The following is a 72089-nucleotide window of genomic DNA, read 5'->3' as shown; positions in this document are numbered from 1 at the left end:
AAAATGTCACAAAATGAGCTGTATTCCGCCATAAGCAAACAGGAAAACCCTCATCCAGATGCGGTGCTCCTAGTGGCTCGTGACTTTAATGCAGGGAAACATAAATCAGTTTTACCGAATTTCTATCAGCATGTAAAATGTGCAACCAGAGGGAAAATAATTCTAAACTACCTTTACAAGCAAAGATTACTGAACTACAGGTCTGTTTTGCTAGCACAGACTGGAATGTGTACCGGGATTCTTCCAATGGCATTGAGGAGTACACCACATCAGTCACTGGCTTTATCAATCATTTATCAATGAGGACGTCATCCCCACATTGACTGTACGTACATACCCGAACCAGAAGCCATGGATTACAGGCAACATTTACACTGAGCTAAAGGGTAGAGCTGCCGCTTTCAAGGAGCGGGACTCTAACCTGTAAGCTTATAAGAAATCCCGCTATGCCCTCCGACAAACCATCAAACAGGCAAAGCGTCAATACAGGACCAAGATCGAATTGTACTACACCAGCTCCGACGCTCGTAGGATGTGGCAGGGCTTGCAAACTATTACAGTCTACAAAGGGAAGCACAGCCGAGAGCTGTCCAGTGACACGAGCTAAATAACTTCTATGCTCGCTTTGAGGCAAGTAACACTGAAACATGCATGAGAGCATCAGCTGTTCTGGATGACTGTGTGATCACGCTCTCCACAGCCGATGGGAGTAAGACCTTTTAACAGGTCAACATCCACAAGGCCGCAGGGGAATTACCAGGATGTAATTCATTGACTACAGCTCAGCATTCAACACCAAAGTGCCCTCAATGCTCATCAATAAGCTAAGGAATCTAGGACTAAACTCCTTCCTCTGCAACTGAATCCTGGACTTTCTGACGGGCTACCCCCAGGTGGTGAGGTTAGGTAACAACACATCCACCACGCTGATCCTCAACACGAGGGCCCCTCAGGGGTGTGTGCTCAGTCCCGTCCTGTACTCCCTGTTCACTCATGACTGCACGGCCAGGCACAACTCCAACACCATCATTAAGTTTGCTGATGACACAACAGTAGTAGGCCTGATCACCAACAACGATGAGATAGCCTATAGAGTGGAGGTCAGAGACCTGACTGTGTGGTTCAAGGACAACCACCTCTCCCTCAACATGATCAAGACAAAGGAGATGATTGTGGACTACAGGAAAAGGAGGACCGAGCAAGCCCCCATTTTCATCAACGGGGCTGTAGAGGAGCAGGTTGAGAGCTTCAAGTTCCTTGGCGTCCACATCACCAACAAACTAACATGGTCCAAGCACACCAACACAGTCATGAAGAGTGCACGACATAACGTATTCCCCCTCAGAAGACTGAAAAGATTTGTCATGGGTCCTCAGATCCTCAAAAGGTTTTACAGTTGCACCATCGAGAGCATCCTGACGGGTTGCATCACTGACTGGTATGGCATCTGCGCCGACCGCAAGGCACTACAGAGGGTAGTGTGTACGGCCCAGTACATCACTGGGGCCAAGCTTCCTGACATCTAGGACCTCTATATCAGGCGGTGTCAGAGGAAGGCCCTAAAAATTGTCAGACTCCCCCCCCCCCCCCCCCCCCCACCCATTCGCTGCAGCTACTCTCTGTTATTATCTATGCATAGACACTTTAATAACTCTACCTGCATGTACATAATTACCTCAATTGCCTTGACACCGGTGCTCCCGCACATTGACACATTGACTCTGTACCCCCTGTATATAGCCCCTGTATATAGACCCTGTATATAGCCGCGCTATTGTTATTTACTGCTGCACTTTAATTATTTGTTTTTCTAATCTCTGACTTTTTTGGGGAGGTTTTCTTTAAACTGCATGGTTGGTTAAGGACTTGTGAGTAAGCATTTCACTCTAAGGTCTGTTGTATTCGGCGCATGTGACAAATACAATTTGATTTGATTTGATTTATTTTCTTAAAGGTACCACACATAGGATTTTTTTTTTTGCATTGTAATTTTAGAAAATGTCCATAATATATCTGCAGTAATAGTGGAATTATAATGTTTCACAGTATGTCTTACCCGCCAGTGTTGTGATTGACTATGATATTTGCATATTGATTTCTCCTGCCAGGATGGCATTTGTTGTCAGAATGGGAAAGCTGCTCTGTCATTTCCTGGTTGCCAAAATGTTACTGTTCCCTCAATTTGAGTTTATGTGAGAATACAAGCACTTTATAGTGTAGCGAGTCATTGTACCATCTAAATCGCTGTGAAATATATTTTCAACAACAAAAATATAATGTATTTTCAGCTGTTTGAAGTTGGTGGTTCAAAACCGAAAGTAAAAGACTCAAGCGTGTCTCCGCCATGTTACTGGGAAATGGGACGAGGGAGAAATTCTGAGAAGTGTTTCACTCTTTCTCCTGTCTAAAGTAAACACACCCTTCTGAGAGAAAAAAACAACGACTTTAGTAAGTCAAAAGGCAAGGATAGATTTCCTATGTGAGTGGAAGGTTGATGTTGGTCAGTGTTTGGATCGAAAAGAGAGCAGACTTACATAACCCTGCATTTATGGGTAACAACATCACAATCACTCAATTGGCTTGGTGCCCCACACCGTATCTAATGTGGCCATTACTATGATCTATTTTGTGTTCCCCAAATCCATGCTATACAAACACACAATGTAGCAAGGAGTAAGGATTATATGTTTCAGACAAACTGTTGTCAGTGCTTTATCTGAATCAACTTGTATCTTGTAACTTCTTATCAAAACAGTAAAAATGCATGTATTCTCAGTTCTTAATGGTTTTACGTCCATGTGATCTGGTAGTTTGGCTTGTCCAATAACCTCCAAGCAGTGAACTAGAGGGGCTTCAGGCCAGGGCAGGGATCCCCTTATGACTAAGATGCTCTAGAAATGTAATCATATCCAACATTTTACAAATTAATTTGCTTTGTTTTCTTTTTGGCTAAACGTTGTTATTATATTCAATTATATCAGACTGATGTGTTTCGACAAGTTTTTCTAATCAAAGTGAAATTATATAGTTGAGAAAGAATATCAATAAATGTAGACTTGAGAGATGACTCAGATAAATGTATTGGTGAGTATTGTGACATGCTGTTGGACATGAACAAAGGTAGTGAGCAACTGAAACCCTCAGGCTTACAACAAGTCTTTGTTTTCCCTCTCTTATCTTCAGTACACACACATACTGTAGTGTAGTGTAGGATTGGCCTGGATGGGAGATAGTTGCTTTGACATAGACGCAGCTATTCTTACTTTTATCCTAAATGTTAGTCTCAGCCCTGTTAAAGTACACACAAAAATACACACTTTTATTGATCATGGTGATTCAGGAGTTGCATTAAAACAGGGTTATATACCCCACCAACATTAGACAACTATACAAAAAAGCCCTAAAATTGCAGAAATAAGTCAATCAAATCAATGATGAGAGAATAGTCAGATTAACTGATAATGGACACAGACATGGTGGTGTAGCAGGATGATCGGAATACTGTTAACCAAGAGGTTGTGAATTCAAATCCCAAGTGAGGACATGTTGAATAATATTTACTGTATAAATGAACATGCGCAATGTAATCATGTATGTCACAGTGTGTCAAACACGTAGGTTGAAAACAGTATGTTAAAAGCATTGTTTGTGTGTGTCCCTAACCTTGCCAACAAACAAAGAGCTGTGAATGGATCAGTGCTTCACCAATCAGAGTGTTGATTGGCTCAGCCACAGTAACAAGGTCTGATGTGTAATGATGAAAATTATTTTTGGGGGAGAACGTTTCTTTGGGACCGTCAGGCAACATCCTGATGCCTGATACACAGGAATATTCTTGCAACATTCCCATGAAACGTGTCTAGAATATTAACATATCATATTCTGAGAATATGGCAACCATGTTCTGTATATGATTGGTGACATTTCAAGATCATATAATTTTTGTAATTGTGTTTTTGTCTGTCTAACAGGACATATCCTAAAAAGAGGAGAAACTAAACATTGCAATGGGGCCTGCTGCTGTAATGATGACTAGTCTTCTGTGAACTATGGAGAAGTCTGGTCCGATGCTGGCTTCTACTCCCAATCGCACAGGGGCCAACCTCACAACCAGCCTATGGGGACCCAACCCCACAGTTCCTGCAGAGGTGGGAGTGGTCACCGGCTCCCAGTCTCAGATCAAGGATCTGATTGGGCTGTTTGCAATGGTGACCCTTAACCTCATCGCCCTATTGGCTAACACTGGAGTCATGGTGGCCATAGCCCGCGCCCCTCACCTGAAGAGGTTTGCCTTTGTGTGCCACCTGTGTGCAGTGGACCTGCTGTGTGCCATCCTCCTCATGCCTCTGGGCATCATCTCTAACTCGCCCTTCTTCGGCACTGTGGTGTTCACCGTGCTGGAGTGCCAGGTCTACATCTTCCTCAACGTGTTCCTCATCTGTGCCTCCATCCTCACCATCACCGCCATCAGTGTGGAGCGTTACTACTACATCGTCCATCCTATGCGCTACGAGGTGAAGATGAGCATCAACCTGGCCATTGGCGTCATGCTCTTCATCTGGGTAAAGTCCATCCTGCTGGCCCTGGTCACCCTGTTTGGCTGGCCTGCCTACGGGGCCCACAGCTCCATCGCTGCCAACCACTGCTCCCTCCACTGGAGCCACAGTCGGCTGAGGAAGGTGTTCGCTGTGCTCTTCAGCGTGATGTGTTTCCTGCTACCAGCCGTGGTCATCTTCGCAGTCTACTGTAATGTGTACAAGGTTGCACGCTCGGCCGCCCTGCAGCACACACCCACACCTACCACATGGGCCTCGTCCAACCCGGCCAAACGTCCCAACCGTTCTGACTCCATCAACAGCCAGACAACCATCATCACAACCACCCGCAGCCTGCCCCAGAGACTATCCCCTGAGATGGCCTTCAGCGGGGGTAAGGCTGCCCTCACCCTGGTGATCATTGTAGGTCAGTTCCTGCTCTGCTGGCTGCCTTACTTCTCCTTCCACTTGCACCTGTCCTTCAGCTCATCCCTGCAGAGCCCCGGAGATGTGGAGGAGGCTGTTACCTGGCTGGCCTACTCCTCCTTCGCTGTCAACCCTTTCTTCTATGGCCTGCTCAACAGGCAAATCAGGGAGGAGCTGGTCAAGTTCCGGCGCTGCTGCTCCTCCAGGCCGGTGGAGCTGGGTACCTCCAGCCACGAGGGCTCCCTGCAGGAGAACTTCCTCCAGTTCATTCAGAGGTCCAGCAACACGGCCGACACGCGCTCCAGCGGCGCCAACTCCAGCCCCAGGAACACTCTGGACCAGGGGGTCAGGATCCCTGGACAGATACCAGAGGAGCATGGCTGAACACAATGGACAACTCACTTCAATATGGACTATTAATTTTGACAGCCCTCTATCCTCGTAGCACCCAGAGTTTGTGACCTGACCAAGACAAACTCTGGGGCCTAGTTAACGTCAAAATGGCCCTGTGGTTTTTCTGATCCGGTTACATGCTCAGACAAAATACTATACTTCATGTATGCCTCTGAGTAAGGGCTTATTATTTATTGGTATAATGGGATTTATTCAGGTAATGTCTCCAACACAAGATCATAGTGTTGTTGTTTTAATGAGAAATATAAAATTATTGTTACAGAATTTCATTGACATTACCCTTTACTGTTGTTTCATTACAAAACTTTATGTAAAAATGTATGATTATTTGATGATTTGTTTGCATGAATTATATGTTCTGAAATAACATTTATTTGAGTTTACTGATGTTTCCAATGAACAGTGAGGAATGCTGTAGGAATACTGATATTTTCACCTTTTACAGCGGCCATGTAAAGGTTCTTATTAACGTTCTATCGATAACACATTATTTAAATAAAGTGACAAGCATCGGTACAATAGTTACAAAATCAATTCATCTTTTCTAATAATTCTATCCATTTTACAGTGAAAAACAATGTGTCATGTGTAAGTATATACAGTTGAAGTCGGAAGTTTACATACACTTAGGTTGGAGTCATTAAAACTCCTTTTCAACCACTCTATAGCTTTGGCAAGTCGGTTAGGACATCTACTTTGAGCAGGACATGTCATTTTTCCAACAATTGTTTACAGACAGATTATTTCACTTAATTTAAAATGCACTGTATCACAATTCCAGTGGGTCAGAAGTTTACAAACACTATGTTTACTGTGCCTTTAAACAGCTTGGAAAATTCCAGAAAATTACGTTATGGCTTTAGAAGCTTCTGTTAGGCTAATTGACATAATGTGAGTCAATTGGTGGTGTACCTTTGTATGTATTTCAAGGCCTACCTTCAAACCCAGTGCCTCTTTGCTTGACATCATGGGAAAATCCAAAGAAATCAAGACCTCAGAAAAACAATTGTAGACCTTCACAAGTCTGGTTCATCCTCGGGAGCAATTTCCAAATGCCTGAAGGTACCACGTTCATCTGCACAAACAATAATAGTGCGCAAGTATAAACACCATGGGACCACGCAGCTGTCATACCGCTCAGGAAGGAGACGCCTTATGTCTCCTAGAGATAAATGTACTTTGGTGCGAAAAGTACAAATCAATCCCAGAACAACAGCAAAGGACCTTGTGAAGATGCTGGAGGAAACAGGTACAAAAGTATCTATATCCACAGAAAAACGAGTCCTATATCGGCATAACCTGAAAGGCCGCTCAGCAAGGAAGAAGCCACTGCTGAAAAACCACCATAAAAAAGACAGACTACGGTTTGCAACTGCACATGGTGACAAAGAGCGTACTTTTTGGAAAAATATCCTCTGATCTGATTAAACAAATACAACTGTTAGGCCATAATGACCATTGTTATGTTTGGAGGAAATAGGGGGAGACTTGCAAGCCAAAGAACCTCATCCCAACCGTCAAGTACGGGGGTGGCAGCATCATGTTGTTGAGGTGCTTTGCTGCAGGAAGGACTGGTGCCCTTTACAAAATAGATGGCATCAATGACCCCAAGCATACTTCCAAAGTTGTGGCAAAATGGCTTAAGGACAACAAAGTCAAGGTATTGGAGTGGCCATCACAAAACCCTGACCTCAATCCTATAGACAATTTGTGGGCAGAACTGAAAAAGCGTGTGCGAGCAAGGAGGCCTACAAACCTGATTCAGTTACACCAGCTCTGTCAGGAGGAATGGGCCAAAATTCTCCCAACTTATTGTGGGAAGCTTGTGGAAGGCTACCAGAAACGGTTGACCCAAGTTAAACAATTTAAAGGCAATGCTACCAAATACTAATTGAGTGTATGCAAACTTCTGACCCACTGGGAATGTGATGAAAGAAATAAAAACTGAAATAAATCCCTCTCTCTACTATTGTTCTGACATTTCACATTCTTATAATAAAGTGGTGATCCTAACTGACCTAAGACTTTTTATGCACAATTGATACTAGGATTAAATGTCAGGAATTGTGAATTTCAATGTATCTGTCTAATGTGTATGTAAACGTCCGACTTCAACTGTGTATATCAATGCAAGGGATTAGAGGCAAAACTAGTATACAACGTCAAAACAGCATCATGGAGATGTCAAAATGGAAGCATCCACCATTAATCAAAAAGGGATACTGATATAGCCTTAATTGTTGTGGCTCGATATGATAACAGTCAGTGAAAGTGCAGGGCGTCAAATTCAAACAACAGAAATCTCATAATTAAAATTCCTCAAACATACAAGTATTTTACACAATTTTAAAGATAAACTTGTTGTTAATCCCACCACAGTGTCCGATTTCAAAAAGGCTTTACGGCGAAACCACACCAAACGATTATGTTACGTCAGTACCTTGTCACAGAAAAACATAGTCATTTTTCCAGCCAAAGAGAGGAGTCACAAAAAGCAGAAATAGAGATAAAATTAATCACTAACCTTTGATGATCTTCATCAGATGACACTCATAGGACTTCATGTTACACAACATATGTATGTTTTCTTCAATAAAGTTCATATTTATATCCAAAAATCTCAGTTTACATTGGCGCATTTACGTTCAGTAATGTTTTGCTTCCAAAACATGCAGTGATTTTGCAGAGAGCCACATCAATTTACAGAAATACTCATCATAAATGTTGATGAAAATACAAGTGTTATGTATGGAACTTTAGATAAACTTCTCCTTAATGCAATCGCTGTATCAGATTTTTTTTAAACTTTACCGAAAAAGCACACCATGCAATTATCTGAGTACGACACTATCTGAGTACGACACAAAACAAGCCATACAGATATCCGCCATATTGTGGAGTCAGTAAAAGTCAGAAATAGCGTTATAAATATTCACTTACCTTTGATGATCTTCATCAGAATGCACTCCCAGGAATCCCAGATCCACAATAAATGTTTGTTTTGTTCGATAAAGTCCATAATTTATGTCCAAATACCTCCTTTTTGTTCGCGCCTTCAAATTCAAATTCCTTACGTGCAGGTCAAACAAAAAGTCCAAATATTCCATTACAGTTCGCATAAACATGTCAAACGGTGTATAGAATCAATCTTTAGGATGTTTTTAACATAAATCTTCAATAATGTTTCAACCGGAGAATTCCTTTGTCTTTAGAAAGGAAAAGGAACACAGCTACCTCTCACGGGAGCTTGTGTGATCAGCTCATGCCAGACACATGATTGAAAGAGCTCTCATTCCCTCCTTCACAGTAGATGCATGAAACAAGGTTCTAAAAATTGTTGAAATCTAGTGGAAGCCTTAGGAAGTGCAATATGACCCCATAGACACTGTATATTCAATAGGCAATGAGTTGAAAAACTACAAACCTCAGGTTTCCCACTTCCTGGTTGGATTTATTCTCAGGTTTTTGCCTGCCATATGAGTTATGTTATACTTACAGACATCATTCAAACAGTTTTGGAAACTTCAAATTGGTTTCTATCCAAATCTACTAATAATATGCATATCTTAGCTTCTGAGCCTGAGTAGCAGGCAGTTTACTCTGGGCACCTTATTCATCCAAGCTACTCAATACTGCCCCCCAGCCATATCTTGTCACCATGGAAATGCAGTGAGGCAGGGACACATAGCAAGAAGGTCCTCTGCTGCAGTGCTGATGCTTGGCTTCAGATCCAGATTGGGAGAGCAGAGGGAGAGAGCGAGGAGCATGCTCTTCATATAGGGAGGAATTCAGAACCGAGTTAGGTGTGAGTAAATGGAACTTAATTCCCTTTTTATGCACTTTTCTCTTTACACATACAGTATTCTGACCTTGATCTTAAGCATGGGGAAAAGGTTGTGCCAGCCAGCTATTTGTTTTGGTTGGAGATCACAGAAATGGAAGTGTGGCAGAGGTGTGTTTACGGATATGCATATTCTGACTTTGACTTCATTCCCAATAATTCAACCACTTTTAAGGACGAGGAAACCATCAATAAGGTCGAACAGCCGGTCGGTTCCAAGTGGAAAAACATCTGCTTAATTTTTTTTGCAATTGTAAATATAAATGAAAATAGTTTTAGATCTATTTTACATCATGATCATTGGAGACAAATGTTAAACCAGTCATATTTCATCAAACTGAAAGCATATCAACATAACAGAAATGTATGCCCTTTTGCCATAGTGAAGTATGAAATCCTGTGCCTTTATGCAGAATTTAAATTGTATGTCCTTATAACTATGTCCTCAAACTATAGGCTTCTGTTAAAAAAAGTACAATTTGAATTGTTTTACATTTTTGCCACTTTCGGAAGCCAACGTCAGTAATGCCCACATACATTCATAACTGTCAATTTAGTTTTTAATTTCCTTCAATTTTGCATAATTCCATTACATTATTAGTGTACCTTTCTTTCCTCTGTCACGTTTACGTGGTTGGTCTCCCGAGGATCACTATCAATAGGGGATCATATTAGGCTAACATATTACAAGTTGTGCAATAATTTGAGACATTTTTGAATCATCATGGAACGCGGTGACTGTTGTTGTCAAGAGGACTGGGCGTTGTCATCACAGTTCAATGATTAGTGAGACTATTAGGGTAGATTTGACAATTGTTCAACCCCTGCTTTACATTTTTCTCACCTTCCAATATTTAATGGATTAAACAATTAAATATAGCAATTTATAACTGTATTTCGATTCATCAATTTATTTTGTGTGTAAAGTTTTCTTACCTGTTTTTTAACCCTAAATAATCTACAAGATCAGAGTATTTTTAAATCTACCAATTGGTGTTGAAAAAGAGACGAATATGCATTTATTTAGATGGCTTTATTTAATTGATCCCTAATATTATAAACCCGTTCTCTCGATTTAATCTAATGAGTCTGTCGAGAAAATTTGAATTAAAGGTACACGTATTTAAAGGGATGGTTTAAAATAAATGTACTGAAAACCCTGTTGAATGAAAACTCCACGAGATAATCTGTTGCCCAGCAAGTAAGAGGGTTTTCAGCAGTTGAATTAAATGTATTCAGTGCGCGCAATGGAACCACACCTGCAAAGCCTGTTCCTAAGTGTGAACAGGCTTTAGCTAAAGACAGACAGACAGACAGAGCCTTATTACCATCCAAATAGAGTGGAAAAACAGGCCAGAATAAGACTCAGAAGGCGATTTAACCTATACATGAAGATGTGGACCACTATAGTGACAGTTCCAGTGAGAGAGAAATAGTGAATGTCCAATGGAAAATCATTACTGAGTGATGTTAACGGTCTGGGAGTGATGACACTGTGTCATTTTATGGCCTTCTCCCTATCTGGATTGGGGCTATCACAAACAAGGGAAGACTCAGGGCAGTTTGTTCCCAAATAATGAAAAACAGCATGTTGTCTGGCATCGCCGTGGAACAGGAGAATTTGCTTATTATCATGTAACATGGGTTGTATGAATGACCAGTCGATGTATTAGGAAGAACAGGGCGGTAGATCATCAAACACACCCACACAAGTATTTTGGAAGTAAGTTGGAAATTCACATACACTTAGGTTGGAGTCATTAAAACTAATTTTCAACTACTCCACAAATTTCTTCTTAACAATCTATAGCTTTGGCAAGTAATTTAGGACATCTACTTTGTGCATGACACAAGTAATTGTTTCAACAATTGTTTGCAGACAGATTATTTCACTTATAATTCACTGTATCACAATTCCAGTGTGTCAGAAGTTTACAAACACGAAGTTGACTGTGCCTCTAAACAGCCTGAAAAATTCCAGAAAAAAATGTCATGGCTTTAGAAGCTTCTGACAGGCTAATTGACAATACGAGTCAATTGGAGGTGTACCTGTGGATGTATTTCAAGGCCTACCTTCAAACTCAGTGCCTCTTTGCTTGACATCATTGGAAAATTAAAAGAAATCAGACAGATCTCCACAAGTTTGGTTCATCCTTGGGAGCAATTTCCAAGCGCCTGAAGGTACCATGTTCATCTGCACAAACAATAATAGTACGCAAGTATAAACACCATGGGACCACGCAGCTGTCATACCGCTCAGGAAGGAGATGCCTTTTGTCTCCTAGAGATAAATGTACTTTGGTGTGAAAAGTACAAATCAATCCCAGAACAAAAGCAAAGGACCTTGTGAAGATGCTGGAGGAAACAGGTACAAAAGTATCTATATCCACAGAAAAACAAGTCCTATATCGAGATAACCTAAAAGGTCGCTCAGCAAGGAAGAAGCCACAGCTCCAAAACCGCCATAAAAAAAAGCCAGACTACGGTTTGCAACTGCACATGGGGACAAATATGCAATATGGCTTAAGGCTTAAGGACAACAAAGTCAAGGTATTGAAGTGGAAATCACTAAGCCCTGACCTCAATCCTATAGACAATTTGTGGGCAGAACTGAAAAAGCGTGTGCGAGCAAGGAGACCTACAAACCTGACTCAGTTACACCAGCTCTGTCAGGAGGAATGGGCCAAAATTCACCCAACTTTTTGCGGGAAGCTTGTAGAAGGCTACCCGAAACGTTTGACCCAAGTTAAACAATTTAATGGCAATGCTACCAAATACTAATTGAGTGTTTGTAAACTTCTGACCCACTGGGAATGTGATGAAAGAAGTAAAAGCAGAAATAAATCATTCTCTCTACTATTATTCTGACATTTCACAATCTTAATTAAAATAAAGTGGTGATCCTAACTGACCTAAGACAGGGAATTTTTACTAGGATTAAATATCCGGAATTGTGAATATCTGAGTTTAAATGTATTCGGCTAGCACGGAAACCAAACCGTCTGCGCGCATGCGCCATCGTGCATACATTTATGCACACCAAACGCGATCACGACACGCAGGTTAAAATATCAAAACAAACTCTGAACCAATTACATTAATTTGGGGACAAATGAATGTCCCCAAATTAAAGTTCACTATAAAATGCTACAGTACTTACTATATGTAGTAAACTGTAGTATACTGTATAATACTATACTACACACTGTAGTATCCCTCGATCAAGTGTAGTGCATACTATAGAATATTGTCGTATAGTGTAGAATACTATAGTAAATATCCAAAACACAACACTTTTTTTACTATAATAAATACGACAGTATTTAATTTGCATATATCCTGCCCATTCCCCTCCCCCATATCCACATTTGTGAGAAACCTACATGCCATGTAAAGACCATATTGTTTTCCATACAAGTTATAGAAAAGAGCAGAAGTGCTGAACTAACTAGTTATGGAAAATGTGCTCTTTCATTATTTCTCCAAGGAGAAAGCCTCCACTTCTAGGTCAAAGATAATACAATAAAAACACAATAGTAAATACTACAGTAATGTCTGCAAAAACATTACAGTCTGCAAAAACACTACATTAATTACTATAGTATATATTAGTTTTCTTTTACTACAGTATTTATACTATAGTTAACTGTAAATACAACAGTATACTACGGTAAAGTCTACGGAAAAAACACTACAGTGAATGCTATAGTATTTATACCATAGTATACTATAATATTTTTTCATGTGGGTCTCTATAAGGTCCAAGGGTATTAATCCATAACCCCATGGAGGGGTCACAGGGAGGAGGGGGTTTGATCTCAGAGTGGTTCTGTTAGAGTTGATCGCTAGCCAATCAGGCCTGAGTCGGGAGGCGGCATGTAGAAAACAACTGTCAACAGGTCATTAGATGTAGAATCACAGACTGATGCATGGACAGACGGATGTGCAAACACACCCTCACGCATGCACGCACCCGCACACAAACACACACAAACACACACACACACCTCTTTCTTTTGATGCACACTTCTATGTGTCTGTTGATATAATTATGGCCAAACAGTGGGTGGAAGGAGGGGAATATAGTGTCCATGAACGAATCAGAGCGTGGAAATGATTTGCTCTGTCTGGTTTGCTTCATCTATTGGGTGCAATCACTGAGGGGATCAGGGACAAGGGGGAAATCACACAGACACGCAAGGACACACACACTCACACGCGCGCACACGCGTGGTCTGAGGCACAGACGTATGGGCGAAAGGCCAGCAGTCAGCGCTAACCTTCTCTGGCCTCTATTTCACACACACACACACACACACACACACACACACACACACACACACACACACACACACACACACACACACACACACACACACACACACACACACACACACACACACACACACACACACACACACACACACAGACGATCTGCTAATGGGTCCAAAGGTCGGAGAAAACAGATTTTCCCCTTAAAGCTCCCTGGGAATCCAGAGCTGGTAGGGGAAAATGTGCTCAGAGAGAATTCAGACAGTTGTCTATTTAGCCCTGTAGCCACCTGGTGGTACTTACCCACAGCCCCTCTCTTTGACGATCTACAGTACATAGATAATATGGAGTAGTGTCTGGCAAAGGTGTGGGCCACAAAGGGCTGCCTGCTTGGTTAATAGTAATTCAATGTTTCTATCATGCTAAACACATGATTTGATTATATAATATGACAGATAAACCAAGCCACACGGATTGAGTTAGGCTACATCATTTTTCTCTGCCGCAGAGAGAAATAGCAGGCATTGAAAGCAAAGCCTCTGCCTGTGCTACTCACCCACCAAGCTGCCTGGTGCACTCCATCACCATGGTTTCACCAGACATCAATCATCACATCCAGTCTCAATACCCTCCTCCAGAATGGCTGCTGTAAAACCGATCCACCCATCAATACCAGGGGGAGAAACTCCATTCAGTACACTAAATCATCAAGTCATAGCTTGTTTGATGATTATTGTTGTCTGTATATTTAGCTGCTCTTTGAGCAGTCTTTACAGTAACTAGCAATTGGTAGTCATACAGTTAAACAAATATTGATGTGCATAAATTATAATTCACCCTGTCAGCTTGCATTTTTGGCAATCATGTTTCAAAGGCCTCTAAATAGAAAAAACTGAGTATAAAGTCTTGGCCAACAGAGAGCGCTATGGAGCCATACAACAGCTCTATCACAAGGCTCTGAACAGGTAGCTTGCTGGCGCTCCATGTCTAGCTGCAGACTGATGAACAAACTGTGTCAGCTCTGTCTCCTGTGCTGTTCAACCAGGTGATGCAGATTACATCCCCGGCATGACATCTGCCACTGACAACACAATAACAGCACATCCATATGAAACCTGCTAGGTGTGGATCTATTGAACCAATTCATTGACTGACATTTGTTTATGCCCTTAAGACATCATTGTCTCACTATGTATTTTGTAATGATTTACAGGTCAAAGCAGCATTGTGATTAGCGCAGTGCTGTCAATGGACTCACTCATATCAACACGTATGCCTCAGATATTTTTGGTATATCATTCGCAAATTTTACAATGTGGTGAACAGCTCCTTGTTTAGGAAAGTTATCACACAGGTCAAATTAGCTGTAGAATGTCATAAGTTATGGGCCTGTGAAAGCCAATTTGGGCATTCCACACTGAGGGAGTATGCACTGATGCAGTCACCCATCCACTATGTCCCACCGAGGTGCCAGTGACTGGGCTGCTGAGGCGAGAGGAGTGGGATTGGTCTATGGTGGTCGACCCCCTTTCATCCGCTCTCCCAGCCCAGTGAGGGTGCATGCCACTGAGGCACACACACCATGACCACGGGGCGTACACCAGCTGAGACCAGGCTAGACCTGGAGGACATAGAGGAGCAGGGGATCCCTCCAGGCAGGCACACTGCAGAGGGACTACTGGAGGAAGTAGTGGAGGTAGAGGCAGAGGAACCAGCTCAGGAGGAGGACTCCACCCACAGTGACATCAGGTCTCTGGTCAAGAACAGGGACCCAAGGGGAGTCAACAAGTATCTAAAGGTAACTGACACACACAGCAGCACAGCCCGGTAAACAGTGAGGTACAGTGCCTTGCAAAAGTATTCATCCCCTTTGGCATTTTTTCCTATTTTGTTGCATTAAAACCTGTCATTTAAATAGATTTTTATCTGCATTTCATGTAATGGACATACACAAAATAGTCCAAATTGGTGAAGTGAAATGAAAAAAAATTACTTGGTTCAAAAAAGTAAAAAAGTAAATAAATGGAAAAGTGGGACGTGCATATGTATTCACCCCCTTTGCTATGAAGTCCCTAAATAAGATCTGGTGCAACCAATTACCTTCAGAAGTCACATAATTAGTTAAATACAGTCCACCTGTGTGCAATCTAAGTGTCACATGATCTCAGTACATATACAGCTGTTCTGAAAGGCCCCAGAGTCTGCAACACCGCTAAGCAAGGGGTACCACCAAGCTAGCGGCACCATGAAGGCCAAGGAGCGCGCTAAACAGGTCAGGGACAAAGTTGTGGAGAAGTACAGATCAGGGTTGGGTTATAAAAAAATATATACAACTTTGATCATCCCCCGGAGCACCATTTACTCCATTATAAAAAAAAATAAACAATATGGCACCACAACAAACCTGCCAAGAGAGGGCCGCCCACCAAAACTCATGGACCAGGCAAGCAGGGCATTAATCAGAGAGGCAACAAAGAGACAAATGATAACCCTGAACGAGCTGAAAAGCTCCACAGCAGAGATTAGAGTATCTGTCCAAACGACCACTTTAAGCCACACACTCCACAGAGCTGGGCTTTATGAAAGAGTGGCCAGAAAAAAAGCCATTGCTCAAAGAAGAAAATAAGCAAACACGTTTGGTATTTGCCAAAAGGCATGTGGGAGACTCCCCAAACATATGGAAGAAGGTACTCTGGTCAGATGAGACTAAAATGTTGCTTTTTGTCCATCAAGGAAAACGCTATGTCTGGTGCAAACCCAACATCTCCCATCACCCCGAGAATACCATTCACACAGTGAAGCATGGTGGTGGCAGCCAATCATGCTGTGGGGATGTTTTTCACCGTTAGGGACTGGGAAAACTGGTCAGAATAGAAGGATTGATGGATGGCGCTGAATACAGGGAAATTCTTGAGGGAAACCTGTTTCAGTCTTCCAGAGATTAGAGACTGGGACGGAGGTTCACCTTCCAGCAGTACAATGACCCTAAGCATACTGCTAAAGCAACACTAGAGTGGTTTAAGGGGAAACATTTAAATGTCTTGGAATGGCCTAGTCAAAGCTCAGACCTCAATCCAATTGAGAATCTGTGGTATGACTTAAAGATTGCTGTACACCAGCGGAACCCATCCAAATTGAAGGAGCTGGAGCAGTTTTGCCTTGAAGAATGGGCAAAGATCCCAGTGGCTAGATGTGCCAAGCTTGTAAAGACATACCCCAAGAGACTTGCAGCTGTAATTGCTGCAAAAGGTGGCTCTACAAAGTATTGACTTTGGGAGGGTGAATAGTTATGAACGCTCAAGTTTTCTGTTTTTTTGTCTGATTTCTTGTTTGTTTCACAATTAAAAATATTTTGCATCTTCAAAGTGTTAGACATGTTGTGTAAATCAAACGATACAAACCCCTCAAAAAATCTATTTTCATTACAGGTTGTAAGGCAACAAAATAGGAAAAATGCAAAGGGGGTGAATACTTTCGCAAGCCACTGTAAAGTGTAGGTTTAGACAGAATGTACTCTGTGGGAGATAAAAGCACTACATGTGTTTGCACATACTCCACATACAGTACCACACATCCTCTGTCTGTTGACTCCAGATAACGGAAGGGGAGGTTTAAACACAGGGACGAAGTAAGAGAGACACTATGGAAACAATCACATAATGATGTTCTGACATACTCTGGAAATGTTATAGTTGAGATAGGAACTAATTTGGAAAGATTTTGGTCGCATACATAGTGCTGTGTACACCATGAGCCGTGAATGGTCGACTTGTTATGCAATGTCTGTATAATGTATACATTGTTCAGTGGTATGGATTAACTGCCTAGGATTTTATTGAGATGAGCACTCGTTTATCTTAATTCCCATATAGTTAATGGTACACTGGACATACATCTGGAGGCAATAGGAAGGAAGATCTGCCATCCAACGAAGTGGAATCTGATGTTGGAAAGCAGTGTTGAGCGATGCTGACCTCGTGTGGCCACAGTTAGAACTGTGCCTTGTATGTCATCTCAAAGATCAGTACTCCTTTCCCACTTCAAGGCTCTATTTAATCTGTATCGCTGAAGTGTTACAGATTGGGCAATAGAAATGTAAAGGTAATTGCCGATTGAGCTGACATATGCAGCGTTTACTGTGAATGCCGTCTCTGCTAAAATGGGAACGTTGACTTTAAATTTGAATCACACAGTAATGCTGAACTTCAGTGATACAGATTGAATAGAGCCTTAAATCTCATTGTAATGTGGTTACTTAAGTAAGTGCTACAATGGTTCTATGGTTCCCCTGCATCCAAGTTCTGAATGTTATTGGTGAGAAAATACAGTTTTTATGGAGAACCTCCTTTTTCTGACCATACCTATACATAGACCTTCACTAAAGCCCCATGCTAAAGAGAGCTTCCACCAGGCCGTGCCCAGACTGACTGTAGACTCTGTCTCTCCTGAGGTGACCTTTGAGGACGTGATAGCAGAGCCCCCCTCGGTGCGGAGCTTCGATAAGGTGTGGCTGTGGAGCCACGCCCTGTTTGAGGTGTCCCGTCTCTGGTGCTACCGGCTCATCTCCCTCCTCCTGGCCGTGCCCGTCTCTCTGGTAGCAGGGATCCTCTTCGCTGTCTTCAGCTGCCTACATATCTGGTGGGTCCTCTCACCTTTGAACTCCTTCGACGTGATCTACTCAATGTTTTCAGTTAGTGCTTGATGGAGTTGAACGATGTGCTTGGGGTTTCAATGCATGGTGTATAGTATAAGGGCTCTATTCAATCTGTATTGTGGATGTTCAGCTTTACAGCGAGATTTAAATTTAAAGGGCAATGTTGCCACTTTAGCAGAGACTGCATTCACGGTAAACGCTGCATACAGTATGTCGGCTCAATCGGAAATTACCTTTACATTTCTATCATGGAATCTGTAACGATTCAGCTTTACAGATTGAATAGAACCCTAAATGATCTTAAAGTGACATTGACCTTGCCTGTTTATGCTCACTCTTTGTCTGTTTGTCTGTTTCCAGGCTGATCATGCCCTTTATTCAGCTCTTCCTGATCAACATGCACTGGGTTCAGACTGTGTGGGGCAGTGTATTGGACATCGCCATCGCTCCCTTCTTTAAGAGTATGGGGAAGTGCTGCAGTAGCATCAATGTCCGACTGGCCAGGGACTGATGTTGGGCTCTGCCACCTTCTATGGGAGTGTGGAGGGAGTGTGGATGGAGTGGGCTGGGTTGGGTTGATGCACACTACATATGAACTGGTTGTTTGCAATCATGTCTCAATCTCTAAGAAAAATAATGTTGCTGCCTTCTACTCTGCAAAGAACAAATTGAAAAAAGTAGAACTTGTCATTTTTTAGTAAATATGTGAAATGAAGTTACGTGAATTAGACAGTATCTAACAAATTATGTAATTCTATTTTGCTTAGTACATTCAGAACTGTTATTGGTAATGTACTATCGTACTCAATTTAATCTCTAAACCACAACTTGAAAGAAAGTTGTTAGCAATTTAGATTAAACATAATGCAGCACAGACACGTGCACGCGCACACACACGTACATGCACACACCCACACACACACAAATTCCACATGCTGGTGTAAAGGAACAATTCCTTCTGACAGAACAGATTATGTGGCCAGTGATGCATGTTTTTCCCCAGTAAAATAGGGGTATGGAATTACATTTCCTCCACTGACTGGCCAATTATTTTTCTGTCTCAGGAAAATAATGGTTCAGGCTCTAAAAATGAATGCTATTTCTTTGTTCCAGAGTGGTTGTCAAGAGATTGTTTAAATTCTGCTGATCTGATGCATCCTCTTAACCGAGGAGCCGTAATTACTGGTTGTGTGATCTAGTTGTGCCTGTTAGAATTTAGAATCCAGGTAGATGCAAAACTCAGTTTGGGATTAAAATCTATCTGCCCATGTTTAGTAGAACAGAAGTAAGAGCATAGTTGCAGGTTCTAAAATTGGCTCAAACTGAGCTACTAATTTGTTTCTGGACCTACAGTATAGGCTTAGGCAATTATACCTGCAAATTGCTCTAGCAGTTCAAATTATGCAAATGCACACTACCGTATGCACTCATTGGGATTTCTAGCCTTTCGCAAACACTGCAATTCTCTGGAACATGGATCTGTTCAGAGATATAGTAGGCGAAAGGGCCAAACTTGTGAAGCAACTCCTTTTGTGATACATTTGGTTCATTTTCAAGGGAAATTGCAGTGACACGTATATATACCCCGGGGATACATTCTTCAACTTCAACTGGGATTGCAATAAAAAACTTTTGTTATCTGATGGACCGTACTGTTCTGTAAAGAAGTCAACAGCAATGTCAAAACATCTAGGAATCTTAGATGACCAATTGTACTGCTTTGCTTAGTGTTTTCTCCTTTGTAGCCTGTCTGTGTAGTGTGCCATCTGTCTGTCTGTCTATTTATATATATACCTACCTACCTACCTACCTACCTACCTGCCTGCCTGCCTGCCTGCCTGCCTGCCTGCCTGCCTGCCTGCCTGCCTGCCTGCCTGCCTGCCTGCCTGCCTGCCTGCCTGCCTGCCTGCCTGCCTGCCTGCCTGCCTGCCTGCCTGCCTGCCTGCCTGCCTGCCTGCCTGCCTGCCTGCCTGCCTGCCTGCCTGCCTGCCTGCCTGCCTGCCTGCCTGCCTGCCTGCCTGCCTGCCTGCCTGCCTGCCTGCCTGCCTGCCTGCCTGCCTGCCTGCCTGCCTGCCTGCCTGCCTGCCTGCCTGCCTGCCTGCCTGCCTGCCTGCCTGCCTGCCTGCCTGCCTGCCTGCCTGCCTGCCTGCCTGCCTGCCTGCCTGCCTGCCTGCCTGCCTGCCTGCCTGCCTGCCTGCCTGCCTGCCTGCCTGCCTGCCTGCCTGCCTGCCTGCCTGCCTGCCTGCCTGCCTGCCTGCCTGCCTGCCTGCCTGCCTGCCTGCCTGCCTGCCTGCCTGCCTGCCTGCCTGCCTGCCTGCCTGCCTGCCTGCCTGCCTGCCTGCCTGCCTGCCTGCCTGCCTGCCTGCCTGCCTGCCTGCCTGCCTGCCTGCCTGCCTGCCTGCCTGCCTGCCTGCCTGCCTGCCTGCCTGCCTGCCTGCCTGCCTGCCTGCCTGCCTGCCTGTCTGTCTGTCTGTCTGTCTGTCTGTCTGTCGCTTGCTTGTCTGTCTGCCTGTAGGTCTGTGTTGTGTGCTATCTGTCTGTCGGGCAGGACCTGCTGCAGTCAGTTTACAGTACTGACACACAGGAGACACAGACGGGTGCACTGTGACACTCAGGGATCTATTTCTATCCCTTCTACTCCTATGTGCCCCGACCCCCAGACCCCGGCCCCCAGCCCCACTCCTCCTCTCACACTATGCTGAGAATATACTCCTCTAATTGGGTTGGCTCCTGCTCACACGCACTCTGATCCCATTCCACCACTCTCGCTCCTTCTCTCCCTTTCTCCCTCTCTCTGTCCAAAGGGAACTGGGGCAGGGAACATTATCAAGCCACTGCTCTGCTGTAAAGTCACACTTCATCCATGCAGTCTTTTTTGCATACTACTGGACAGTGTCTGTTATGTAGATAAATAGCAACAGGTTTACAATAGTGATAATCTGCTATTACTGTTACTTGCTTAGCTTCCTCTTCTTTCCCCCTCCTCTTCCTCCCTATTTTCCATATCATCATAATGTATCTATGGTCTTGTTTATGCAACAAGCAAATATAGAATGTAATGACTGATTGGGACAACTGTAACAAGGAATCCTACAGTAAATCAGATAATCCATTTATTTTGAGAGAGTATTGACTTTTATAGGGGAATGTAGACAGTTGGACACATCTGACTCAGTAAATGATGATAGATGCCACTTGAAATTCTTTCTTGTGTAATGATGTCATAATTTCAAATAATGGGCATGTGAGAGTGACCACTATTTTTTGGGGTCCACTGTGGGTCATAAGGCCCGGGGGGGTGTGGTATATGGCCAATAAACCATGGCTAAGGGCTGTTCTTATGCACAATACAATGTGGAGTGCAGGGATACAGCTCTTAGCCGTGATATATTGTCCATATACCACAAACCCCAGAGATACCTTATTGCTATTATAAACTGATTACCAATGTAAATGTCATACCGGTGGTATACTTTCAGCCAATCAGCATTCAGGGCTTGAACCAACCAGTTTATAAATAGGCTTATTGTTAATTTTATGGGGTCAAATCTGCTTACTCATGGTCATCTTGAACTAGTTAATCAAAACATTTGTATTTATTTCAACATATTATTTTCTTCACCTTGAAATTGGGAAGTAGTTACAATTGTGATGTAGGCTAGGTTTTATAGTAGATCAGTGAGTCATGCATTTAAATTCCATATAAAGCAGCAAAACGTGAGACTTGTGCCAGGGGTTGTACTGTACATTTCCAATAGTCACAGTGTGCATGTCAACATCACAGGGTTGTTTCACTTCAGAACCTTATCACGGGTCAGTTAAGGACGGTGGTTGCTATGACATTAGTTGCTTGTTTTTCGAACAACATTACTGTATCTTTATTGTTATTTATCATCTTTGAAAGTTATTCAATGTATCGTCCTACATTTGTTGATTAAGGCAGGTAAAACTGAGGTTTTAACTTTGAAGAAGTGACTATACAAAACGTTTGTAGTGAGGAGAGTAACCAGCATGTTTTCTGGGACACTAGTTGTCATATTTGGTCTCTTAGCCTACTGGTCATTCTGTATAATATTACGTAACTTTCCATGTAAGTCTGGTAAAGTGCTGCAGTACAAATGCAGGTGAATAAGAGAAGCAATGGGAGGAAGAAAGCAAGAAGACAACAGCTGAGGTTGGAGCTCTGGCTTGTTTTTTCGTACTGTTCCCACCATCGTCAGCTTCCTCTTGAGGAGCTCCTGTCCCAGCTTGTGCGAAGTAAAAAAGTTAGCGCATGTGATGTTGTGGCCACTGGGTCCCTGTGTCATGTTCAGGACAACCCGCGTCCCTTGATTCTTGTTCGGGGCTCTGCAATCTGGCTTCCCCATATACACTTGCAAGTTCCACGCATATGATGAAGCAGCATCACAGGCAGTCCAGATCTATATTCCATATTTTGTGGATTTAGACGGTATGCACTGTCTGAAGGGGCAGCGGCCCCTAAATGGCAAGCTGCTCATCAACAGTAACATTGGGCCCAGGGTTGTAAAACAGGTGAAGCGGATAATCCTGGAAATAATGTGAAAGTTTTCCATTGTTGCATGGAAAAGTTATCTGCCAGTTTCTGCATCCCACAGGGATTCTGTGGATTCCCCTTTGGATCTAAAAACACCAGCAAGGATAAGGACCCCAAAGTATGCATGTAAATGAGTTTGGTCCATCTCCTTCCATCTCTCTCCAAAAACACACCTTCCCTTTTAGATTAGTGCAGTCCAGAAGGATTTTCTGGATGGTGTCTGGGATGAACAGTTCAAAAGAAGACTTTATGTCCTGCACATGAGTAACATGAGTAACATGAGTAACATGAGTAACAGCCATCCGCTTCGGCCCTGGTTGCATCCTTATCATATTAGCAGCCATGCAGGGTGGCTAATTCCTTGGGCAAGAAGACCATTAAATTTCACAATGTTTCGACATCCATATTTCTCCTGCAGGCTGCTGATTAGCTGGTTCTGACGGGCTGGTCCTGGGGCTGGCTGAGGGTCAATCTCATCCTCTTCTTCCACCTCACTGTCAGTCTCCGAATTGACAGACATGATCCTCATATTTGGAAAATTCTTCATTTTCCAAAGTGGAAGACATTCCTTCCACACTAGCTTCTCTCTCTGCAAAAAAAATTCTAAGGCTCTCTGAGCAGAGATTCTTTTTGCCATACTAATTTATTTATTGGTAAGGAGCCACACATGCAAAGCTGTTTATTTGTTGTGTCCCTCCCTCAATTTGTTCCTGGCTGGGCTGGTGAATACTGAATTTTTAAAAATGTGTTGAAATACAGTGCCTTGCGAAAGTATTTGGCCCCCTTGAACTTTGCGACCTTTGCCACATTTCAGGCTTCAAACATAAAGATATAAAACTGTATTTTTTTTGAAGAATCAACAACAAGTGGGACACAGTCATGAAGTGGAACGACATTTATTGGATATTTCAAACTTCTTTAACAAATCAAAAACTGAAAAATTGGGCGTGCAAAATTATTCAGCCCCCTTAAGTTAATACTTTGTAGCGCCACCTTTTGCTGCGATTACAGCTGTAAGTCGCTTGGGGTATGTCTCTATCAGTTTTGCACATCGAGAGACTGGAATTTTTTCACAATCCTCCTTGCAAAACAGCTCAAGCTCAGTGAGGTTGGATGGAGAGCATTTGTGAACAGCAGTTTTCAGTTCTTTCCACAGATTCTCGATTGGATTCAGGTCTGGACGTTGACTTGGCCATTCTAACTGGATATGTTTATTTTTGAACCATTCCATTGTAGATTTTGCTTTATATTTTGGATCATTGTCTTGTTGGAAGACAAATCTCCGTCCCAGTCTCAGGTCTTTTGCAGACTCCATCAGGTTTTCTTCCAGAATGGTCCTGTATTTGGCTCCATCCATCTTCCCATCAATTTTAACCATCTTCCTTGTCCCTGCTGAAGAAAAGCAGGCCCAAACCATGATGCTGCCACCACCATGTTTGACAGTGGGGATGGTGTGTTCAGCTGTGTTGCTTTTACGCCAAACATAACGTTTTGCATTGTTGCCAAAAAGTTCCATTTTGGTTTCATCTGACCAGAGCACCTTCTTATACATGTTTGGTGTGTCTCCCAGGTGGCTTGTGGCAAACTTTAAACAACACTTTTTATGGATATCTTTAAGAAATGGCTTTCTTCTTGCCACTCTTCCATAAAGGCCAGATTTGTGCAATATACGACTGATTGGTGTCCTATGGACAGAGTCTCCCACCTCACCTGTAGATCTCTGCAGTTCATCCAGAGTGATCATGGGCCTCTTGGCTGCATCTCTGATCAGTCTTCTCCTTGTATGAGCTGAAAGTTTAGAGGGACGGCCAGGTCTTGGTAGATTTGCAGTGGTCTGATACTCCTTCCATTTCAATATTATCGCTTGCACAGTGCTCCTTGGGATGTTTAAAGCTTGGGAAATCTTTTGTATCCAAATCCGGCTTTAAACTTCTTCACAACAGTATCTCGGACCTGCCTGGTGTGTTCCTTGTTCTTCATGATGCTCTCTGCGCTTTTAACGGACCTCTGAGACTATCACAGTGCAGGTGCATTTATACGGAGACTTGATTACACACAGGTGGATTGTATTTATCATCATTAGTCATTTAGGTCAACATTGGATCATTCAGAGATCCTCACTGAACTTCTGGAGAGAGTTTGCTGCACTGAAAGTAAAGGGGCTGAATAATTTTGCACGCCCAATTTTTCAGTTTTTGATTTGTTAAAAAAGTTTGAAATATCCAATAAATGTCGTTCCACTTCATGATTGTGTCCCACTTGTTGTTGATTCTTCACAAAAAAATACAGTTTTATATCTTTATGTTTGAAGCCTGAAATGTGGCAAAAGGTCGCAAAGTTCAAGGGGGCCGAATACTTTCGCAAGGCACTGTAATGTATCAAAATAATGTATTGTAATAACATTGTGCAGGTTCCTGCAAGACATTGCGTAGTTTCACACACTACAAAGGGTAAAGAGTGTGAGAAAAGCAGGAGACAGGCAGGTTCTTGGTGCTATGTTGAAACAGCAGGCCCAGGGAGGAGGAAGACAGAGTGAAGGCACACAGCAAACCTTTTTGTTACATTTTAACTTGTTTACACCTACACACACTTTTCCACAATTTTATTACCCTCGGATTCAGTGGACTCGAATACCACCTATGTAATATAAATATGTAGGGGGGTGCACACTGTGCACTCAATGAAAATATGTTATTTTACATGTTCTTCACAGAAAATAAGCCAAGGCCAATGAGTCTCAGGTTGAAAGAAGTATTAATTGTATCATTTTCTTCTAATATACATTGAAAATGGGTCCCACAGACCCGAACACCACACAAGGGTCAATAATTAGTTATTGTAACACCTCATCGGGCGGACATCAGATTAACATCCAATTGGTTACTATTTGATTTCGTAACCATTGCCAATCATTGATTGATCATCAAAATTCTTGGTCCGGTTAAGTTTATGGGCCCACTTTTCACAACTACAACAACAAAATATGCCATATTGTCAAACATCTTGAGGCCATAATAAACACCAGTGAAAAGTCTGGACACACCTTCTCATTCAAGGGTTTTTCTTTATGTTTACTATTTGCTATATTGTATAATAATAGTGAAGACATCAAAACTATGAAATCACACATACGGAATCATGTAGTAGCCAAAAAAGCGCAAAACAAATGAAAATATATTTTAGATTTTATATTCTTCAAAGTAGCCACCCTTTGCCTTGATGACAGCTTGGCAAACTCTTGGCATTATCTCAACCAGCTTCACCTGGAATGCTTTTCATTCACTCTGCCGTCCAACTCATCCCAAACCATCTCAATTGGGTTGAGGTCAGGTGATTGTGGAGGCCAGGTCATCTGATGCAGCACTCCAACACTCTCTTTTTGGTCAAATAGCCCTTACATCGCCTGGAGGCGTGTTGGGTCATTGTCCTGTTGAAAAACAAGTGATAGTCCCACTAAGCTCAAATCGCTGCAGAAAGCTGTGGTAGCCATGCTGGTTAAGTGTCCCTTGAACTGTAAATAAATAACCAACAGTGTCACGAGCAAATGTGTGGGAACCACACATGCAGAGATCATCCGTTCATCTACTCAGCGTCTCACAAAGACAAGGCGATTGGAACCAAAAATCTCAATGTGGACAGATTTCCTCCATTGCTCGTGTTTCTTGGCCCAAGCAAGTCTCTTCTTATTATTGGTGTCCTTTAGTAGTGGTTTCTTTGCATCAATTCAACCATGAAGGCCTGATTCACGCAGTCTCCTGAACAGTTGATGTTGAGATGTGTCTGTTACTTGAACTCTGTGAAGCATTTATTTGGGCTGCAATTTCTGAGGCTGGTAACTCTAATTGACTTATCCTCTGCTGCAGAGGTAACTCTGGGTCTTCCTTTCCGGTGACGGTCCTCATGAGAGCCAGTTTCCTCATAGCGCTTGATGGTTTTTGCGACTGCACTTGAAGAAACGTTCAAAGTTCTTGACATTTTCCGTATTGACTGACCTTCATGTCTTAAAGTAATGATAGACTGTCATTTCTCTTTGCTAATTTGAGCTGTTCTTGACATAATATGGACTTGGCCTTTTACCAAGTACGGCTATCTTCTGTATACCACACATACCTTGTCACAACACAACTGATTGTCTCACATGCATTAAGAAGGAAAGATTTCATAAATGTACTTTTAACAAGGCACACCTGTTAATTGAAATGCATTCCAGATGACTACCACATGAAGCTGTTTGAGAGAATGCCAAGCGTGTGCAAAGCTGTCATCAAGGCAAAGGGTGGCTACTTTGAAGAATCTCAAATATGAAATATATTTTGATTTGTTTACTACATGTGTTACTACTATGTGTTATTTCATAGTTTTGATGTCTTCACCACTATTCTACAATGTAGAACATTTTTACAAATAAACCCTGTAATGAGTAGGTGTGTCCAAACCTTTGACTGGTACTGTATATAATATGCACGAAACAAAAATATAAACGCAACATGTGAATTCATGGTCCCATGTTTCATGAGCTGAAATAAAAGATCCCAGAAATGTTCCATATGCACAAAAAGCTTATTTATCTGACATTTTGTGAACAAATTTGATTACATCCCTGTTAGGTATAATTTTTCCTTTGCCAAGATAATCCATCCACCTGACAGGTGTGGCCGATTAACAAGCTGATTAAAGAGCATGATCATCACACAGGTGCACCTTACGCTGGGGACAATAAAAGGCCACTGACATGTGCAGTTTTGTCACACAACACAATGCCACAGATATTTCAAGTTTTGCAATCCACAGGCCACAATCAACAGTCTGATCAACACTATGCGAAGGAGATGTGTCATGCTGCATGTAGCAAATGGTGGTTACAGCTGATACTAACGGGTTTTCTGATCAATTTTATACAGGGATCTGTGACAAACAGATCCCTGATTAGGGCATCATTTATTTATTTATTTATTTCAATTAACAGATTTCTTTATATGAACTGTAACCAGTAAAATCTTTGAAATTATTGTAGGTTGCATTTGTATTTTCATTCAGTTTACATATTATAATGATGACATTAACTGTACTGTAGCATCTTTCATATGCACCCATTAACACCCATAATTGTCCTAGGAAAGCAGAGATAATTTGTGCAGGATTATAGTACAGTATAGATACAAAATGCTGGGTTCACTCAAGTAACACGTTGCGTTCTCAACAGTAATCTCACATTGCACACAGTGACATTACACATCCCAATGACTGATCAGTGTTGCAAAATCTGATGGAAATGAACACAAACATGACCTGACATGACTTGCAGATGATATCTCAAGCAGAACTTCTCAACATCTCTGTTTATAAGGCCCTACATTTTGACTGAGAAGACACCTGAACTTTCTGAATACTTTTTGAGGAAGGCAGAGGTCATCTTCTCTCTGCTGACTTTGGTAAGGATATTTATGATTTACTCATAACAAAGCTATGTATGCCACAAATAGATCAAATAGATTTGTACCCGTCGCTCTCAAAACATTGTAGAAGTGAAATAATAATGCATATATTTTGTATGGACTTATTTTATTGTGCATAAATCTGTGATATACTGTATATTCTGAGTAACACACTGTGTTGGTATAACTCTGTACATGAAAATAACTGCAGTGAGACTACCAGAGCACCACCATTGTCCAGGTCATCATGGGAGTCATGACTGTGTCTGTTCTTTTCTGTGTCCTCCTCACCTTCCTGGGGACCAAGGTGACTGGTGAGTGACAGCCATGCTTGAGCTCAATCCCATCTCTACTCCAGATACAGTGTACATAGAAACGTTTTCCATCATTTACTCTCAGGATTTTTTCGTTTGGTTCAATCTGTTGTTGTGGTAATTTTGCATGGAACATACAGCTTGCAGGGATGTGAAATATTTGTCTTCTCAGGGAGGTCTCCACCAGGGTATCCCAATTTACCCCAACCAGTGGAGAGATTTGCAAGAAGATCTGAACCAATTGCAGATCTGTACCAGTGTCCATCTGGGTTTTCTCGACCCAACCATTTCTGGAGCACTTGCTACCGTTTCGACAGCAGTTTGAAGTCAATGTCGGCGGCAAATGTAAGTTTCATGACTGATGTTTACTGACAAGCATCCCATTTAGAGTGATGATACGTGAGGTGGAAGATAGTTTGTTGTATTGTTCATTCTCAATATATGAATATGAATGAGATGGAACGCCTATATCACTTCAGCTTTATGGATGATACAAATAAAGACAATGAATGAATATGAGAAGTCAATGTCATGCTCTTGCTTCCTCGTACAGAATGCATGCCGTCAAAGAGGTGGATCCCTTGCTTCTATCACTAACAGTAAGGTGTACGAGTATGCTCTTTCCCTGGTAGAAGATGGATATATCTGGGTTAAGGGGAGCCATGAGGTAAAATACCCTATTCCTAGTTCCCAAAGCACTCTAATTTAATATTTATTTTGGTTAATACTGACTACCAATTAAATACTGATGTTAACTTTTCCCTTTTCTCCCTGGCAGTCTGGATTTCCCCAGAAGAACTGGTTGAAAGGCTCTGTGCGTGACCAGAATGGAAAGCATGAGGGCTGCTTGGCATTGGTGAAATTTGGTGGTCAGTATCGCAAACTTATTCTTGTTTTGGTAACAGTAAACAATAGGGGTCTGGTAAAATTACTTTTATAGGGACCACAGATTAACTGTGTTTATATAGTTGTGCCACAACTGTCTAGACAAATGTGCTCTGGAACCCCACTTCGTGGAACCCCAAGTAGAATGATCTAAGGGCTGGATTCAATCCGTATCGCAAACGTGCAGAGGAACATCTGCGTTAAAACTCCATTTAAATTTAAACTCAATGTTCCCTTGTTCGCAGAGAATGCATTCATGGTAAATGCTGCATATGTCATCTCAATCAGAAATTAGCTTTACATTTTAACTCGGATGTTCTGCCATACGTTCCACGATACTTCCACGATACGGTGAGCAGGAGTGCAATGTCGAGTCACTCCATAGTGGGTTTTTATAGTGGTAGAGGAGCTCCTCTGGTTAAATACAGAATGAGAAAGTTCTGTCATTTCCATTCAGTGAAGGGTCAACAGCCGTACGTACCTGCTGTCCATGGTCATTGTTCTTCTGTTCTGCCTTGCCCTGAAACTCACAAGGACATTCTCCTTTACAGAAAAAACAGGTTTTGATGATATCAGCTGTTCCAGAGTGGACAACACCGCGTTCGCTCTCTGCGAGATAGAAACGTCTTAATTCTTCGTGCAAGAAGGCCAGACAGAGAGTGGATTTTGACAATACTCTGTGATTTTCTTTTTCTACTATCGCACCAAATTGTTCTGAATTGACTTTAAGTCTAATACTCAGAGACAATATCATGAAAAGTGATGTAATGGCTACAGATTCATACATAATGATACATTGATTCAATTGTATTTCACGTGGCCTTTTTTCTACTGAAATTAATAGTCTGGTTTTGCAATGGAATTGTCACTGTAGTATTCTGGAAGCTATCTTTAAGATACTGTACCGAACATGCGGGTACATACAAAAAGGTTTGATTCCCTTACAATCCCATTTCAAGATGAATTATATAATTATGAAAACAGACAGTTATTCTCAATACTTACTCTAACAGTGGAAATAGTCTATATCCATTATATCTGGAATATCTATTGAATTTGTGAAATTGTTGTGCCATGTACATCCCTCCTTGCTTCCTTGCATATCTTTTTGAATAAAAACATTCAGCATCACCCTGTCTCAGCATGATCAACTTATATCACTGTAAAATAAACAACATCAATCAGTAGGGTCATCTCAACCAGCAGCACTTACATAAATAGTATGTGCACTATCTATTCATATTTTATTGATCATATTTGTTAACATTATTATAAAGTGTTATGATTGTTTTTAATATCTGTGTTATTGCATGTACATTGATTGATTGATTAATCTTATGCTACACAGAGATAAATAGCATACATTTTTCTAAACAAATCCAATAATTTATTGCACCTGTTACTGAAATGGTTGTTCCAGTTTAAATGGTTTAGGTAGTCTCCTTATCAACTTTCCTAACCCTGACAGTCATTCCAAATGCAGGTTGCAGGTGAATAAAAATTCAAACTATTGGATGTCCTAACCTTGGCCGGATTCCAATAGGAATTATACTTCACTTTGCAAGCCAGTATAATGTGACTTGCAGGCCTGATGTGGACTGTAAAGCAGGAGTTTCCTAAAACCACTGCGGTAGGGTAAAATTAGGCCATCAATGTAAGTGCTGATGATATATGTGTTGTAATGTTGTAGAGTTACATTTTAATGATAGCATTCACCTAGGTACTCATTTGTTGCGTGTTTGAATCTCATCATGGACAACTTTAGCGTTTTAGCGAATTAGCAATTTTGCAACTACTTACTACTTTTTAACTACTTAGAAAGTTAGCTAACCCTCCCCTCCCCTTAACTTGAACCCTTTAACCTAACTCCTAACTCTACCCTTAATCTAAACCCTAACCTTAACCTCTAGCCCAGCTAATGTCAGCCATCTAGTTAACGTTAGCATTAGCCACCTAGCCATCCAGCTAAAGTTAGCCACAACAAATTGGAATTCGTAACATATCATACGTATTGTAAATTCGTTACATATTGTACAAATTGTAATTCGTAACATAACATGAATTGTAATTCATAACAGATCATACAAGTTGTAATTCTTCACATATGATACAAAATGTATGATGTACATCCACAAATTAATACATACATACCAAACATAACATATAATACTTTTTGAGCGTCCCTGTTGGACGTACTGCCAAATTCTCTAAAACGACGTTGGAGGCCGATTCTGGTGGAGAAATTAACATTCAGTTCTCTGTCAACAGCTCTGATGGACATTCCCGCAGTCAGCATTGCAATTGCACACTGTCTTAAAACATGAGATATCTGTGGTATTGTGTTGTGTGACAGAGCTGCACATTTTAGAGTGGCCTTTATTTGTCCCCAGCACAAGGTGCAACTGTGTAATGATCATGCTGTTTAATCAGCTTCTTGATATGCCACACCTGTCAGGTGGATGGATTATCTTGGTTTAGGAAAAATGCTCACTAACAGGGATATGAACACATTTGTGCATACAATTTGAGATAAATACGTTTTTTGTGTGTATGGAACATTTCTGGGATTTTTTATATCACTTTGCATTTATATTTTTGTTCAGTGTCAAATCTGCTTACTCGTGGTAGCTAGTCAATTAAATACTTTTAAATGTTTCATTTTTAACTAGTTAGTAAAAATGTATTTCTACATATTCATATTCTATTCTTCACCTTGAAATTGGGAAGTATGATCAGTGGAGGCTAGGTTTTGTAGTAGATCAGTGGAAAAAGGTTAAATTCCATAAAAGGCAACAAAATGTAAGAATTGTGCCAGGGGTTTTACTGTACATTTCCAATAGTCACAGTGTGCATGTCAACATTACAGGGTTGCTTAACTTCAGAACCTTATCTGCACCTGATCACAGGTCAGTTAAGGACATTGGTTGCTACGACTTTAGTTGCTTGTGTTTCGAACAGCATTACTATACAGTATCTGTATTATTTTTTTTATCATCTTTGAACATTATTCAATGTATCGTCCTACATTTGTTCATTAAGGCAGGTAAAACTACGGTTTTAACTTTGAAGAAGTTTTCGGGGACACTAGTGGTCATATTTGGTCTCTTAGGCTACTGTTCATTCTGTGTAATATTACATAACTATCCATGCAAGTCTGGAAAGGTGCTACAGTACAAATGCAGGTGAACATGCGAAGCAATGGGAGGAACAATGTAAGAACAGAAAACTGATGGGTGCTTACTATTTGAAATCTGTGAACCTAGCTAATTATTGAATGATTATTGATTCCATTGAGTTTATGGGCTCAGTTTTCACAACGAGAACAAGAACAAAATATGTTATATTGTCAAACATCTTGGACCTTAATACCCACTATATAATACCCATTAAACACGATCATTTTCATAGGAAGCAGAGATTATTTGTGCAGGCAGTATAGATACAAAATGCTTTGTTCAGTCAAGTAACACATTGCATTCTAAACATTAAAGTCACATTGTACACAACGACATTACAGATCCCAATGACTGATCAGTGTTGCAGAATCTGATGGAAATGAACACAAACATGACCTGACATGACTTGCAGATGATATCTCAAGCAGAACTTCTCAACATCTCTGTTTATAAGGCCCTACATTTTGACTGAGAAGACACCTGAACTTTCTGAATACTTTTTGAGGAAGGCAGAGGTCATCTTCTCTCTGCTGACTTTGGTAAGGATATTTATGATTTTGGTGTTTTACTCATAACAAAGCTATGAATGCCAGATAAACTTGATTTGTACTTGTCACTCATTAAAATGATGTAGAAGACCGGCCGCGACCGGGAGGTCCGTGGGGTGACGCACAATTGGCCTAGCATCGTCCGGGTTAGGGAGGGATTGGTCGGTAGGGATCTCCTTGTCTCATCGCGCACCAGCGACTCCTGTGGCGGGCCGGGCTCAGTGCGCGCTAGCCAAGGTTGCCAGGTGCACGGTGTAGCCTCCGACACATTGGTGCGGCTGGCTTCCGGGTTGGATGCGCGCTGTGTTAAGAAGCAGTACGGCTGGTTGGGTTGTGTATCGGAGGACGCATGACATTCAGACTTCGTCTCTCCCGAGCCCGTACGGGAGTTGTAGCAATGAGACAAGATAGTAGCTACTACTATTTAGTAGCTAAATTGGGGAGAAAAAGGGGTAAAATTTAAAATAAAAAAAAACAATGATGTAGAAGTGAAATAATAATGCATATCTTTTGTATGGACTGTTTTATACATAGTTATTTAGTTTCTGAGTACACACTGTTGGTATAACTCTGTACATGAAAATAACTGCAGTGAGACCACCAGAGCACCAGCATTGTCCAGGTCATCATGGGAGTCATGACTGTGTCTGTTCTTTTCTGTGTCCTCCTCACCATCCTGGGGACCGAGATGACTGGTGAGTGGATGCTTGAACTCAATCACATTTTCTTTCCAAACACATAGAGCATTTTTCCATAATTTACTCTCAAGATTTTGTTGTTTGGTTTAATTTGTTATTGTGGTAATTATTCATGCAACATACAGCTTGCAGGGATGTGAAATATCTGTCTTCTTCTCAGGGAGGTCTCCACCAGGGTATCTGGGATTAGCTGCACTAGTGGATAGATTTGCCAGAAGGCCCCCACCATGGCCCAATCAGAACCCATGTCCTCCAGGGTTTTCTCGACCCAACTGTTACTGGTGAACTTGCTACCTTTTTGACAACAGTTATTCCTTATTCCTGGAGTACTCTAATTTAATATTTATTTTTATTAGTCAAGGACCTTATGTAACAGTATAACTTTAGGCCGTCCCCTCGCGCGAACCAGGGACCCTCTGCACACATCAACAACAGTCACCCACGGAGCATCGTTGCAGAGCAAGGGGAACTACTACTTCAAGGTCTCAGAGCAAGTGACGTCACCGATTGAAACGCTATTTAGCGCGCACCGCTAACTAAGCTAGCCTTTTCACATCCGTTACACTCACCCCCCTTTTGACCTTCCTCCTTTTCCGCAGCAACCAGTGATCCGGGTCACGGCACCAATGTAACAGTATAACTTTAGACCATCCCCTCACCCATACCCGGGCGTGAACCAGGGACCCTCTGCACACATCAACAACAGTCACCCACGAAGCATCGTTACCCATCGCTCCACAAAAGCCGCGGCCCTTGCAGAGCAAGGGGAACTACTACTTCAAGGTCTCAGAGCAAGTGACGTCACCGATTGAAACGCTATTTAGCGCGCACCGCTAACTAAGCTAGCCGTTTCACATCCGTTACACTTAGCTACTACTGACCACCAAGTAGATGCTGACATAGACTTTTCCCTTTTCTCCCTGACAGTCTGGATTTCCCCAGAAGAACTGGATGAGAGGTTCTCAGCGTAACATGAATGGAGAGAGTGAGGACTGATTGGCACTGCTGAAAATCAATGGTCAGTAACACAAACCGTCTGGACAAATATACTGTACAACCTTTCTGGAACCCCAAGTATAAGGATCTGTGTGGTCTGTAGATGTTGGGTGAGCAGGAGTACAATTGAATGTCAATCCACTCCATCGTGGGGTTTATAGATGTAGAGGAGCTCTGGTTAAATACAGAAATAGACAATTCTGTCATTTTCATTGGCCGCTTTCAGGGAAGGGTAAACAGATGTACCTTTGTTCTGTCTTGCCCTTCAACTCACAAGGACATTCTCCTCTACAGGTGAAGCAGGCTTTGATGACATGAGCTGTTCCAGTATCGTCACCTCTGCCAAAACTCTCTGCAAGATTCATACTTCAATGGACTGACTTTTCCTAGGAGTCCAAACAGAGAGTGCAAAAGGGATTTTGCCAATACTCTCTGATTTTATTTTTCTAGTATTGTACAAAATTGTTCTGAGTTTGATTTAAGTTGAGTACTTTGAGACCATATAATGAAAGGTGACACAATGGCTACAGATACATACATAATGATACATCGATTCAATTGTATTTTTGAAAGCAGAGTAAATACTTGAGTAAACAAGGGATACAAAGAATATTTGAAAGCACGTGCTTCCACACAGGTGTGGTTCCTGAGTTAATTAAGCAATTAACATCCCATCATGGTTAGGGTCATGTATAAAATGCTGGGCAGGCCATTATTTTTTGCTACCATGGTTATGCCCCCATAGAATCCACAGGGCACGAATGGTCACGGCCATCTGAGTCAACAGATCTCAACGCAACGGAACACTTATTGGAGATTTGGGAGCGGTGCCTGAGACAGCTTTTTCCACCACCATCAACAAAACACAAACTGATGTAAATTCTCGTGGAAGAATGATGTCGCATCCCTCCAATAGAGTTCCAGACACTTGTAGAATCTATGCCAAGGTGCATTGAAGCTCATGGTGGCTCGTGGTGGTCCAACACCCTGTTAAGTTATGTAGGTGTTTCCTTTCAATACATAATCATACTTTGATTCAATTATATTTTGGGTGGTCTTTTTTTATTGAAAATTATTGTCAGGTTTTGCAATGGAATTGTACAGATGCGGGATCTGAATTTGATCATTATTTTCTTGCTGAGGATATGCAACTTGTTGTGTTCCACTTTAAAATGTCAGACTTGATTAGCACTAAAAAAATATGTATCAACCCCTACAAAAAATGGCCATTAATTATAATCCACATAATAATAATTAAAATTTCCTGTTGCTCCAGGATAATTTTCCTGCTGTAACAAACTGGTTCAAATTAAGGTCTTACATCAGAATTCTGGAAGTTAAGATTCAGTAACAACCATTTACAGTTGATGTTGAAAGTTTACATACACTTATGTTGGAGTCATTAAAACTCGTTTTTCAACCACTCCACAAATTTCTTGTTTAACAAACTATAGTTTTGGCTAGTCGATTAGGACATCTACTTTGTGCATGACACAAGTAATTTTTCCAACAATTGTTTACAGACGGATTATTTCACTTATAATTCACTGTATCACAATTCCAGTGGGCCAGAGGTTTACATACACTAAGTTGACTGTGCCTTTAAACAGCTTGGAAAATTCCAGAAAATTATGTCATGGCTTTAGAAGCTGCTGATAGGCTAATTGACATAATTTGAGTCGATTGGAGGTGTTCAAGGCCTACCCTCAAACTCCGTCTTTGCTTGACATCATGGGAAGATCAAAAGAAATCAGCCAAGACCTTAGAAAACAATTGTAGACCTCCACAAGTTTGGTTCATCCATAGGAGCAATTTCCAAACACCTGCAGGTACCATGTTCATCTGTACAAACAATAGTACGCAAGTATAAACACCATGGGACCACGCAGACGTCATACCGCTCAGGAAGGAGACACGTTCTGTCTCCTAGAGATTTACGTACTTTGGTGCGAAAAGTGCAAATCAATCCCAGAACAACAGCAAAGGACCTTGTGAAGAAGCATGAAAATGATGTGGATATATTGAAGCAACATCTAAAGATATCATTCAGGAAGTTAAAGCTTGGTTGCAAATCGGTCTTCCAAACGGACAATGACCCCAAGCATACTTCCAAAGTTGTGGTAAAATGGTTTAAGGACAGAAAGTCAAGGTATTGGAGTGGCCATCACAAAACCCTGACCTCAATCCTAGAGAATATAGAACATTTGTGGGCAGGACTGAAAAAGCCTGTGCAAGCAAGGAGGCCTACAAACCTGACTCAGTTATACCAGCTCTGTCAGTAGGAATGGGCCAAAATTCACCCAACTTATTGTTGGAAGCTTGTGGAAGGCTACCCGAAACGTTTGACCCAAGTTAAACAATTTAAAGGCAATGCTACCAAATACTAATTGAGTGTATGTAAACATCTTTGGTTAAGGTGTATGTAAACTTCTGACTTCAACTGTATATATATATATATATATATATATATATATATATATATATATTTATATTGTGGCGCACAAGCCACCTGGGAGAAACTCGTGAAGGCCTGGTGACAGACAGAATCTACATCACACGGTGATGGCTACCTCTGCTGGATTTGCCAGGTCTCGACGGGTCCTCCTAATTGGGGCTAATTGAGGTTGGTGAGTACTCAAGGGGCTGATTGCTCACAAGCCAGCAGGGCAGCACACAGGAGGGTTGGAGGTAGACCTTGGAGGAGCTGTGGAGATGGACCAGAATACTACTGTTCACGGGGACGCATGCCAAGTCCGAGAGCCGTGGGAGGGGATGGAAGGAAAACCCAACCACCATGCTCCCCTATCTGACAGTCACCTGGGCTAAAGGACTGCAGCCGGGGAGAGTCGACCTGCTGCTGACGACCCCAGGTTGATGGAGACCAAGGGAGGTGTTTTGAGTGTGGCACCCGGGGTCGACGGTCACGACACCCACACTCTGTTGGATTCTGGGAGTGTATTAATGCTCGTACAAGACCGCCTGCTGGCCCATACGACCGACCGTGGTGAGGTCGGATGGGCCAGCAGGCGCACTTGTAAGAGCAGGCGCGCATGTAGGGGTAGACCTGCACGTCATCGTGACCCCACAAGGAAGCTGTCAGATGGTGGTGGGTGCCGTACCTGAGATGCTCTCCTCGTGGGACTAGATTGTGGGACGAGATTGTCCGCTGTTTGCGGCACTGTGGCGGCAGGAGCTGGGAAAAAGTGTATGAGCCGGCGACAAATGAGAGCGGGGAAGGACCGTCGCCTGCGCGGCAAGGAATCAAGCAATTGCCGACCCCGTGTCTACGGACCCGGAGTCGGGGTTCGAGGGGACTCAGGAACCAACTTCAACTGGTGAAAAACCGGAGGAGGAGCCCATGCTCCACCTCCTCGATTTCGAGGGACCCGCTGAGACACCTGCCCTGAGCCCCCTGAGAGGACAGTTTGGGACCGCCCAGTGGGAGGATCTGAACTTGAAAGTCGCCGCAGCCTGAGTGATAGCGGTGGATGGTTAGCTTCTTCCGGGGGTGAGTGACTGGAGATACCCCATTTCCAAATAAAACATAACCTGTTGTATCAAGTATTGAACAAACAGGGGTACTTCGATAGGTGCTGTTGCTGCCTTCCGGTACATCAGAATCGTTCTTCAGCTGGCCCACACCCTTTTTCTGGGGGTGCACCTGGGAATACCAAGTTCATGTCCTGTCTAATGAAAGATTTGTGTGCTCGCCTACAGATAAAGCAGTCCGGACCTCTGTCCCTCATCCACAGACGGATGGGCTCGTCGAACGGTTCAATAAGACGCTCAAACAAATGATGAGGAAGGTCATCGAGCGGGACGGGAAGAAATGGGACCAGCTACTACCCCACCTAATGTTCTCGATCCGAGAAGTGCCCCAGGCCTCCACTGGGTTTTCCCCTTTTGATCTCCTCTACGGGAGGAGACCACGCAGCCAACTAGATCACGCCAAGGAGGTGTGGGAAGCCCAGCAGACCCCCTTATGCAGTGTGATGGAACATCTATAGATGATGCGGGAGAGGATGACAGCCATATGGCCGTGGTAAGGGAACATGTGGAGAAAGTCCAGAATGCCCAAACCAAGGTCTACAATCGGGTACCCAGCCCGTGAGTTCCATGTGGGTGACAATGTGCTAGTTTAAATCCCCACCGCAGAACGTAAGTCCCTGGCAACATGACACGGGCCTTACGAGGTGACAGAGAAGCTGGAACCCGTAAATTACAATGAACAGCAGCCGGGGAGAGAGAAACCCCAACAGATTTACCACATGGAGAGATGGCAAGTGAGGACAGTCTTGGTTGTGTTGTGGTCAAAACACGGGATGTCAACGGGACCAGTGGTGGTCCCGAGAAATGAACACCACTTCCGCACCTGGCACGGTGAAAGATACTAAAGAGGCCATACCGGATCCCAAGGCCCGAAGGAAGGCCGGGAAGCAGGAGGTGGAGGCTATGCTGAGGATGGGAGTCATTGAGGAGTCCCACAAAGAACAGTGCAGCCCCAGACGGTAGTCTGCATTTCTGCAATGACTTCCGGGAGGTGATCATCAGTTTGTTCGTTGCCTATCCCATGCTGAGGGTGGACAAGGTCATTGACCATTTGGGAAAGGCCCGAGACATCAGCATCCTTGACCTGACCAAGGGATATTGGCAGGTACCCTTGGCAGCCTCCTTCCAGGAGAAGATGGCATTCTCGACACCGGACGGCTTATACCAATACCGGGTCCTCCCGTTTGGTCTCCATGGAGCCCCACCCACGTTCCAGCGCCTGATGGACTGATTCTTACGACCTCACCAACAATATGCATCAGCCTATTTGGAGGACATCATCATCCAAAGCCTGGGTTGGGAAGAGCACCTGACACACCTCTAGGCGGTACTGGATGGGCTCAGGCAAGCTGGGTTGACAGCGAATCCCAAGAAATTTAAGCTGGGGTTTCGAGGAGGTAGAGTACCTGGGGTATTTGATCGGACGGGGGAACGTCAAGCACCAGGAGCGAAAGGTCCAGGCAGTTCGTAACTGGCTTGCCCGTCACACCAAGACACAGGTCAAGTCATTCCTGGGGCAGGCGGGATAGTATAGCCGGTTTATCCCCAACTTTGTGGCTATAGCCTCCCCTCTTACCGATGTGACTAGGGCCCGCTTCCCGAAAACAGTGAGGTGGTCGGATGAGGCCGAAGCGGCGTTCAGGCACCTGAAGGAACCCCTGTGCTCCCATCTGATTCTTGTGACGCCCAATTTACAGGTACCAATGTTGGTGCAGATGGATGCCTGTGACACAGGACTAGGGGCCGTCCTGTCCATGGTAAACAATGGGGAGGAACACCCCATCATATACATAAGACGGAAGTTAATAGTTTGAGAAAAAAACTGCTTGATTGTCGATTAAGAGTGTCTAGTGGTGAAGGGTCACAGACCATGCTCCCCTGGTCTGGATGGCCAGGGGAAAGGACATGAACGACCGAGTCACCAGCTGGTTCTTGTCCCTTCAACACTTCTCTTGTTCTGTTGTCCACAGGTCAGTGGCGAAGCATGGGAACTAGGATGCCCTGTTGAGAAGGGAGACGTACATCGACGTACATTGATTGAGGTTGGGGAGTAATTAAGGGGCTGATTGCTCACCAGACCCATAAAGCTGCTAGGAGGCCACTACTAAAGGACACCAATAAGAAGAAGAGACTTGCTTGGGCCAAGAGACCCGAGCAATGGATATTAGACCGGTGGAAATCCAACCCTTGGTCTGATGAGTCCAAATTTGACATTTTTGGTTCCAACCGCCGTGTCTTTGTGAGACACAGTAGGTGAACAGATGATATTCACATGTGTGGTTCCCACCGTGAAGCATGGAGGAGGAGGAGGTGTGATGGTGTGGGGTGCTTTGCTGGTGACACGGTCAGTGATTTATTTAGAATTCAATGCACACTTAACCAGCATGGCTACCACAGCATTCTGCAGCGATACGCCATCCCATTAGGTTTGCGCTTAGTGGGACTATCATTTGTTTTTCAACAGGACAATGTCCCAACACACCTCCAGGCTGTTTAAGGGCTATTTGACAAATAAGGAGAGTGATCAGATGACCTGTTCTCCACAATCACCCAACCTCAACCCAATTGAGATGGTTTGGGATTAGTTGGATGGTAGTGTGAAGGAAAAGCAACCAACGAGTGCTCAGCATATGTGGGAACTCCTTCAAGACGGTTGGAAAAGCATTCCAGTTGAAGCTGGTTGACAGAATACCAAGAGAGTGCAAAGCTGTCATCAAGGCAAAGAGTGGCTACTTTGAAGAATGTCAAATATAAAATACATTTTGATTTGTTTAACACTTTTTTGCTTACTACATGATTCCATATGTGTTATGTCATAGTGTTGATGTCTTCACTATTATTCTACAATGTAGAAAATAGTAAAACAAAGAAAAACCTTGTAATAAGTAGGCGTGTCCAAATGTTTCCTCCTATGTAAAAGAAGAGAATCTTAGACTTAACCACAGAGAGATATGCCGGTGGCATGCTATGACACTTATATACATGTTTTTATGTCAAATGGCTACTGTGTCTGCTGTACAGATACAGTATATGTAGGCTCAGCCCTAATTTATGTGCTCTTTGACACCTGGAGTTGCATGACATATGGTCCAGGAGCACAAGGAAGACAAAGGACAATGCCAAAGGACTAATCAGCCCTTCCCCTCTCTGAGGGGACACAATATATATTTGCTACAACATCTAAAGGACTGACTATGGTAGAATAATGATATAGTATCCATGTTTGGTAGCTGACAATAAGTCTGGTGCTATCTATATGGATGTATTTTCTCTGTGGTTCACAGGGTGAACTCTAAATTACTCTCAATAAGGTTTTATTGTCCTTTCAGGAATTCTGTCTCATTTACACTGGTCTCATCCTCCACACAAGTTCTTAGATCCTTCAACTACTTGTGGAGATTGGTCTTTGGTGGTCAGCTTACACTGTACACTTGGTATCATTTTGTTGGTTGGTTTTGGCTTGAAAGGTTACACCTTCAGATGTTGCAAATGGAATTACATGCCTTCATTTCCTAGGCTTCGAGGCCTCTGGCCTAGTAAGCATATTTTTTTGTCCATGCTTTGCCTTGTAAGTTAACCTTGGAATCTATTTGTCTAGAATAATGCTTTGTTAATTTCTGTATTGCCTTCTAACCTAAGTTTTCTTTTGTATGTGAATCAATTCATTTTACAAAGGTATTAAATAATACTTACTTTGATATTCACTTCTCATGACCATTCCTTGATGTTAGCCAGCTAAACACATAATACTTGCACATGGTTCAACTGTAGTGTCTTGCATATTGCTAATTATCTTCATAGAGTCAGATAAAAATGTTAATTATAGAAGTCGTATGTGAGGTATAATATCATATATACTGTACATAAAATGTCAAATATTACTACCCACTACATAGAGACGTACTGTAAGGACCTGATGCTGGACAGGAGAAGCAGGTATGGGGAGTCAGACATTTATTAGGGTATAGACATAGAACACGACAGGAACACCGTCAGCACACGGGTTAACAAGGGCATATGACTAACAATCCCGAAGCCGGGAACAGAGCTTGGGAACAGACAGATATAGGGAAGGTAATGACACAAGTAATTGAGTCCACGTGAGTCCAATGATCGCTGATGCACGTGACGGGGGGAAGGTGGGTGTGTGTACTGATGGTGGCTTGAGTGCATAATGCTGGGGATCCTGGCGCCCTCGAGTGCCGGGGGGCGTGACACGTACAGAAAGAGGGTAATTCGTAAATTTTCAATCTGAACATTTTGTATAAAGATAAGCATTATGTTTTTAGATTATAAGAGTAATTGTTGGAGGCCTGAAACAGTCTTTCTCAACTCAAGTTCAACTGTCGCCGGGGCGCACTGCCTTCATATCATAGGCCTGCAGTAGCTAAAGCTTAATAATAGCCACACTATTCCAAACCTTCACAAATGTTTCTAAACTTTATTAGGGTAATATCAAAAACGAAATCGTACCATTTTTTACAGGGAAAATACGAGCAGTAGAGCAAATGTAAACTAGGGACAAAATGCACTGCCCTGCCCTGCGCCCCCCCCCCCCCCAAAAACACACTATCCTGCCCAAAGCCCCCCAAAAAAACACACAATCCTGCCCAAAGCCCCCCAAAAAGCTTGACAACCCCCCCTATTGTAGACCACACCTCCCCCCAGTAAATTGAGATCTGTCCCTTATGCATATCGTGCATTGCTTATTACAAGTAATTCCATGACAAAACTCCATGACAAAAAAAGCACGTGAGATGCATTTTCCTAATTGTTAACGTATGTACAGTTGTCTGTTCCCATACACCTTAACCAAGTACATTTAAACTAAGTTTTTCACAATTCCTGACATTTAATCCTAGTAAAAATTACCTGTCTTAGGTCAGTTAGGATCACCACTTTATTTTAAGATTGTGAAATGTCAGAACAATAGTAGAGAGAATGATTTATTTCAGCTTTTATTTCTTTCATCACATTTCCAGTGGGTCAGAAATGTACATACACTCAATTAGTAGTTGGTAGCATTGCCTTTAAATTGTTGAACATGGGTCAAACGTTTCAGGTAGCCTTCCACAAGCTTCCCACAATAAGTTGGGTACATTTGGCCCATTCCTCCTGACAGAGCTGGTATAACTGAGTCAGGTTTGTAGGCCTCCTTGCTTGCACACGCTTTTTCAGTTCTGTCCACAAATGTTCTATATTCTCTAGGATTGAGGTCAGGGTTTTGTGATGGCCACTCCAATACCTTGACTTTCTGTCCTTAAACCATTTTACCACAACTTTGGAAGTATGCTTGGGGTCATTGTCCGTTTGGAAGACCGATTTGCGACCAAGCTTTAACTTCCTGACAGATGTCTTGAGATTTTGCTTCAGTATATCCACATAATTTTCACCCCTCATGAGGCTATCTATTTTGTGAAGTGCACCAGTCCCTCCTACAGCAAAGCAGGGCCACAACATGATGCTGCCACCCCCGTGCTTCACTGTTGGGGTGGTGTTCCTCGGCTTGCAAGCCTCCCCTTTTTCCTCCAAACATAACAATGGTCATTACGGCCAAAGAGTTATATTTTTGTTTCATCAGACCGGAGGTCATTTCCGTAGTCTGTTTTTTTTATGGCAGTTTTGGAGCAGTGGCTTCTTCCTTGCTGAGCGGCCGTTCAGGTTATGTCGACATGGAACTCATTTTACTGTGGATATAGATACTTTTGTACCTGTTTCCTCCAGCTTCTTCACAAGGTCCTTTGCTGTTGTTCTGGAATTGATTTGCACTTTTCGCGACAAAGTACAGTCATCTCTAGGAGACAGAACGTGTCTCCTTCCTGAGCGGTATGATGGCTGCGAGGTCCCATGGTGTTTATACTTGTGTACTATTGTTTGTACAGATGAACGTGGTATCTTCAGGCGTTTGGAAATTGCTCCCAAGGATGAACCAGACTTGTGGAGGTCTACAATTATTTTTCTGAGGTCTTGGCTGATTTCTTTTGATCTTCCCATGATGTCAAGCAAAGACGGAGTTTGAGGGTAGGCCTTGAACACCTCCAATCGACTCAAATGATGTCAATTAGCCTATCAGCAGCTTCTAAAGCCATGTCATCATTTTCTCGAATTTTCCAAGCTGTTTAAAGGCATAGTCAGCTTAGTGTATGTAAACTTCTGACCTACTGGAATTGTGATGCAGTGAATTTTAAGTGAAATAATCTGTCTGTAAACAATTGTTGGAAAATTACTTGTGTCATGCACAAAGTAGAAGTCCTAACCGACTTGCCAAAACGATAGTTTGTTAGCAAGACCTTTTTGGAGTGGTTGAAAAACGAGTTTTAATGACTCCAACCTAAGTGTATGTAAACTCCCGACTTCAACTGTATGCATCAACACCTGCTGACCTGCAGTATCACTTGTGCTTTCATCAGTGCATGGATGAGTAGAGGTGGACGAGTCAATGACCGGTAAGGATACTGAGAGAGGATCACGTTAGCCTTTTATGAATGAAGGGAAGAGATGAAGACACCGAGCTGGGATTACCACATGAACCCTGTGCTAGTGACCAGAGGGTTACACAGCTAAACAACATTCAATGACTTTTGGCCTCTGTTCCTTTCCATCACTTGCCTGAAAGAAACGGAGAATCAAAACAAAATCAAATCATTCAACAAAAAAATAGTTGAATGATGACTGATCTGGAAAATTCAATGTATGATGCTTCTCATCCTTTACTTAATCCCTTTATCAGTTGTCACTCATTTAGAAAAAAATGTAGACATTTACTTATACAGATGTAGGATATTAATTAAAGGAAAATAATCCTGCTGCAACAGGAAAAGTGAATTATTGAGTGGATAATAGTCAATAGATATTTTTGTAGGGGTTGATAAATGTTTTGTTAGGGTAAATCAATTCTGAAATGTTAAAGTGGAAATTACAAACTTTAGAAGCCTTTTTAAATCTAGAGTACACTGCAAGTTTGAATGTTTTTCCGTGCAGGAACTTTCCTGCAACAACGGGGTGATCACATAAAGATCCTACATTTGTACTTTGCTAACTACGCATACAGTATATTCAGTGGATTACTGTTTATGACAAAGACCTACATTCTTCCTTTCTGGAAGTTTTGGGTCAGTGTGGATCGTACATTAGTGAACTGTTGGTGTTAGTCGGAGTAGGAGAGTCCTCACTGCGTTGGAAATTCATGCCACCATGTGAACCCTGCCCAGCTGACCCCACAGCCCAGTGTGAAATTTGACACGGCTCTGGGGTCCCCTTTATGACATACTTTTGCTCTGTGTGAGCTATAGTGTGTGTGTGGTGTGTCGTGTGGCGTTAGGTCCCCATTTTCAGCAGGACGTCTGCAGCAGCTGTCCACTGGTATTTCAGCCGTGTCATCACAGTAGTGAGAGGGGGGGATCAGTGAGACTGAGGGTGCTGCCTGCAGTCTACTTTTGTGGGTTCACTCTCGCTGTCCTTGGCCCCAGCCCTCTACGCCTCATTACTCTCCCTGACTCTGCCCAAGTCTAGTCCCACGGCCCCACCATGGCCGACCAGTACCAGTACAACACCAACGAGGAGAAGATTGTGAAGGACAGCCACACCAAGGAGATCGATCTGATCAACAGAGACCCCAAATTGATAAATGAGGATGTGATCAAGGTAGGTGAACCATGATGACGCCATCCGCTCACACACACACTGAATTTACAGGTTTAACTCCTTTTTGCCTAAAGTAAGGAAAGACAAGTTTTAAACCTTAGTTTAAAACGTAAGTCTAAAGTCTAAACTTAAAGTCAACACAGTACACTGTAGTATGTTGCTGTGTTCCTGCCAGGAAGGTCCCAAAATAGCCCCAAGGCCTTGTGCCTCAGCACGGCACCCAGGGTTTATTTCTGGAATGGGACTGAAGGGGTGTGACAGAAGGGGAAATTATGAGGCTGTTTCTATATTTCCCCAGAGCTCAGGAGAGCATGGAAGGAGATAAAACAGGGTGTATGGCAAAACTTTCATTCACTTGAGTGAGCCACGTTAAGCATGTTTCTTACATGTGAGGCCCAAGAGCACTACTTCTCTGGATTATATTGTGAAAAGTTTTGTACATGTTAAGTAGATGATAGGATTTATATCGAATGGAACACGTTCTATAATCCAGTATTATCTACACAATTGTAGTAGTTTAAGTTACAGTATGAGCTTGCAGTTTTAAAAAAACTGTACAGAATGACATTTTCCTGTTGTCAAATCATTCATTTAAAACTTAGCTTGCTTTTTCTGTTTTGTCAACTTCAACTGCTCATCTAAATCGTACTAAGAAATGTTATATTAAAATACTAAGTATGGAAAGCATGTCTACACTTTTAAAGGTGTGTTAAAATGAATAGACTGGGATTCAGAAGTAGAACTTCTTATAATATTTAAAATGATGAAAATTGGTTTAGCTTTGTTAGGAATCTGTTGCATGTAACATCCCCCTGTCACGATCACTGACAAGTTCATTTCCATTCAGGGTTGAGTTGCAGATGTCTATGCAACAGTGAGCCAGGATTTTGTAAGGACCAGGTATTGGATACTGAATACAACAAGCAATTACAAACTGGGCCATTGTAAGCCTTCATTTTACATGAAGGAACTGTTAGTTTCCGGAAACGTGATCCAAACCGTGATCTGAGATAAGTTCGGACTATAAGTATTCATCAAGTGTGCAAAACTGAGGGACATAGTTTTAAGTAAACTGTGTTTATTTCATTACTATGTACCCCAGGCATTAGTGATGATAACAGTCATGGTGCTGAGTCACAATAACACATGTATGTTTACATATCACATCGATCCCATTGATTAGTGAAAAAACTGTGAAGGGATTTAAGTGCATTGTCACCAAGCACATTGCTCTTGACTTTAAAAGGGAATTTACACTTGAGCCGACATCCGCAGCATTTACCGTGACTGCTTCGTGAACATTGCGAAAGTTACCTTTAAAAGGCATATTGTCAGCAGTGCAACGGGCTTGAATGACAACGTGCCGTTGATTGAATCCTGGCTCTGGTGTTGGGTCCTCAGACAACCCTCAACTCTTTCCTCAGTGAGGTTCCACTAACATTGTCCATGGTATTCCCTCCCTGCAGGTGGAGTTTGAGGATGTGATCGCAGAGCCCGACAGCACACACAGTCTGGATGGGGTGTGGAAGCTCAGCTACACCACCTTCACCGTGTCCAAGTACTGGTGCTATCGCATCCTCTCAGCCATCTTCGGCATCCCTATGGCTCTGCTCTGGGGCTTCCTCTTCGCCTGCATCTCATTCTGTCACATCTGGGCTGTGGTACCCTGTATCAAGAGCTGCCTGATCGAGTCCCAGTGCATCAGTCGCATCTACTCCCTCTGCATCCAGACCTTCTGTGACCCCTTCTTTGAAGCCCTGGGCAAGATCTTCAGCAGTGTGAAAGTGGCCCTGCGCAAAGAGGTATAGACACTCACACCACCGCAGTGTTTACACATGTTTGGATGAAACGCTACACCCTTTTTATCCACCAGACCAGATGACCAGTCCTGGTGTCCTCATATTTCCCAAGACACCCCCCCGCTACCCTTACCCAGCCCAAAGCCCAGGGCCTCGCCCGTCTCAACCCTTTGAGTCCTGACATGCACAGAGAGACCAGTGCCACAAGAGGCTCTGTGACAGCTGCAGCATGGTTGGGTGACAGCTCTGGCTCTGTTGGAAGGCAGAAAGCTGTCTGTTCATTGAGGGAATATAGGGCTGGCAGCCATGGCATGGGCAGGACTTGTGTCCCAGAGTGAATGTATTTTGCGATGCTGTGGAAAGTGGCTCCTCGGTCACATGACATAAACACCCCAGTGACACTAACGGCATTGCAGCACCCGTAGGACAATATACAATCTCTACTATATTGACCAATTCTGAATTGATATACTATATTAAACAGTCAGTGTGTGTGTGTGTGTGTGTGTGTGTGTGTGTGTGTGTGTGTGTGTGTGTGTGTGTGTGTATGTTTTGTTCCTAATGGTAAACTAGTCGATGTTGTGCAATGGAAAAGATAATTGTAGTGCTTGAACAAGATTATATCATGTTTTACAAAATGAATAAGATGCAGTTTCTTTACTGAATCATTTTGATTAAACACATCCTAAATTGTCAATTTTGCTTCACATTTCTTTCACATAAGCTTCCAATAACTTGACTGTGTGGGTGTACAAACTGTAAGAATATTAGGAAAAAAGGAGACCTGGGTTTTAAAATTACAAGTGGAATGTTCTAGTCGCAGGTCCTACAATTCAGCCAAGTGTGTACCCCTGTTCAGGTCTCCATTGCCCTGTCATTCCTTCGTTTTGTCAGCAGGTGGAACCAAGCACAGTTCTGCTCATCGGAAGGTAGGGATAGAAAAGCCAATTGCGAACCACCGGTCTGGATCCTGACATGGCAGGTTGTGATTGACAATACTGAAAACCATACCAAGAAAAGTAGAATTGCTTTGTATGTGCATGAATCAGCCTCTAACAAATTTGAATGGTTAAACTAGAGTTACAGAGGCTCAACATGAGCCTCAACTCCATTTGATATTAAAAAAAATACATTCAGACTCACTTGATAGAACACATACAATTTATTTCAAATAAATAAGAGATACTTTTCCAAAATACAACACTCTAAATACAAATAAGACAATTATGTTTTCTACAAAATGTTCAGTAGCCTTAATGTTCAGTAGCCATACGTTGAAAACCAAAACATTTACAGTAAAAGGAGAAGCCAACTTCTGCCTTTTGATACTGACATTTTTGATGTGTACAAGGAACGGTGTGTCAGGTAGATTCAATATTAAGGCAGGTCACCCTCTTTATGCAATAGTTTCTAAAAATACATTGAATACAATGAGGTTTCTCCCCCAATTCGGAGTGTTCTGAGTGTGTGCAATCCATTTCTCAATCATATTTAGCAACATAGAAGACGCCAGCCTAACACTCAAAAAGTACAGACAGAGTAATTATGTAGAACAACAAATGCGTGCCAAAATACACCACAATTTTCATAGAAGTACATTTGGACGTGTGTGTTCATCCTAGGGGGAAATGGTGGCTAGTTTGTTGAGTTGCTTTCTGTAAGATTAAGTAAGTTAAACTTAAAGTGGCAATCTGCAGTTGCTACATCCATTTTTGGACTTATAAATTAATGATATGTACACATTGATTCTTATATATATATATAATTATAAATGACTCAAGCTTAAATCAACTGTCGTACACAATCAGAACCCAAAATATAAGCTTGTTTTACTCCAATGTTTGTAAACAAAGTAAATGTAAACAAACACTTTATAGCCTCAAATTATACTTTCGATATCATGGATGGTCAGTCCGTGTTTCCATAGCTGTCTATGAATTTGAGAGTGGTTACATTTCAGCTTTCTACTGAAACAGGGGCAGGCAGAACTCTTTGTCATTGTTTCAACTGCTGATTGCCGCTTTAACAAGTTGACAGATATCGTCGTTGTCATAAAGCCAGGACATTTCACAAACTGGATAGTTGAAACGTCCTGTGTGTGTGTGTGAACTAACACATGGTGCGATGCAGCAAGACATAAGCAACAAGAGAGTAGCTTAACCTTCAGGTTGACAAAGTTAAAATGTCCCTCTGGATTGGTCAGTATTCACAACCCAAACCACTATTACAGAACTTTTTGACACAGAGTCTTTGGCATGTTAATCGCCTTTAAGTCCATGGTGAGGAGACAGCTCTCTCTCCTCTCCTTTCCTTGGTTTGGAGTGACAGACAGTCAGTCCTTCATTTTCCATTCACCACCTACTGTCCTCCTCCGCAGACCAAATACGTAAATCCATCAGTCTGAAAACACAATCAATGGATGACTCACTCTGATCTGCGACAGTACATTTGGCTGTGAGAGGAGACATTCAACAAAAAGTCCCCAAATAAATCTGCTTCATCTGTACAACAATCAATTGTTCATTCTATTCTTGACCAACTGTGTCTGATACACAAAAAAAAGCAGTGCAATAGTATTAGATGAGTCTCCCCTGGAGCGGGACGAGAGAAGGGGAAGGACAAGTCTGGGTTTGGGGTGGCGGTGAAGGTTTGGGAGGGGGGATTCACAGTTCTGACCTGCGGGGGGGGGGGGGGGGGGGGGACCTGCGGGGGAGACCTGCGGGGCGTCTCATGTGGTGGAGGTCTGTGTGATGCTCCTCTGGCTGCTGGTGCTCTTGATGACGTAGGTGGAGGAGTTACTCTTGCGGCTAGAGTCATGGTCACGTTCGCAGTGGCATTGGGAGGACTTGAGATAGCGGGCCGAGCAGCACAGGAAGTTCTGCCTCAGGTCTGAGAACAAGTGGCCTGCGAAGCACATGTAGATCCATGGGTTACAGCAGCTGTTCAGACTGGCCAGCAGCATGGAGATGATGAAGGGCATGGCTGGGGAAACAAGACAAACACACACATTACATTTTTACTGATACATCAATCACACATGATTGCAAATTGACCACTGGTGCTAGAAGTGTGTTCTAGTGTTTTGTAGTTAGGATTACAAAGCTAATTTCCCAAAGTTACCCAAATCTTCAGTCATTTTGTTAATTAACTGGTAATTTATGGCAATCTATGGTAACTTTGGTAATTAGTGGGACTTGCAAAGCAAACGTCCCATTTTAAATCTTCGTCATACTTCTTCTTCTTCTAAGCAAGAAACGTCATCCAAACTTTAAAACGTGCAGATCGATGTGCTTGTATACAAGTTTTTGATATCTTTTAGTATTTTTTTGTCCATTTTCATCCACTTTAATGGGATTTCCTCAACATTATAAAAGGCCCCATTGTGATGTCATCACTTCCAACATTCCATTCACTGTAAATGCAGCAATGGAAGTTTTGACACAAATCAGCTACCCCTTTGCCAACAATGTAGACAAAAAGTTAGAGCTTATGAAATCTTTGTCTACTTCTCAACTACTGACCACAACCACTGACCACAACTACTGAACCACACAGCTACTTACCAAAACGACTGGCCACAACTAATGACCACAAAAATACTGAACCACTCAACCACAACTACTGACCACACAAATACTGAACCACACAACTACTGACCACAACCATATAACTGCTGACCACAGGGCGGCAGGTAGCCTAGCAGTTAAGAGTGTTGGGCCAGTAACGAAAGGTCGCTGGTCCAAATCCACAAGCCGACAAGGTAGAAAAAAATCTGTCGTTCTGCCCTTGAGCAAGACAGTTACCGCCCAACAACAACGGCACCGATGATGTGGATGTCGATTAAGGCAGACCACCACACCTCTCTGGTGCAAAGGGGTTGGTTTAAATGCGGGAGACACATTTCAGTTGAATGCATTCAGTTGTGCAACTGACTAGGTATTCCCTTCCCCTTCACAACTACTAACCCAACAACTACTGACCATCTCTCTCCTGTTCCACAGAGCCTAAACACAGTCAGAGCTTGGCTACCAACAGCTGACACACAATCTCTGGGGGGATTTAATCTAATCAGAAAATGCACTAGAGGTAAACAGAAATCCTGTTCAATGAGGGAGAGCTCGGTTTGAGGTTTTGGAAAGTGAAAAGTTTCTTAGTACTCAGCTAGCAATGGGGAATCAGCCCAAAAGCGTCCCTCTTTTCCGGGGGTCCGGAACTGATTGAATCGGCCCGAAATCGGGTGTTGGACTTGGCCCGAAATTGGGTGTTGGACTCGGCCGGAATCAAAATGAATGACTGCCCAGAATCAGCCCAAATCATTCCCTACTGGAATTCAGCCGACTTTGCCAGCATCTTACCAGAATCCCCCCAGAAGCGGCCCAATGACATTTGAAATAAATGTATACAAAATTACCTGTTTTAGTCATTTTAAATTTTACTATTATACATTTTATACATACAAATTATAACCATCCATGGGCTCCTGAGTGGCGCAGCGGTCTAAGGCACTGCATCTCAGTGCTTGAGGCGTCACTACAGACACCCTGGATCGAATCCAGGTGCACAATTGGCCCAGCGTTGTCCGGATTTGATCGGTGTAGGCCGTCATTGTAAATTAGAATTCGTTCTTAACTGACTTGCCTAGTTAAATAATCCACCGTTTTTAAGAATAATTGTATTTTTTTTTTTTTTACCCCCTTTTCGTCATATCCAATTGTCTTGTCTCTGCAACTCCCGTACGGACTCGGGAGAGGGGAAGGTCGAGAGCCGTGCGTCACCCGAAACACAACCCCGCTAAGCCGCACTGCTTCTTGACATAATGCATGCTTAACCCGGGAAGCCAGCCGCACCAATGTGTCGGAGGAAACACCATACACAGGGTGACCGTGTCAGCGTGCATGCGCCTAGCCCGCCACAGGAGTGAACATCCCGGCTGGCCAAACCCTCCCCTAACCAGGACGACGCTGGGCCAATTGTTTCGTCACCTTATGGGTCTCCCGGTCGCAGCCGGCACGGGTATCGAACCAGCATCTGTAACAATGCAGTATGCGCAGCGATGCAGTACCTTAGAACTCTGCGCCACTCGGGAGGCCCCATCCACAAAGTTTTTAATGCTTATCAATTGCCCTCCACAAAGTATTAAAATACTAAAATCCTACTTAAACAGGACTCTTAAAGAATTTAATTTAAATGTAAATTACATTATTTGATCAGAGAAACAATGAGAAATATGGAGAAAAATAACAATGAAACCTTAATTGTATAAAGCAGCTTGTGTAATCATCTGCCAGAGAGTAGCCACAATTGGCCCAAGCCCCAAGTAATACATTTGGGCCAAATAACTCACAACAGAATCGGCCCGAGCTCAATCCCCGCATCCTAGTAATACTGCCGAAGGCGGCACAGATTCGGGGCACACGACATCGGCTGAGTCTCAGCAGGAATCGGCCCATTGAACTTCCGGCGCCGACAGAGATGGACGCATCACTTCGCGTTCTCAGGAAACTATGCAGTATTTTGTTTTTTTATGTATTATTTCTTACATTGTTACCCCAGGAAATCTTAAGTTTTCTTACATACAGCCGGGAGGAACTATTGGATATAAGAGCAACATCAACTTACAAACATTACGACCAGGAATACAACTTTTTAGAAGCGGATCCTCTATTTGGTCTACCACACAGGACAATGGATCGGATCCCAGCCGGCGACCCAAAACAACGGCGCCGCAGAGGGGGCAGAAGAAGCGGTCTTCTGGTCAGGCTCCGTAGACGGGCACATCGCACACCGCTCCCGAGTTCACAACTCATCAACGTCCAAGCTCTTGACAACAAGCTAGACAAAATCCGAGCAAGGATTGCCTTCCAGAGAGATATCAGAGATTGTAAAGTTCTTTGTTTCACGAAAACGTGTCTCACTCGAGACACGCTATCGGAGTCGGTACAGTGACCTGGTTTCTTCACACATCGCGCCGACAGAAACAAACATCTCTCTACAATCCTAGTAAAAATTCCCTGTCTTAGGCAAGTTAGGAATTCCCACTTTATTTTAAGATTGTGAAATGTCAGAATAATAGTAGAAAGAATGATTTATTTCAGTTTTTATTTCTTTCATCACATTCCCAGTGGGTCAGAAGTTTATATACACTCAATTAGTATTTGGTAGCATTGCCTTTCAATTGTTGAACTTGGGTCAAATGTTTCGGGCAGCAATCCACAAGCTTCCCACAATAAATTGGGTGAATTTTGGCCCATTCCTCCTGACAGAGCTGGTGTAACTGAGTCAGGTTTGTAGGCCTCCTTGCTTGCACACACCTTTTCAGTTCTGCCCACAAATGTTCTATAGGATTGAGGTCAGGGCTTTGTGATGGCCACTCCAATACCTTGAAGTATGCTTGTCGTCATTGTCCAGACCCATTTGAGAAACGTTTTAACTTCCTGACTGATGTCTTGAGATGTTGCTTCAATACATTCACATAATTGTCCTCCCTCATGATGCCATCTATTTTGTGAAGTGTACCAGTCCCTCCTGCAGCACAGCACCCGCACAACATGATGCTGTCACCCCTGTGCCTCACGGTTGAGATGGTGTTCTTCGGCTTGCAAGCCTCCCTCTATTTCCTCCAAACATAACGATGGTCATTATGGTCAAACAGTTCTATTTTTGTTTCATCAGACCAGAGGACATTTCTCCCAAAAGTACGATCTTTGTCCCCACGTAGTCTGTTTTTTTTTATGGCGGTTTTGGAGCAGTGGCTTCTTCCATGCTGGGCGGCCTTTCAAGTTATGTCAATATAGGACTTGTTTTACTGTGGATATAGATACTTTTGTACCTGTTTCCTCCAGCATCTTCACAAGGGCATTTGCTGTTGTTCTAGGATTGGTTTGCACTTTTCTCACCAAAGTATGTTCATCTCTAGGAGACAGAACGCGTCTCCTTCCTGAGCGGTATGACGGCTGCGTGGTCCCATGGTGTTTATACTTGCGTACTATTGTTTGTACAGATGAACGCGGTACATTCAGGCATTTGGAAATTGCTCCCAAGGATGAACCAGACTCGGAGGGCATGTTGTCCGGTCCTCTGGGAGTCTCTATGGGGGTACAACAGGGTTCAATTCTCAGGTCGACTCTTTTCTCTGTATATATCAATGATGTTGCTCTTGCTGCGGGTGATTCCATGATCCACCTCTATGCAGACGACACCATTCTGTATACTTCTGGCCCTTCCTTGGACACTGTGCTATCTAACCTCCAAACGAGCTTCAATGCCATACAACACTCCTTCCGTGGCATCCAACTGCTCTTAAACGCTAGTAAAACCAAATGCATGCTTTTCAACCGTTCGCTACCTGCACCCGCACACCCGACTAGCATCACCACCCTGGATGGTGCTTTGAGACGCTAATTAAGGATCATACCACCTCCACCCTACCTGACAGCCAAGACCCACTTCAATTTGCATACCATCCCAATAGATCCACAGACGATGCAATCGCCATCGCACTGCACACTGCCCTATCCCATCTGGACAAAAGGAATACTTATGTAAGAATGCTGTTCATTGAGTACAGCTCAGCGTTCAATATGATAGTACCCTCCAAGAATATCATTAAGCTCGGGACCCTGGGTCTGAACCCCGCCCTGTGAAGCTGGGTCCTGGACTTCCTGACAGGCCACCCCAGATGCTGAAGGTAAGAAACAACACCTCAACTACGCTGATCCTCAACACAGAGTCCCCACAAGTGTGCGTGCTCAGCCCCCTCATGTACTGCCTGTTCACCCATAACTGTATGGCCACGCACACCTTTCAAAATCAAATCAAATCAAGTTTTATTAGTCACATGTGCCGAATACAACAGGTGAACAGTGAAATGCTTACTTACAAGCCCCTAACCAACAATGCAGTTTAAAAAGATATGGATAACAATAAGAAATAAAAGTAACAAGTCATTTAGGAGCAGCAGTAAAATAACAATAGCGAGACTATATACAGGGAGGTGACCGTACAGAGTCAATGTGCAGTGGCACCGGTTAGTTGAGGTAATATGTACATGTAGGGAGAGTTATTATAGTGACTATGCATAGATGACAACAACAGAGAGCAGCAGTGATGTAAAAGGGGGAGGGTCAATGCAAATAGTCTGGGAAGCCATTTGATTTGATGTTCAGGAGACTTATGGCTTGGGGGTCGAAGCTGTTTAGAAGCCTCTTGGACCTAGACTTGGCGCTCAGGTACTGCTCAGGTACCGCTGTGGCAGCAGAGCGAACAGTCTATGACTAGGGTGGCTGGAGTATTTGACCATTTTTAGAGCCTTCCTCTGACACCGCCTGGTATAGAGGTCCTGGATGGCAGGAAGCTTGGGCCCAGTGATGTACTGGGCCGTTCGCACTACCCTCTGTAGTGCCATGCGGTCCGAGGCAGAGCAGCTTATTGATGAGCTATGAGGGCACTATAGTGTTGAACACTGAGCTGTCGTCAATGAACAGCATTCTCACATAGGTTTTCCTTTTGTCTAGGTGGGAAAGGGCATTGTGGAGTGCAATAGAGATTGCATCATCTGTGGATCTGTTCGGGCGGTATGCATATTGGAGTGGGTCTCGGGTTTCTGGGATAATGATGTTGATGTGAGCCATTACCAGCCTTTCAAACCACTTCATGGCTACATACGTTAGTGCCTTGGGTCGGTAGTAATTTAGACAGGTTACCTTAGTGTTCTTGGGCACAGGGACTATGGTGGTCTGCTTAAAACATGTTGGTATTTCAGACTCGGACAGGGAGAGGTAATGAAAATGTCAGTGAAGACTCTTGCCAGTTGGTCAGTGCATGCTCGCAGTACACGGCCTGGTAATCTGTCTGGTCCAGCGGCTTTGTGAATGTTGACCTGTTTAAAGGTCTTTCCCACATTGGCTGTGGAGAGCGTGATCACACAGTCTTCCCGGAACCGCTGGTGCTCATGCATATTTCACTGTTATTTGCCTCGAAGCGGGCATAGAAGTAGTTTAGCTCATCTGGTAGTCTCGTGTCCTCGGCAGCTCTCGGCTGTGCTTCCCTTTGTAGTCTGTAATGGTTTGCAAGCCCTGCCACATCCGACGAGCGTCAGAGTCGGTGTAGTGCGATTCGATCTTAGTCCTGTATTGACGCTTTGCCTGTTTGATGGTTCGTCGAAAGGCGATAGCGGAATTTATTATAAGCTTCTGGGTTAGAGTCCCACTCCTTGAAAGCAGCAGCTCTAGCCTTTAGCTCAGTGCGGATGTTGCCTGTAATCCATGGCTTCTGGTCGGGGTATGTATGTACGGTCACTGTGGGGACAACGTCATCAATGCACTTATTGATGAAGCCAATGACTGATGTGGTGTACTCTCAATGCCATCGGAAGAATCGCAGAACATATTCCAGTCTGTGCTAGTAAAACAGTCCTGGAGCTTAGCATCTGCTTCATCTGACCAGGTTTTATTGATCGAGTCACTGGTGCTTCCTGCTTTCATTTTTGCTTGTAAGCAGGAATCAGGAGGACAGAATTATGGTCAGATTTGCCAAATGGAGGGCGAGGGAGAGCTTTGTGTGCGTCTCTGTGTGTGGAGTAAAGGCTGTCCAGAGTTCTTTTCCCTCTGGTTGCACATTTAACATGCTAATATACATTTGGTAAAACGGATTTAAGTTTTCCTACATTAAACTCAATCATAAACTCAATCATCAAGTTTGGCCTGAATACCAATAATTACGAGACAGCATACAGGGGGGAGTTGAGGGCCCTGATGGAGGGGTGGAAAATAACCTCTTCTTTAACGTCAACTGGAGCTGATCGTGTACTTCAGGAGACAGCAGAGGGAGCAAGCCCCAATCCACATCAACGGGACCGCAGTGAAGAAGGTGAAAAACTTCAAAATCCTCGGCGTACACATCACTGACAATCTGAAATGGTCCACCCACACAGACAGTGTGGTGAAGAAGGCGCAACAGCGCCTCTTCAACCTTTAGGAGACTGAAGAAATTAGGTTTGGCATCTAAGAGCCTCACAAACTTTTACAGATGCACCATTGAGAGCATCCTGTCAGGCTGGATCACAGCCTGGAACAGCAACTGCATCGCCCGCAAAAGCAGGGTTCTCCAGAGGGTGTTGCGGTCTGCCCAACGCATCACTGGGGGCACACTGCCTGCCCTCCAGGACATCTACAACACCCGATGTCCCAGGAAGGCCAAAAAGATCATCAAGGACAACAACCACCTGAGCCACGGCCTGTTCACCCCGCTCTATTCCAGAAGTTGAGATCAGTACAGGTGCATCAAAGCTGGGACCGAGAGACTGAAAAACAACTTCTATCTCAAGACCATCAGACTGTTAAATAGTGATCACTAGCCGGCCTCCACCCAGTCCCTGAACTTAGTCACTGTCACTAGCCAACAACCACCCGGGTTACTCAACACTGGACCTTAGAGGCTGCTGCCCTATGTACAAAGACATGGAATCACTGGTCACTTTAATAATGGATCACTGGTCGCTTAAAAAATATGTACATACTGTTTTACTCATTTCATATATATATATATATATATATATACTATTTTGTACTGTATTGTTGTCACGATCATCTGAAGAAGTGGACCAAAGCGCAGCGTGGTGAGCATACATTTCTTTATTTATAATGTCACCAACAAAAACAAGAAACAACAAAACGACCGTGAAGCTTACGAGGGCTACAGTGCCACTAACAAAGACAACTTCCCACAAAATACAAAGGAAAAAAGGCTGCCTCAGTATGATTCCCAATCAAAGACAACGATAGACAGCTGTCCCTGATTGAGAACCATACCCAGCCAAAACATAGAAATCAGAACATAGAATGCCCCCCCAAATCACACCCTGACCAAACCAAATAGAGACATAAGGCTCTAAGGTCAAGGCGTGACAATTGTAGTCAATACCACTCTGACATTGCTTGTCTTAATTCCATTATTTTACATTTAGATTTGGGTGTATTGATTTGAATTGTCAGATGCTACTGCACTGTTTGAGCTAGGAACACAGGCATTTTGCTACACCTGCAAAAGTTGGTGGTTTGAAATCAGATTATCGAGGGACAATCAAGGCGAAACAACATGGTTGTGGACGGAACTACAGAATCTCCACATGAGACCTGGACGGAGGCTGAATACAATGTTGAGGGAAATGATCTCGGAGAAACTGAGGATGGACCACATGAAGATTGAGGTCAAGTTCCTGAGGTTCAAGGACAAGGTAGCTGTTCTGGAAAGAGCCAAGAGCTTGAGAGGAACGTACTTTATATATTGTTTTATTTAGCTTTTTTTTCCATATTATGTCTATCTCTGATAGTCTATCCAGGAAAGGGCTGAAAATAGCCCATATGAATCTATGTAGTGTAACGGCCGTTGGTGGAAGAAGGTGAGGACCAAAGCGCAGCGTGGTATGCGTTCGTCATGTTTATCAGAAACTGAACACTAAAAATGCAAACAACAAAGCGACAACCGAAACAGCTCCGTCAGGTGCAACACACACTAAACAGAAAATAACTACCCAGAAACACCAGGTGGGAACAGGCTACCTAAGTATGGTTCTCAATCAAAGACAACGATTGACAGCTGCCTCTGATTGGGAACCATACCAGGCCAAACCAACAGAAATACAACACACAGAACAAAACATAGAATGCCCACCCCCTGACCAAACCAAAATAGAGACATAAAAAAGGAACTAAGGTCAGAATGTGACATGTAGCCTTAGAAATAAGGTTCATGAAATCAATAACTTGCTATCATTAGATAATATTAATATATTAGCCATTTCTGAGATTCACTGACAACTACTTTGATGACTATTGAAGTTATTGAGGGTTATTGAAGGTTATTGAAGTGTTATTGAAGTGTTGTGGTTGTGTGTTCACTTTGCACATCTAAAGCCTTTTCTTTTGGGTTATTGCTATAGGCCACCAAGTGCTAATGGTTAGTACCTAACTAATATGTGTGAAATGCTTGATAGTGTATGTGATGTTAACAGAGAGTTCTACTTTCTTGGGGATCTGATTGTCAACTGGTTTTCATTAAGCTGTCGACTCAAGAGGAAGCTTCTCACTGTAACCAGTGCCTGTAATCTGTTCAGGTTATTAATCAACCTACCAGGGTGTTTACAAACACTACAGGAACAAGAACATCCACATGTATTGATCACATTTGTACTATTACTGTAGAACTTTGTTCTGAAGCTGTATCTGAACCCATTGGATGCAGTGATCACAATATTGTGGCTATATCCAGGAAAGCCAAAGTTTCCGAAAACTGGGCCTAAAATAGTGAAGCGTCGTACTCATGCATAAAATAAACTAATAGCGAAAGAAAAGCATTGCAAGTTTGAATTCTGTAAAGTTATTGTTATCAATGAATAATAACAAACCTCCTGGCAATAACAAGATGGATGGTATATTTAATCTGAGCCAAGAGGAAAGTCCTTGTCCTCAGGCCTGGAGGGAAGACAAAGTAATTCCACTACCCAAGAGTGGTAAAGTGTCCTTTACTGGTTGTAACAGCAGACCTATCAGCTTGCTACCAGCTCTTAGCAAACTGTAGGGAAAAAGCCCAAATACAATGCTATTTCTCTGTCAACAAATTAACAACAGACTTTCCGCATGCTTATACAGAAGGGCACTCAACATGTACTGCACTGACACAAATGTCTGGAGAAATTGATAATAAGAAGATTGTGGGAGCTATACCGCTGGATTTCAGTGCAGCCGTTGACATTATTGACCATAACCTGCTGTTAAGGAAACGTATGTGTTATGGCTTTTCAACCTCTGCCATATTGTGGATCCAGGGTTACAGTGCTTTTCAACCTCTGCCATATTGTGGATCCAGGGTTACAGTGCTTTTCAACCTCTGCCATATTGTGGATCCAGGGTTACAGTGCTTTTCAACCTCTGCCATATTGTGGATCCAGGGTTACAAGTGCTTTTCAACCTCTGCCATATTGTGGATCCAGGGTTACAGTGCTTTTCAACCTCTGCCATATTGTGGATCCAGGGTTACAGTGCTTTTCAACCTCTGCCATATTGTGGATCCAGGGTTACAGCGCTTTTCAACCTCTGCCATATTGTGGATCCAGGGTTACAGTGCTTTTCAACCTCTGCCATATTGTGGATCCAGGGTTACAGTGCTTTTCAACCTCTGCCATATTGTGGATCCAGGGTTACAGTGCATTTGGAAAGTATTTAGAACTGTTTCATTTTTTCACATTTTGTTACAATACAGCCTTGTACTAAAATGGTTAAAAGTGTGTTTTTCCCTCATCAATCGACATACAATACCCCATAATGACAAAGCAAAAACAGGTTTAAATGTGTTTTTTTGCACATTTATTACTTTGTTGAAGCACCGATTACAGCATTGAGTCTGCTTGGGTATGACGCTATAAGCTTGGCACACCTATTTGGGGAGTTTCTCCCATTCATCTCTGTAGATCCTCTCAAGCTCTGTCAAATTGGATGGGGAGCATCACTGCACAGCTATTTTAAGGTCTCTCCAGGTATGTTCGATCGTGGCGAGCGGAAGAGTCTTTGTTGTTCCAAACTTATTCCATTTAAGAATGATGTAGGCCAATGTGTTCTTGGGGAACTTCAATTCTGGAGAAATGTTTTGGTGCCCCTGTGGGACCTTTTATAGACAGTTGTGTTCCTTTCCAAATCCTGTCCAGTCAATTGAATTTACCACGGGTGGACTCCAATCAAGTTGTAGAAGTATCTCAAGGATGATGAACTGAAACAGGATGCACCTGAGCTCGAGTCTCATAGCCAAGTTTCACATCCTGAGCTTAGAGAGCCTTTTTATGTCTCTATTTGGTTTGGTCAGGGTGTGATTTGGGTGGGCATTCTATGTGTTGTATTTCTTTGTTTTCCCACCTATGTTGTGGGATCTTGTCCTTGTATTGTTGTTGTTGAGCCCTACAAGGCTGTACGTTTCGTTGGTTCTCTCTTTCTTGTTTTGCGGGTTATCATTAAAGAATATGATTAACCTACCCCACGCTGCATCTTGGTCTAATTCCACCAACAACGATCGTCACACCAAGGTTCTGAATACTTATGTAAATATGGTATTTCTGTTTTTTTATTTCAAATACATTTGCAAACATTTCTAAAAACCTGACTTCGCTTTTTCATTACGGGGTATTGTGTGTAGATTGATGAGGATTTTTATTTATTTAATCAATTTTAGAATAAGGCTGTTACATAACAAAATGTGGAAAAAGTCCACGGGTCTGAATACTTTCTGAAAGCACTGTATATTTAGGATATTGTTTTACAGCTATTCTATTATTTATTTTACTAAATCATCTTATTTGAGGAAACCACTTTCATCCTAATTAATGACCCCTGTTCTATCTCTACTACTCATGAATGACATTCCTGATTGGATTGTTCTTGACACAAACACAAACACACAAATAGACACACACATAAACACATACACACCAACACAATAGGCACACCCAGATAGCATTCACAACCGAAATGGTAATAAAGCTACCGGGGGAGACAGACAGCAGTGATGCGTAGGTTGACATTTATGCCACAGATGTAGGATCTTAATTTGAGCCAGTTGGCTACTGCAGGAAAATAATCCTGCAGCAACAGGAAATGTGGATTATTATGTGGATTATAATTAATGGACATTTTTGTAGGGGTTGATACATTTTTCATCAGGGAAAATCAAATCTGACATTTCAAAATGGAAATTACACACTTCATAAGCCTTTTTAAGCCTCAAACACACTGTAAGTTCAATTCCTGCATTGCAGTAGAGTTCTCCTGAAACAGGGTGATCAAATGAAGATCCTCCATCTGTATGTACACCGGCGAATTGACATATGGTAAATTAGTTTGAGATTAATGGAATGGGCCCATGTCCTGTATTCAATTAACCTATTCTGATTGCTAATCTCTCTCCCTTCGTCTCTCTCCACCCCGTGTTCCGCTTGCATCATCTTTAATGGCTGGCCCTCCAGCTCTGATATGAAGGTTGCTCAAATTGAAATCACTGGGAACAATCGGCGGAATGTTACAGCAGCCTCGCCAAGTAATTTGGAGCTAATTGATTCATCAGTCATTAAGGCTGTGAGTTATAGGTGCACAAGTGTCCGGATGTGAACAATGTAAATCATTCTATTGTCTGGCTTTTACAGTGTCAGAGCAGGGAGGACACATGCTTAGTCTGGACCGGGGATAGGCCTAGGGCCTACGCAGATTCCTAACTCTAATTAATGTGTGTGTGTGTGTGGGGGGGGGGAGCTTGCAGTGATGCAAAAGTAAAGCGGAATTGATCTACTAGATAACTCAAATGAAAATGTAATATAGAAAAAAGTAAACTCCACCATATGACAAGTCATTATGGATGTCCTGCAGCTATAAAGTAGTTACACTGTAATACCATTGCTTTATAACTTTCAGCCACAAAGTTACACAACTTCAATCTCAAAGGAACACAAGGCAGTATGATAGATGAATGAATAACTCAATACATTTTGCTGTAAAATGTATAACCTTGCTCTTGTGAGGGAGGGAGGAATTTGAATTAATGCAGCTTGGCATTAGATCATTTATCTTTTCACTGAGGCATGAAAGGTGGTTAGTGAGATCTTAACAAACCACAAGGGGTACTAAGCAGCAGTCAAACGGACATACACAGACTAACACTGACACAAAATGTATTTGATCTAACTCTGTTAGGCAGTGCCATGCAGAGCTTCCTTGTTTGGATATTACAGTGCCTTGCGAAAGTATTCGGCCCCCCTGAACTTTGCGACCTTTTGCCACATTTCAGGCTTCAAACATAAATATATAAAACTGTATTTTTTTGTGAAGAATCAACAACAAGTGGGACATGAAGTGGAACGACATTTATTGGATATTTCAAACTTTTTTAACAAATCAAAAACTGAAAAATTGGGCGTGCAAAATGATTCAGCCCCTTTACTTTCAGTGCAGCAAACTCTCTCCAGAAGTTCAGTGAGGATCTCTGAATGATCCAATGTTGACCTAAATGACTAATGATGATAAATACAATCCACCTGTGTGTAATCAAGTCTCCGTATAAATGCACCTGCACTGTGATAGTCTCAGAGGTCCGTTAAAAGCGCAGAGAGCATCATGAAGAACAAGGAACACACCAGGCAGGTCCGAGATACTGTTGTGAAGAAGTTTAAAGCCGGATTTGGATACAAAAATATTTCTCAAGCTTTAAACATCCCAAGGAGCACTGTGCAAGCGATAATATTGAAATGGAAGGAGTATCAGACCACTGCAAATCTACCAAGACCTGGCCGTCCCTCTAAACTTTCAGCTCATACAAGGAGAAGACTGATCAGAGATGCAGCCAAGAGGCCCATGATCACTCTGGATGAACTGCAGAGATCTACAGCTGAGGTGGGAGACTCTGGCCATAGGACAACAATCAGTCGTATATTGCACAAATCTGGCCTTTATGGAAGAGTGGCAAGAAGAAAGCCATTTCTTAAAGATATCCATAAAAAGTTTGCCACAAGCCACCTGGGAGACACACCAAACATGTGGAAGAAGGTGCTCTGGTCAGATGAAACCAAAATTGAACTTTTTGGCAACAATGCAAAACGTTATGTTTGGCGTAAAAGCAACACAGCTGAACACACCATCCCCACTGTCAAACATGGTGGTGGCAGCATCATGGTTTGGGCCTGCTTTTCTTCAGCAGGGACAGGGAAGATGGTTCAAATTGATGGGAAGATGGATGGAGCCAAATACAGGACCATTCTGGAAGAAAACCTGATGGAGTCTGCAAAAGACCTGAGACTGGGACGGAGATTTTTCTTCCAACAAGACAATGATCCAAAACATAAAGCAAAATCTACAATGGAATGGTTCAAAAATAAACATATCCAGGTGTTAGAATGGCCAAGTCAAAGTCCAGACCTGAATCCAATCGAGAATCTGTGGAAAGAACTGAAAACTGCTGTTCACAAATGCTCTCCATCCAACCTCACTGAGCTCGAGCTGTTTTGCAAGGAGGAATGGGAAAAAATGTCAGTCTCTCGATGTGCAAAACTGATAGAGACATACCCCAAGCAACTTACAGCTGTAATCACAGCAAAAGGTGGCGCTACAAAGTATTAACTTAAGGGGGCTGAATAATTTTGCACGCCCAATTTTTCAGTTTTTGATTTGTTAAAAAAGTTTAAAATATCCAATAAATGTCGTTCCACTTCATGATTGTGTCCCACTTGTTGTTGATTCTTCACAAAAAAATACAGTTTTATATCTTTATGTTTGAAGCCTGAAATGTGGCAAAAGGTCGCAAAGTTCAAGGGGGCCGAATACTTTCGCAAGGCACTGTATTTACCAGCAAATAATGGTTCCACTAAACGGAAGTCAAAATGTAAATTATTGTTCTGTGTAGGCTACGGTGCATTCAATACATATGCTAAATGTCTTCACACAGCATAGCCAAATCACATATCACTATTAAACATTCTTATGGCTTTGTAAAAGGAAGGAGCGTGGGTGAGAATGGGGCCAATATGTGATTTGAAGGAAGGAATTATGATCAAAATAACAATTAGCTCATGGTGTCGTTCACAGGAGATGATAAATCACACAAACTCACAAATTTGAATGCAGAAAATGCTTCCCCTCATTGGTAAATCTGCTCAACTATCAGGTTCTGTACTGACTAATGACCACAGCCTGACTGGCACGATCATCTGAGTTTAATATCAACACTATTTCAGAGGATTTACTATGCCAAAGCAGCTGAGTAGTAGAATTCCTAAATGAGACTGTACAAGAGAGGGGCCTTGCTTTTCTCACATTTTATTTTGGCTCTCAGCCAACCACTGACCTGGCTATCAGATGCTCCATACTATTATTTCAATGGAAGCTGGTACAATAGCTCTCTTTTAGCTCTCTCTGAGTCGGCACAGCTGAAAAGGGCTTCCCTGTTTTAATAAAAGATGCATCTATCATTATGTATAATGCTGTACTTTAACATGACTGTAACAACAATGAGGCTTGGTGTCTGTTTAATAAACATCCTGTAAAATGCAGAGAAGAACATACAGTGGCCATAGACAAAAGGATTCCATGGGGACTGGGCAGACTGCCAATTAATATAGTCAGTGCCAGTCAGCGTCACACAGAGCAGAGGGTGAGTCAGCGTAGGGAAAATGGAGGCTGTGCACTCAGGAATGGACATAGGTATGGACACAGTTTATAGATGGGCCGCCTTTCCCACCTGGACAAAAGCAACACCTATGTAGTAAAAAAAGCTGTTTAATTGGGCAAATCCACTGATTGTGTTTTGTCCTCAGAAGGGTTAAAAAGTCTCCAGTGGATGCTGCACCCCTAAGAGGTTGTCTTTGGGAGATCACAGGCTGTGTATGTCTGTTCAAGGATGATAATAAAAGCACTGTAAATAAACACAATTTTCTAGCAGGGAACAACAGCCTGCCTGCTTGAACCTGGCACACCCCAACAGGCTTACAGGGACAAAGCCTACATTATAAACTGGGTGGTTCGAGCCCTGAATGCTGATTGGCTGACAGCCATGGTATATCAGACCGTATACCACAGGTATGACAAAATATGTATTTTTACTGCTCTAATTTAGTTGGTAACCAGTTTATAATAGCAATAAGGCACCTTGGGGGTTCATGGTATATGGCCAATATACCACGGCTAAGTGCTGTATCCAGGCACTCCGCGTTGGATCGTAGGTAAGAACAGCCCTTAGCCATGGTATATTAGCCATATACCACACCTCCTCGTGCCTTATTGCTTAATAAGTATAGTTACTCATCTTGGATCATCCTGCAAACTTCATGGGAACTTTGGCTGAGAATATTATTTTCCATACTTTTCCATACACGTGTAATGCAAAATTGTTTGGGGAATATAATGACTGTTTACCAACTTGTTCAATTTCCTGGTGTTTGTCTTGGGATGTTGGGAAATATAACTAATATGTGATAGAGCTGCTATGGGGATCAGAAGGGGACAGCACAGAACAGTTGCGTTTAACTAGGTAAGAACAAATTCTTATATTCAATGACGGCCTACTCTGGCCAAACCCTCCCCTAACCTGGACGACGGTGGGCCAATTGTGCCCCTATGGGACTCCCAATCACAGCCGGTTGTGATACAGCCTGGGTTCAAACCAGGGTCTGTAGTGCTACCTCTAGCACTGAGATGCTGTGCCTTAGACCACTGCGCCACTCAGGATACATAGTGCTGTGGTGTAACTCTGGTGTCTTTCAAATGTATGGATACTCTCACTTTGATTTACCACTCTCATTTAATCTGTTTACAGCTTCAGTAATATATGAATCTTCTTCAAAGGATAGAACATAAACAAAATGCCAACCCCAACCAGAAGGCCATCTACTGTATTTGGTTTAGCATAGATTGCTCAATCCCCCTCCAGTCCAAGCCAGTATATAGCCTAATGTAAATAGGCCTGGCTAAGTATGTAAAGTGTGATTGACCGGGTATCGAACCCTGGCCATACTATATAGGGTGTGGTCATAAGGCGGGTCATTAAGAAATGAATTGCACCGGTGGGCTGTCTGCTCCATTGAAGCACGTGGTACCCTCGTGGGCTTGACTGAGGAGATGACACGCGTGGCCCCAATATTACCTGTCACTCTTGCACTCCGACGTGCCTCCCAGGTAACAACAGAAGATCTCAGCATGCAGCCCACACGCATAATCTGATTAATGATTCACTGCAGGAAGGCTCAGATGGTTGGGCCTCAAAAACACATCCATGCAGAGGTGTGCACAAACCATGGAGGTGACAGTCCGGAAAGACTGCTTTCAGTGACTAAAGTTATTTTTAGTTGCATGGACATTTGCGGCGGTAGCCTATGCCTACTTTGCTTCGCTTCAGTGGAGGGGTATTGCAATTAAACGACCCTCTCAATGTTGTTGCTGTTCGTTATGGCGAGTGAGTCAAATGGAGGTGGAGGTGGTGTTTTTAGTTTTCATAAAAAGTCTGTAACAATTCTGGACAACCATTGTAATATTCAGGCCACTTCTAAAATTAAGGAAAATTTTGACGGCGTATGCCCTATATAGACCTATATGAAACGAATATAACGAGATAATATTTTTCATACATATTTGTTCGGATCGCTCCACCCGTATCTCCACAAGTCACCATAACATTCTATATAGGTGGTCAGAGCTTCATTTGCATCATAGTATTTTTGTTGGCTGGAAGCACACCATAGCCTATGAAGGGCTGCGGATTTATTTAAGTTCATTTGGTCATTTCATCCACTGCATGTGGGTAGGATATTACTTTATATGATGCGTCTAATTTTCCGGTACAATGGCATACATCCTTTGATGTTCCTCAGGTTGGCCAAAATGTAATGCGTAAAAGTGCAATGTCCAACCTCTGCGAATTTCAATTGACTGTCAATGATAAAGGCTGTTGAAATATATTTGTATTATCATGGCTATTTGGTGAAAATGCACCTAACATTACGCACACCGCATTATAAGTCCCGAGGCAGAATACCTTCCGAGCGTTTTAAAGTAAACATGGACATTTAATTTCAAGATGGATATATTAATGGCGACAGTCTAGAATTGCGAAGCCACCTGGTTAAAGTATTTCATATTACGCACGGAATCTCAAACTGAAGAACTAATTTGCATGGTTATTTTCGAGATGGAGTTCGAACTCACCTTCTCGAGGCGCCGTTGGATCCCAAGCCGTCCACATCTGCACGGTGAAGAAAGGAGTCCAGCAAACGATATACGCCAGAACTATGACAAATGTCATTTTAACTGTAGTTATCTTCGCTTTGGAGATGAGCTTTACACTGCTCACCCGGGCGAGCGCAAGACCTTTCGAAGTCTTCGGGGTGAGGCTCATGCACTGGTCCCTCTTGGTTTTCATTCTAAAGTTTTGCCATATTTTAAAGCTTATTAGTCCATAGCATAGGCTCAGGATGGCCACTGGTATGATGTAGATGGTAAGGCTAATCCAAGTTATATACGCTTTGGCACCCCAGGGCTCCACGAAGTCACCCCAACAATCATACACTCCAGAGCCAACGTCCTTCAGGGAAAAAATGTACATTTGTGGGCTGCTGAACACTAGGCTGAGGACCCAGGAGATAATCACGTAGAAACGGTCTTTTCGCTTGTGCAGAGACCGAAGCGGCTGACAAATCGCCAAGCACCTGTCTATAGACATCAAAACAAGCATATAGGTAGATGCGAACATCCCGACGATCTGGAAGTATTTCACCAACCTGCACAGGATATCGGGTCCATAGAAACGGAAAGTAATGTCCCAGATAAGTTGTGGCAAGACCTGAAATATAGCCACAACGAGATCCGCGATGCTGAGGTGTTTCATGAAGTAGTACATTCGGGACTGTGTGTGCTTGGTGGTGTGAATGGCCACCAGGACGCACAGATTCCCCGCCAGCGCCAGGAGCAGGACCAGGGCGAGCACAGTCACCTCCACTTTAGCCACCTCCTCATTCCGTTTCAGGGGGTTTGTTTGATTTCCCCCGATGGTCCCGTTGCCAAGGGTTGAGTTCCCCAATGATTCGTTAAATGGCCAAAAGTTCTGCTCATTTAGTGTACTACTTTCCATTGTGTTGACCGTATTCTCTCTCAGTCCAACCGCGACGAAAAATCATGCAATCACAGCAACGTTCAGCCACCCTACATTGGACAGTTGTTTTAAACGTCTTCTTTGGCTCTTCATCTAACAGGTGTCAAGACAAGACAAAGCATCCGTGTGTGGAGCTGGGTCGTTATCATTTACACACGATGGGAAAACGGAATCCCAATTTTGCGCTGAAGCTTTATTTCTTATTCATAGCCAAATAGGACCAGACACTGGTGAGCAGGAAATATAGAAAACACATTAACGTCTTGTTTCAATTAAAAACAATTCAATTATATAATACTACATTAAATGGGAAATCTGCGATTAAATGTATTTAATTTTAAATTAATTATATATAGACCTAACCATTGATTTTAAAAGAATATACATTCTACAGTAAATGCCTCATACCCCATCAGAACCCAAAATATAAGCTTATTTTACTCAATTGTTTGTAAACAATGTAATTGTAAACAAACATTGTATAGTCTCAAAACGGTTAAAACCAGATTTTTTTCTGATCATTTGTATTGTTTGAACGGCAGATTGCCCCTTTGAATGAAAAACATAAACAGAACCACAACATATAATTTAAAAAACTATTGAAACTAACTAAAAATTCAGCAGCACATGGTCTATGGATAGTCTCCAGCCATCTAAATAATATTTTAACATTGCCTACAAGTAATAGCATGATGGGTTTTCCGAATGTAAATCTAGGCCTACTTACATGTGCATCTGCTTTACCGTCTTGTAAATTGAGTACTGGAACTAAACGCAGCGAGACCTGAGAGTGAAGCATCCAGCCTCCCTCACTAGTAGGGATCGGATTGGCCAGCATCATGATGTTTATACCACTTGTATATCCCTGGCCAAGATTATGCATGAGAAATTGATTTCCACATTATTTCCACTAGGTGTCCATGTGCGCACTCTAATAGATGAAGGCCTAATGTCTAACCATTCACTACATACAATTTTTTTTATATATACATACAGATAGTGATCTGGTTAAAAAACAAATTAAGTGGTCATCATCATGTAGGCTACCCTAGTCAACGATATGCAAATAAAGGCATCATAATGAAATATTCACAAGTAAATGGGTAATTGCACTATATAGGTTCCTAAATATATGGACACTAGTTGACAGCATTAGTTGATTCGGCTACAACAAGGCTAGGCTAGTGCAGCATTTAATTATATTCCATCAATGCCTCTGAAACACTAAAATGTTACCTTTCCTCGCCAGCATGTTGCTCAAGGTTGCCAATGTGAATCATTAACCGAATTTAGGCAAGTTATGTTGTTACAAATGTCGACTAGATCCATATTTAACCTTAAAATGGCATATTTGCCTCACTGACTGCTACTGTGCAGTGACATGTTTTATAGAGAAACCTATTTTGTATGCCTGTGATGAACTGCACCAGAGTACGTGTATATTAGTACGCGATAAATGGCGGCGTGCTGCTTGGCCGCACATAGTGGCTCGCTTGTGGGTGTGCTGGCAGCATATAGCAGCTTTTTGATTGTGCGTCAATTCAAGATAGCAAGTTTGTATGAAGGTTTGGTTCTTACATTGGTAAATCTCTATTTCATGAATTTATTCACAGGTAAATAGTAATGTAATGAAACAGGGTCGATTTCCGCGCTTATAAACCCAGGGTCGTTACACTAATATTCTCTAAACCGCTCTGGTGACAAACACACTTTGCTTCCGTTTCCAATCGTCCACATGGCTCGGAGAACTTATTCAAGGAAGTAAATATATTTCGAAAACGTAATAAAAACTATGTGTTATTAGCTAACTAGCTACAGTGCAGGCTGCCTCAAATGAGCTGCCAACGTAGCTATCTAGCCAACTTTACATACTAGTTAAGTTAATTAAATATCACCAGGTACCTAACTTCATATTAGCTAGCCATATTGATGTATTTATCATTGTAAAAAACGAACTCCAAATGCATTTATGTAGGTAGCTAGCTAACAGCCATTCAGGAGGGTAAAGGATAGCAGTCCCAACTGTAGGCTATTCTGGATAGGGCAAATACTTTTGTGTAATTCCAGTCCCTAGAAGTGAGTACAGAGATAATAGTAACATAATATTCAGTGCTGTCTATTTTGAGTATAATGAAGTCTGTTTATTGTGATGTTTTCTGTCCTCAGATACAGAGAGCTGCTAAGGCCTGTCTGCAGATGAAGAGGTCCCAATGAAGAGCAGTGGTTCTCAGTCCTGGTCCTGGGGACTCAAAGGGGTGCACGTTTTGGTTTTCTCCTTTGCACTATTCTGCCCTACCAAGCAAAAAGGCAGTAACTGTTCATAGCGTGGAACTGAGAAACTGTTTTTATTTACCTTGGTTTCACAGTCATTTTATGCAGTTACTGCTAACATGACCCCCATTTTCACCAAAACACAATACAATAGAGGCAGGATACTTGTCCACATGATTAAGCATGTATTTAATGTAGTAAAAACGACATTAACAAATTTTTGACCAAATTACAGTTTTTGCAGTTACTGCCTTTTTGCTTGGTAGGGAAGTATTGTACACAGCTGATTCAAATGACCAACTCTTCTTCAAGCTTCAAGTGCTATTTATGTATTCATTTGTGATGCTATCCATGTTATGATCCTGCTGTTGTCACATGCTACACGTGCACATGTTTGTGCATATGCATCTA

The 72089-nt window shown here is 42.6% G+C and overlaps 5 protein-coding genes across 6 annotated transcripts in view; 4 read left to right on the top strand and 1 right to left on the bottom strand.

Moving 5' to 3' along the window:
* The window catches only part of gpr61l (G protein-coupled receptor 61-like), a 7809-nt gene extending 1913 nt beyond the window's left edge, over positions 1-5896 (top strand). The window contains exon 2 of the mRNA XM_021569207.3: positions 3972-5896. Within this exon, the coding sequence (XP_021424882.1) occupies positions 4050-5345 (1296 nt within the window). The 5' untranslated portion in view covers positions 3972-4049 and the 3' untranslated portion in view covers positions 5346-5896. The remainder of the gene's footprint in view (positions 1-3971) is intronic.
* A 9046-nt stretch (positions 5897-14942) lies between these two features.
* Positions 14943-19785, top strand: LOC110495180 (caveolin-2). Of its 2 annotated transcripts, XM_021570499.3 has the most exons (3): positions 14943-15286; positions 17939-18126; positions 18503-19785. In XM_021570499.3, exons 1-3 carry the CDS (start codon positions 15071-15073, stop codon positions 18651-18653), a joined length of 555 nt encoding a protein of 184 aa, XP_021426174.1. In that variant the 5' UTR covers positions 14943-15070; the 3' UTR covers positions 18654-19785. The 2 variants fall into 2 exon arrangements, with proteins under 2 accessions (XP_021426174.1, XP_090061817.1); XM_090205691.1 differs by lacking the exon at positions 17939-18126 and having other exon boundaries at positions 14996-15286.
* Positions 19786-28068: 8283 nt separating this feature from the next.
* Positions 28069-30462, top strand: LOC110494266 (uncharacterized). Its single transcript, XM_021569206.3, has 6 exons — positions 28069-28129; positions 28344-28446; positions 28619-28791; positions 29000-29113; positions 29225-29315; positions 29883-30462. The coding sequence occupies exons 2-6, from the start codon at positions 28380-28382 to the stop codon at positions 29960-29962; spliced, it is 525 nt and encodes a 174-aa protein (XP_021424881.2). The 5' UTR covers positions 28069-28129; positions 28344-28379; the 3' UTR covers positions 29963-30462.
* Positions 30463-45577: 15115 nt separating this feature from the next.
* cav3 (caveolin 3) lies at positions 45578-48438 on the top strand. The gene is made up of 2 exons (XM_021569204.3): positions 45578-45942; positions 47409-48438. Exons 1-2 carry the CDS (start codon positions 45826-45828, stop codon positions 47748-47750), a joined length of 459 nt encoding a protein of 152 aa, XP_021424879.1. The 5' UTR covers positions 45578-45825; the 3' UTR covers positions 47751-48438.
* Positions 48439-48886: 448 nt separating this feature from the next.
* Positions 48887-70222, bottom strand: LOC110494264 (isotocin receptor). Its single transcript, XM_021569203.3, has 3 exons — positions 70135-70222; positions 68465-69634; positions 48887-50723 (listed from the first exon to the last, which is right to left on the bottom strand). The coding sequence occupies exons 2-3, from the start codon at positions 69384-69386 to the stop codon at positions 50470-50472; spliced, it is 1176 nt and encodes a 391-aa protein (XP_021424878.1). The 5' UTR covers positions 69387-69634; positions 70135-70222; the 3' UTR covers positions 48887-50469.
* Positions 70223-72089: the final 1867 nt, after the last annotated feature.

The sequence above is a fragment of the Oncorhynchus mykiss genome, chromosome 17 (assembly GCF_057628025.1).
Source record: "Oncorhynchus mykiss isolate SJ-2025 chromosome 17, ASM5762802v1, whole genome shotgun sequence".
In the NCBI taxonomy this organism is placed as follows: Eukaryota; Metazoa; Chordata; class Actinopteri; order Salmoniformes; family Salmonidae; genus Oncorhynchus; species Oncorhynchus mykiss.
This window is presented reverse-complemented; position numbering and strand designations above follow the sequence as displayed.

Bases quoted from the DNA above. Each gene is read 5' to 3' on its own strand.
- LOC110494266 (XM_021569206.3), top strand. From the start codon at position 28,380: ATGGGAGTCATGACTGTGTCTGTTCTTTTCTGTGTCCTCCTCACCTTC. The intron at 28,447-28,618 runs GTGAGTGACAGC...TTGTCTTCTCAG, and splicing joins CCTGGGGACCAAGGTGACTG to GGAGGTCTCCACCAGGGTAT. The intron at 28,792-28,999 runs GTAAGTTTCATG...TTCCTCGTACAG, and splicing joins AGTCAATGTCGGCGGCAAAT to AATGCATGCCGTCAAAGAGG.
- cav3 (XM_021569204.3), top strand. From the start codon at position 45,826: ATGGCCGACCAGTACCAGTACAACACCAACGAGGAGAAGATTGTGAAG. The intron at 45,943-47,408 runs GTAGGTGAACCA...CCCTCCCTGCAG, and splicing joins TAAATGAGGATGTGATCAAG to GTGGAGTTTGAGGATGTGAT.
- LOC110494264 (XM_021569203.3), bottom strand. From the start codon at position 69,386: ATGGAAAGTAGTACACTAAATGAGCAGAACTTTTGGCCATTTAACGAA. The intron at 50,724-68,464 runs GTGAGTTCGAAC...TTGTTTCCCCAG, and splicing joins TCCAACGGCGCCTCGAGAAG to CCATGCCCTTCATCATCTCC.
- LOC110495180 (XM_021570499.3), top strand. From the start codon at position 15,071: ATGACCACGGGGCGTACACCAGCTGAGACCAGGCTAGACCTGGAGGAC. The intron at 15,287-17,938 runs GTAACTGACACA...GTCTCTCCTGAG, and splicing joins GAGTCAACAAGTATCTAAAG to GTGACCTTTGAGGACGTGAT. The intron at 18,127-18,502 runs GTGGGTCCTCTC...GTCTGTTTCCAG, and splicing joins TTCAGCTGCCTACATATCTG to GCTGATCATGCCCTTTATTC.